This window comes from Stylophora pistillata, chromosome 10 (assembly GCF_964205215.1).
Source record: "Stylophora pistillata chromosome 10, jaStyPist1.2, whole genome shotgun sequence".
NCBI classification, from domain to species: domain Eukaryota; kingdom Metazoa; phylum Cnidaria; class Anthozoa; order Scleractinia; family Pocilloporidae; genus Stylophora; species Stylophora pistillata.
The window spans coordinates 2,530,410-2,602,498 of record NC_142528.1 but is presented as its reverse complement, the minus strand read 5'-3'; the positions used below and the strand labels follow the sequence as shown (position 1 = coordinate 2,602,498).

Below are 72,089 nucleotides of genomic sequence, written 5' to 3'. Positions count from 1 at the left end.
CATGACGTGGATTGTTAAATTGTTCAAAATGATGGCTATCGGTGGATGTTATTAAAACTGGTAACGGGAAAGGGATAACGGGGAACGGGGAAAGGGGAAAGGGGAACGGGGAACGGCGAATAGGGAACGGGTGTACAACGGTAACCCACCTGAGAATTCAAAATGGCGGCGTAAAAGATGTTTACAAACACTGATTTTATCGCTAGGTCGCCGCTTGCAGCGAAATTAGACGACTCGCTTTTATTTAACTACTGCCAAGGCGAAGCCACGAAGCCTAGTATTCCGAGGCGAGTATTCGAAGTCAACGTTTCTGCAATGGCTGCCACCATCTGTTCTGACGTCCCTCTTTGTTTCTCCTTCTTGAAAGTTGCATCTTTTGGCAGGGTTTGGGTATGTTGGTTGTTTGCATTGCCCAACAGCATTTTTTGCTGATAAGTAGCAAGGAGGTAATATTTTATATTAACAAAAATGAGCTAGGAAACGTAATAACCAGCCTAGTTATTAAAGTTACTACATGGAGATATCTGCTTACCTTACCGCAAAATAACATCAGGAACATATCATTGTATCGACCTATAAACTTCCATGTAAACAATAGAGAAATCAAACATTGACAGAACTTTTAATAACATTTAATTCAACAGGAAAATATCAGTTATGTCTTCAAGAATGTAGGTGTATGAATTCACATTGAGTCCTTCAATAAAACCTACTCTTACCGTCCGTGCTTTTTGCTCCGACGATCGCGTTCGAAGAGCACGTACTCAAAACTAGTTGCCAGAAACTTTTAGTTCCCTTAACTCCGCCATTTTGAATCCTAAGGCGGGTTACTGCTGTACACCAGTTCCCCGTTCCCCGTTCCCCGTTCCCCGTTCCTCGTTCCCCGTTCCCCGTTCCGCATTCCCCGTTCCCCGTTCCCCGTTCCCCGTTCCCCGTTCTCCGTTTCCCGTTCCCCGTTCCCCGTTCCCCGTTCCCCGTTCCCCGTTCCCCGTTCTCCGTTTCCCGTTCCCCGTTCCCCGTTCCCCGTTTCCCGTTTCCCGTTTCCCGTTCCCCGTTCCCCGTTCTCCGTTTCCCGTTCCCCGTTCCCCGTTCCCCGTTCCCCGTTCCCCGTTCCCCGTTCCCCGTTCTCCGTTTCCCGTTCCCCGTTCCCCGTTCCCCGTTCCCCGTTCCCCGTTGTCCGTTTCCCGTTCCCCGTTCCCCGTTCCCCGTTCCCCGTTGTCCGTTTCCCGTTCCCCGTTCCCCGTTCCCCGTTCCCCGTTCCCCGTTCCCCGTTCCCCGTTCTCCGTTCCCCGTTTCCCGTTCCCCGTTCCCCGTTCCCCGTTCCCCGTTCCTCGTTGTCCGTTTCCCGTTCCCCGTTCCCCGTTCTCCGTTCCCCGTTCTCGTTTTCCGTTTCCCGTTCTCCGTTCCCCGTTCCCCGTTCCCCGTTCCCCGTTCCTCGTTCTCCGTTTCCCGTTTCCCGTTCCCCGTTCCCCGTTCCCCGTTCCTCGTTCCTCGTTCCCCGTTCTCCGTTTCCCGTTCCCCGTTCCCCGTTCCCCGTTCCCCGTTCCTCGTTGTCCGTTTCCCGTTCCCCGTTCCCCGTTCCCCGTTCCCCGTTCTCCGTTCCCCGTTCCCCGTTCCCCGTTCCCCGTTCCACGTTCTCCGTTCCCCGTTCCCCGTTCCCCGATCCCCGTTCCCCGTTCCTCCTTCTCCGTTTACCGTTCCCCGTTCCCCGTTCCCCGTTCCCCGTTCCCCGTTCCTCGTTCCCCGTTCCCCGTCTGCCGTTTTCCGTTTACCGTTCCTTTTAACCAGTTTTAGTAACATCCGCTATCGGGGCTGATGATGCGTTCAAGTCAAAAGTAACGATGCTCGCACTTGTCAGGTTGACTCTTCTTTCTTGCATTTCTATTCTGTACTATGTCAAACACTCTCCTGTGTTTCACGGTGGCGAGGAGCTGTGCTTAGTGGTGAACCGGCGACCACTCGACGGGGAGCTACCGATAACTTAATCTTTGTTGACGAAAGGCCGGTCATCAAAATTCTGTATCAATAAGATCCACATCTCAAAACGTTTTAATTAAAATTCGCAAAAAGCATTCGCGTCCTTTTTCTTGAACTGACATAAATTTCTAAGATTTAAGTAAAAGAGTTTTGAATTTCCTATATTTCATGAAACGAACCTCTGCTTTACATATTGGGATTGTCTAATATGCTAATGCATAGCGGGGGCAGCGAGACTCACAACTCAGGTTTTAAAACGGTGAATCAAACTAGAATCAAATTAAAGATTACCTATTTAAACAGTGACCTGAGAGGATGACAGTTTGGAAAATTTGTTCCAATGAAGTGTGCCAGATGATCATACGTCACTCAGACAAATTAAACGGTTATTTTTTTCATTTTGTTTTTGTGAAAAATTGAAACGAGACCGTAACTCTACTGTACGAGTCCCAAGTTTCTAAGTACCAACTGATTTCCCTTCAAGAAAAAATATTTCTGTTTCAACGCTGCGGTCTGAAGCATGAATACTTCCTCTACCAGGTGGCAATGACGCAAAAGAACTTGATTACGTACTTCAATCATTTCCGTCAAGAAAAACCACAAAATTCATATGGAGAATTGTCAGCATAGCGTAACTGTTCTGGACATTTTTGAAAACACAACGGCTACAGGAAGAAGAATGAAACCAGTTCTAACGCGCTTGACTATCAACCAATTAACTGATAAGCCGCTACAGAAAGAATTCCCATGACTATCGCGTAGGAAATTAACTCTGAACTCCCGATTAAAGGGTGCCTCAGAGTTTGGTCTAGCTTGACCAATAGGAACACAGTACAACTTAAGAAAAACGACTTTCGGCTGCAGGTGTGCGGAAAAACCTGCGAGGCACTGAAAGCTTAAGCGATATTGATTATTCAGAATTCATCGGTGTTTCTCCGAAAGGCTAAGCCCCATTTCCTCTATTTTGATAATAACTTCAGACTCAGATTTTCATCATGAAAAATGGTTTATTTTCAGGAATATTTGCATTGAGGCGCGGGGAGAAAAAAAAATTTACACTATATACGCTTTGCATGAAGTATGTCAGTGTCAGATAAAGAAAAGAAGTCATCAATGAGGCTTCAAATATGTTATCTTCATTTTCTACTAAACGTCGTTGCAAAGGCTTTATCAAACACTCAGATCCTAACACAACAAAGATTGTCACAGAAACCCACTTTTACTGTCACGGTTTTTCTTTTTTTAATGGCACATTGAGCATCAGTAACCCACAAATTTTTCTAACAAAATCCGATCGAAACCAGAAGAGCATAGATATGATTCTTATTGGAGCGCTTAAAATTAAGATTTTTATTCCAAGTATTCATGTGTCTTATGATAGAACGCATTATTTTTCATAACGATTTTTGTTATAAGTGCTATACATAGTACTAAAAGTGTACTAATTACTCAGTCAAGATTAAGGTCACAACCGCCTCAACTTTCTTGTAAATTTCTCGTAGTGTGGATGCCATGTGCTGTTCTTGTTCTTTCATGCGAAGATTTCGTTGGCACTGATTCTGATGCCGACTTGCATGGGAATATGTTCCGCAGTACGTCCATCATGGTTTGACGAATTGGTCTTATCCTCCAACAGTAAATAACAGGATTCAATGAAGAGTTGAAAAACATAACGGTCCGTGAGTAGCGAAGGAAACTGTCTGCACTTCCATGTATTGCAATGAAAATTATACAACAATACATTGGCAAATAACAAACTAAAACTACAAGATACACATACAGTGTACTGACTGCAGATTTTCTCGGCTTTGTAGCACTTTCTACCTGGCTATGCTGTGCTACTTGCTGTACATGTAAGCTTGCCTGGATTTGGTTTCTGTGGCGTTTGATAGCTTGATATAGTCTAAAATTAACAATTGTCATGGAAACGAAACAAAGACTCCAAATTATTGCGACGAAGGAGAAGGCTGTATACGCCTTCCTCCAAATCCAAACTAGTGAAATACCCACACTTGATATCCATGTCACGATCACTGCACCAACAACGCGTTTGTGAGTCACAAGCTCCTGATATCTGAGATGAAGATGAACAGCAAGGAACCTGTCTATACTCAAAGCCATGACGCTGAGAAGTGAAGCGGTGCATAGAGCACATACGATGACCAGTAGCAGGGTGGATGCCAAGGAATTCTCCGAGGTGTCTTGCTTGGACAAAATGACAATTAGTAGGATGTACAATGGCTGAGCTAACAAACCAGCGATAAGATCAGAAACTGCAAGACTCAGGAGAAGTGTTTTGAAAGGTCCCGGTAAAGAAGAAGTTTTCCTCATCGCGTAGATTGTACAAGTGTTGAACACAGTGGTGGTGAAAGATGTTATGGCGTTCAAGACGAGATTAACGATGTACCAGACTTCCATCCTGTGGTCAAAAAGAAAACTACTGTGAACATCGCCACAAAGAAGTTTACAGTAAACTGACTTCCAGCTTTCTGACTGGAGATCGTCATCCTATCGATCGTGTAGTTTTCGCTCCCTTATAGCCAACGATATCACATATCACATAAAACGTCCGCCTGTTACTTTCTGTTCTCATAAAATTACGTAGAAACAGGTGACATATTTGCTTAGCTTTATATTGCCTATACCCGGTAGTATGCGAATGACTGAACTCACTTCAGTTCAAAGTTAATAAATGGCAAGATGAATGACCTTCTCTCCTTAAATGACTTAACGACTGGTTCATGCTTAGCGTGCGTTTATTGAAGTATAAATTGTTCCGTTTTATTTCGGAATACCTGTCACAGCTGGTAATAAAATTAATAAAGCTTGTCGCACTCTGTATTAAAAAAAGCTGCCATAGTTTATAACAAAGCTTGTCGCGCTTTGTAACAGCTCGGTCTTTCTGTGGAAGTGCAGATAGTGTCGGTTATGGCGTAAGTCCTGTATCACCATCTTCGTCATTATTATTAATTTTCTTATCGTAGTACTGAACTTCAAGATGCTGAGCTAATTAAAAAAAAACAAAACAAAACAAAACAAAAAAAAAAACATAGGACGTAATAACGTAACCTATGTTCCTACCGGGATTATAACTTCCTATAATATACAACGTGCAGAAATGGTGGGAAACTAATAAAAAGAATTAAAACAGCTCGTGTTCCTTTAAAAACCTAGTTTAAAAACGACGTCTTAACATTTGCTAGAAAGACTGGCCACTGGTTACTATCAATTTTGCTAACTATTTACCATCTATTAGCTATCGTTGGGTCTACTTGCGCTCCGACCGTCTATACCGAGTTTATTATAAAGTGAGCCAACTTAATTTATTACAAAAGGTAATGGTGTGTTAGAAAAAAGTATGACAGCTTTTTAATGAAAAAGCGAGACTATTCTATTATAATGTGCGACAATTTCATTTCAAAGTGAGATGATTATTACAAAGAGCTACAGAACACGGATGCACACAGGAAGTTTAGAGAGCGCCATAGAAGCTTAAAAGTTGCTCGAGGCATAGCCGACAGCGATTATAGCTTCTCTAGCTTCTCGCAGCTGAATTGGACTGGAACGTTGCAGCTAAATTTGACTGCATACGCCACGATATATCCGCGCGGCCGTAGGTATTAAGAGATTTATACCATTGTAACTCAATAGGAGTGACATTGGACAAACACACGTGCTGTGTTATAATGCATTTTAGGGTATGCACTTTGTAAGAAGCATTACGGATTTTTATTTAAATCTATTTGCATACTGTTGAGCACCAAATAAACGGAATTTGTAATTCAGAATCAGAAGCAGATGTGAGTTTCCTAAGTTAGAAATACATTTATTGAGGTTTTGACAGTTTGTTAACCTTGAGGTTCCCTTGCTGGACTCGTTAAATGGCTGAAATTTTGCGCAATGGAGAAAATTTTGAAACTTTTATATTACTTTAATCAAAACAATTTATTCATCATTGAAATTTTGAGCACTAGTCAGTTCGAGCGGGGGCGAGCTCACCTGCCTTTCTTAAAGATGCACAAAGAAACATTAAAAAAAGGCTGGGAGAAGAGCGTGTTTAGCGAATAGCACACCTAGTCTTAAGCTACGAATAGAGCAACACAAATGATATTTGTTAGTTCCTTCTCTTAGCATTCAATTACCGTGCATGACGAAGAAAGGAAGAGCTTATGTCAAGCTTATATCTCTTTCTATTAGCTTCCGCGATGAAATTTACTCCTTTTAAATAGAAAGAACACTAACATGTTTGTGATAATTTGTCTCTTGTCTCACCTTCACACAAGATAAAGTTGGAGCAAGTGAAACTGATCTCAATACTGATCAATTTTTTAAATGTAGGCGCGTAAATACTGAAAACTTTTCAAAATATTAAGAATCGACTTAGTTCTTTCAAGTCACTCCTATTTACCCTGAATTAAGCTCTTATCGAATAAGTTACGAAAAATTGCTAGCAATTTTCGAAAACCATACATGATAAATACCTTTCAGTTCTCAAAAACTTGAGTAAGAGTCATGTTAAACTTCAGAGTTCGGGTCATCACGGTCGTGTCTTCGTCTGAAAAGCATACTACTGTGCTTTAGGTTTATTCGTGATAGCTTACAAAAACAGCTATAAATAGCTATGATAACAAAATGTGTTATGAGTTATCATGTCGCCGCGATAATTGGCTATTTTACCAAAGAGATTGTTTTTCCATATAATGAGGAAAATGTCTGCGATTCGCTGCGTGTAAGAAGATTGATCATGAACTCATTTCAACTCTCGATATGGAGAGAATTGAACAATCGGCAATGAAAACAGATACACAGGATGAATTTTAAAACTGACTAACTGCAAGTAACAATAGCTGTAACATTGGAAACCGAATGCTAATATTTCTGTCTACGTAAGTTGGGAAGTAAGAGGAAATGAATGCCTAATTACCACTGAAAAAGAGGATAGATCACAGGTGGCCCAAGCTTGCTGTGTGTGACTTTTGGCTGTAAAGTTTATTAATGGCATTAACTAACATATTAAGATCGAATCTCAAGCATACGTGTGGGCCGTTAAAAAAAGGAAAAATTAAGAAAAATAAGAAAAGTCTAAAAGGATAATAAAAGCGAGGAATAAAACATGTGCAGTCTCCTTACCTTTTTTCCGTACCTGCTTTGTTGCCAACGGTCGTTTTGACGCTGTTTTGGCGACTTTCTTTGTAACGCGTGTGGTGCTACCGGTCAACTGTGTATAAAAAAACTCAAGGCTGGAAACTTCAACCGGTCCCGGACACCAACCGTCGCCACTCGAAGGCCGAAAAATTGCACAAAAGTCGACCGATCTCTCTCAAATTTCCACCCGTGAGAGCGCTTACTTATTACTTATCCTTTCCAGCGGCAAAAGTTTCCAAATTCCGCTGCATCGATCCGAGAGCCGCTCCGTTTTACCACCCATTCTGGCTAAATCGCTTTATAGGTACGCGTATCCTTTTGCCCTTACTGCGGGATTCAAATATCAAAGCGCATCGCAGCTAGCCCAAGCACAGGCAGCCCAAGCTCACTACTTGAAAAGCGGACGTGACTCATAACGTGTTGCGCAACGTCTTATATTTATAAAGGTTTGTATGGGTTGTTATCGGTTTGCCTTAAAAGAGAGGAAAAAATGTCTTGTTTTGAAATAAAATGGGCTTAGCTTATTGCTTTGTTGTTTTCTTTTTTGATTCCGAGCAACTCAGGCCATTTTGAAGCGTTTTCGGCGAGTTATCGCTATGTTGGTGTTCAACTGCTAAAAGAAAGACAAGGCCGGAAACCTATTTTAAAAGTGTCCGTCGCCCGAAGCGAAGAATTCCGCCAAAAAATTACCACCAGTCTCGATTCCTCCAGAAAATCAAAGCAGAGATGTTGCAGTTTCATTTCCATTCACTCGATTCCCAATTCCTCCCACAGATCTTTCACTAGCGATGCTTTTATCTCCAGATCGATCGGCTTTCCAATTTCGAATTTGGCTGCTTGAACCATTTGCGGCCCGTTGGCCGATCGCACAGTATGTTGGGTAACAAAAAATAAGCCCGGCGAGGGTAGCCAGCGACCTGCAGTCCACAGACAAACCAGTTAGCTCCCCTGGTCCCCTCGAGAGGTTTTGTCAAGACGGCATTGTTTTGATCACACATTTCCATTCGTACACACATTTCCATTCGTACACACATTTCCATTCGTACACACATTTCCATTCACACATTTCCATTCACACATTTCCATTCGTAGCCGATGGGGTTAAGGAAACCCTCTACTAATTGGGGACACAATTAATAACCTATCAACTATTTTCTAATGGAACTATTAAAAGAAGCCTAACAATATAATATAGTTAAAAACCTATTAACTGACAACTAATGGGACAACTTATCTAAAACGATTAAGAATTACAAAGGATGCTATTGGTTCCTTTCAATACTCAACTAAAATATTCCATTCGAAGGAATGACGTGGAAATCAGATGTTAAAATGTAGTACAGAACTTGCCTAGATAGATTTCCACCAAAGGATTCAGCGATGAATTTACAAACATTAGCGTGAGGCTTGGTGATGATGATTATTTAACTGTTCAACATGATGTCTGTATTAAAAATGTGTTCAAGACAAGATCAATATTGATCAAATCCATTAAAGTGATTGCTGTTTCTTCCATTAGATTGAAATCGGGTTTCATTATGGGTCTCTAGAACCAAATTAAGACTATCTATGTAAAAAATGAACTGAAGTGAAGACTGTTTGGAAGATGTGTTCTGATGAGGTCTATCGGATGATCATATGTTGCTCAGATAAACTAAATAGTCTTGCGGGTTTCTTTTTAATGAGACTATATATTAGCTTTGCTCCTGGGTTTTTAAGCATCATCTAAACTGTCTTAGAGGAGTAGAAAATAATTTTCCTTAAAAAAGAAATCCTCTTTTTTTTTCGATTAAACTTCGAATTCTTTTAAAAGCCTTTATGCTTCCTCATCAAAGCGGCAGTGAATTAAAAGCACATGCCTTCCGGTTTATTATTTTAGTCAAGAAAAACAGGTAGACGATCATTAGTGAAATTTTTCTGATAGCTTATAGGCACAGACATTTTTGAGACACGAGGTAGCGACTTGGCCGGTTCGCTGTGAAATCAACCAATCAACTGGAAAATCTTGTCTTATTATTTAAACCAGTCACTACACTCAAAATTTCTGCAAAAATCGCCTAGAAAAAACCTCTGAATTTCAAACTACTTCTAACCATGGAGACGCACCTAAGTACGAATTGTGCCGCAAAGTATGATCGTGATCATCGTATCGTAAACACGGTTTGACCAATAGGAACACAAGTTGATAAGAGTGGCTGACGGCTACAGATGAGGGGAAAAACTTGCGAGGCACTGAAGGCCTAGATGAGTCCATTACTCGGCACCCATGAGTGGAGTATTTGGAAGGCTTCGCCTGACCGTCTCTACTCGGATTAAATCTTCACAATTAAATTGTCATTTATTTCCCACATATTTTGTCATTATGTGCGGAAAAAAAGGTAAGGCTCAAATATCGCTTTGCGTGAAGCATGTCTGTCTAATAACGAGAAGTCCTTTGTTAAAAGGCTTTAGATTTGCTATAATTTTCCTCTGGTTGGGCGAAAGCTTTACTCAGCACTCAAACTTCAACACTGTGTGTGATGCTTTTCCTTCCCCTGATTCACATGACTAAAAGTATCATATTTCAAATTACCTTTTGATAAAGGCAATATATTTCGCATTAGTTAACGATAAATAACACATTAGCTTCAGTCAAGTCGAATTCCCCTTTGGATACCATGTGTTGTTATTGTTCTTTTTTGCCGTGATGACGAATCTTTTGATATCAATAGGGACCTTAAGCAATCTAGACAGCAACCCCAAGGAAGACGTCCATTAAAAAATTAATTTCAACTTTTAATAAGAATTGGAAATTGACTGCATGTGTTTACTGTCTCGTACAGCGCCACACCTCAACCTCAACATAACGTATAAAAGTAGCGTACAGTTCCAAATGGAAATTGATATAATTTGTCGTCGCTGTTTCGGTTAGCAGACGACGAATAATTTGTCATCGCGGTCTCGGTTAGCAGACGACGCAAATTTTGGTGAAAAAGAAATGTACAAAATTTTAAAACGCACGTGCTGGGCTTTTGTTCTGCCAATTAGATCTTTTGTTTTTCCACGTCCTCGTTGCCGTCGCCGTCGTGGTTTGCTTAAGGTCCCCAGTATTAATGACAAGAACGAACGATTGAGACCATTTTAGATGATGAATATTTTGCGATAAAAATCCATCATTTAATAACGAGGTTACCCTTAATCCAATCAACAAAGTTTTTCTTTCCGGTTTTCTTTGGTTACGACTTGCATGGGAATATGTTCCGCAGTTCGTCCATAATGGTTTGACGGATTGGTCTTATCCTTCAACAGTAAATAACAGGAATCAGTAAGGATTAGAGAAGGTAATTGTCTGCACTTACACGTCTTACAATGAAAATCATGCTACAAATAACAAACTAAAACTACAAGATATACATACAGTGTACTGACTGCAGATTTTCTTGGCTTTGTAGCACTTTCTTTCTGGCTATGCTGTGCTACTTGCTGTACCTATAAGTTAGCGTAAAGTTGGTTTCTGTGCCATTTTATAGCTCGATATAATCTAAAATTAACAATTGTGATGTAAACGAAACAAAGACTCCAAATTATTGCGACACAGCAGAAAGCTGTTCATGCCTTCCTCCAAGTCCAAACTAGTGAAATACCAACACCTGATATCCACATTAGAGACCTTAAGTAAACCACGACGGCGACGGCAACGAGGACGTGGAAAAACCAAAAGAACCAGTTAGCAGAACAATAGCTCAGCACGTGTATTTTCAAACTTAGAACATTTCTTAGCCGTCCTTTGCAAAACAACAACGTGAAATCACCAAACTTTGCGTCGTCTTTGAACCGAAACCGTGATGGCAAATTATTTTGATTTCCATTTAGAACTCAACGCTACTTTTATACGTTATGTTGAGGTTGAGTTGTGGCGCCGTATGAGATGGTAAATACGTGCAGCCATTTCCCAAATTCTAATTAAAAATAGAAATTCATGTTTTAATCGACGTCTTTCTTGGCGTTGCCGTCCTAACTGTTCAAGGTCCCTAATAAGATCATTGCACCAACAAGGCTCCTGATATCTGAGATGGAGATGAGCAGTCAGGAAACTGTCCAGACTCAAAGCCATGACGCCGAGATGTGAAGCGGTGCACAGAATACATATCATGACCAGTAGTGGGGTGGATGCCAAGGTATCGCCGTCTGCGGTGTTTTGCTTGGACCGAATGACAATAAGTAGGATATATAATGGCTGAGCTAACAAACCAGCGATAAGGTCAGAAACTGCTTGCAAAACACTATTTGCAGAAAGTATATGCAAACAAGCCGAGATTAAATTTTTTCATTTCATGGGCCTGAAATCTTTAAGAAAACATTAAAATCCAGCTGAAATGCGATGTGTTTTGCAAAATTTGGCCAAAAAGTGAAAAGTGCGAGCTCTTGTAGAGCTCAACTCAGGCTTAAAAACAAGTCGGGTGCGAGTGATCAGTGAACCAGTCTCTCAGCCAGTCATACGCCAGTCAGTAAGCAATAAGTCCTTCAGTGAACCAGTCAGTTAACCAGATAGTCAACCAGTCACTCAGCTGGTCAGGTACCAGTGAGTCAGTGAGTCAGTGAGTCAGCCAGTCAGTTCCCCAGTCAGTTAGCCAATCAGTTAGCCGGTCAGTAAATCAGTTAGCCAATCAGATAGCCTTGAGGTGCCGGTGAGACACTCAACCAATTAGTCAGACAGTCAGTCGCCATTAACTCAATCAGTCAGTCAGCCAGTCAGTCAACAAGTCAGTCAGCCAGTCAGGTACCAGTGAGTCAGCCAGCCAGTATAAGACAACCGTTTAATTAGCCAGTCGCCAGTCGCTAGCCAGTCAGGCACCAGTCTATTAACCAGTCAGTCAACAGTCCGTCAGCAAGGCAATCAACCAGTCAGTCAAGGACTTTGAAAGGAGCCGGTAAGGATGAAGTTGTCCTTATCGCGTGAAGTCTTGGACTTGATGGTGGTGAAGGATTTGAAGGCGTTCAAGACGAGATTAACGATGTACGAGACTTCCATTCTGTGGTCGTAAAGAAAACTGCTGTGAGCGTTGCCACAGAGATGTTTAGTGTACTGTCTCCAGCACCGTTCTCGGGCTGATGGACATGGTCCCCTTTAATGATGAACAGCTGCTCACAGAAATTATTCTTAAGAATTCGTTTTGTTTGCTTGATACTAAAATTACCGCACCCTTTTATCTGCTGATACCACGTCAAGTCTATGCCTTTTTCTATCCTCACAAAATCAAGATCAACAGGAGAAGTTTCTGTAATTTTTCCATCGCTGATATCTTATAATATTTCAATGACTGTTTTTCTTCTTTCTTTTTGAATGAAGTTTGTCAAATTCAGTTTGTAAAATACGTGCCGGATTTTCATTATCTTTCATTAGCATAGCGGCGAGGTGAAAACCAAATTTAGACTTCAGAGTCGGAATCAAATATTGGACTGAAATTTTCGAAAGTTACGATTACATTCAAATGTCTTTTTTATGTTATTTTCATGAGTTTGTGGGAAAACTTGTGAGAAAAAGAGAATAATTCTGAACTGTTTTATTTCCTCTAAAATCTTATTATTCATCGCAGCCGATTGTGAGTACTAGTAACTTCAATCAAGGGCGGGTTCACCTGCCCTTCTTAAAATTAGCTTTTTCCAATGAATAAACAATCGCCGCACGAGACCCATTAAGAAAGCTTTAGTAAAGAGTGTACTGAGAGAAGAAGTGCACTTTGGCTTAAGTCAACTACTATACTTTTATTGCATTCTGTTTGTATATCTGTATGAGTGGCCAAAGACGAGGAAGAAAACTTTCAAACTCATAATTATTATTTCTGCTTTAATTAAGTTTGCTCCTTTAAAGACATTTCTCGGAAAAGGAACCTGTTGTGACGTTTTTAACATAATTTATATTTTGGTTCATTGACATCTCTGTCGATTGCAGTATAAAAGTCCTTTTTTCTTCTCAGTCCAATTGCGAGTGAACTGAGCATATATTTAAGAGAATACTCATAATTATTATTTCTGCTTTAATAAAGTTTGCTCCATTAAGACATTTCTCGGAAGAGGAGCCTGTTGTGACGTTTTTAACATAATTTATGTTTTGATTCATTGACATCTCTGTCGCTTGCAGTATAAAAGTCCTTTTTTCTTCTCAGTCCAATTGGGAGTGAACTGAGCATATATTCAAGAGGATACATTTTTATGTTTTCGTAGTGATAGCAAGAAAGTATATTATCTGGAACAAATTAATTATTTTCCTTTTCAGGGCAACTTTCGATTTAAATGATTTTTATGGTCTTTTTATTTACTCAGGGAGTGAAACTGATTGGAATGCGGAACAAGCTTTTCCTATATTTGGACTTTAGTAGACACTACTGTCTGCCCTATTAAACATTCATGAAGCTGCGGGAAGTTTTCGAAAATATACACATAATAGATATTTTTCTCAAGACGACCTAAACGGATATCATCACCCGCTCAGGATGTTCAGGTGCCTATCATTGTCGCTGACAACAAAACGTCCTACTAAGCACGCTCAATAGCCTCACTATATTATGAAATGTTACTCCTGGGTTCAAGGGCTCTTCTTAGACTTTCTTAGTCTTTTTTTTTTTTGTTTAATCTGATCGCGGCAGCTTTATTCAGTTAAATTATGAACGTTTAGTCAGACGTTGGATTTATTCTGTATATTAACTTTTTATGTGTTTTTTTTTTTATAAAAAAATTATGTTGGGAGTTCATTTTCGGGTAAAATAGTTGAGTGATCAGTTTTAGTTCGGCTTCTTCTACGATGAAAGAACTTTACAGACTAGACAAGCCTCGCGCTATTTATTCAGAGAAAAAGGATTAATTGGTCTCCGAATGCATTTATGATATACGTATGTGAAGTAGATTATGATGGCTGCACACGTAGAGACCGATTTTTCAGCCGAAATAATCAACCTGACTTTTCTGCCCCTAGGAAACACTTATGGCAGGGACAGTCACACTCTGACGATAGTGATCTCAGCGCACATTCTACTGAAAACACGCGGGTAGTGCGTGTGTTATACTGCGGGTTTTTTATTCTGCGATTCAGTTTTCCATGAAAGTAAATGACTCATAATTTGAGTAGGGGATAATTTCTTCTTCCATAATATATAGGGGCTTTCGATTGAGGCTCTATTCAGCTGTAAGAAAATAAACAAAATACTGTTTTAACTTCAAAATATTTAATAGTTTTTTCAGTGATCTTAGAAACAAGGCTTGTAAGGACGAAAGCGTAGTCTTTGCATTTTACTAACTCAGCATATATCGCGTTCTACTTTTATGTATCGAGCACTGTAAAACGGAAATGCAGACTTCTTAATAATATTTTTGTGTGGGTAGAGGGTTGTTTGGTATAATAAGCTGTGGGCTGTGTAGGCGGAGGGTTGGCTTGAATGTCAATAAACTGCGGGTATGTTTGGTCAATTTAAACCGAAATATTTTGTAAGGATGGGTGCCATTCACAAAACCTAAAACCAAACAAAACAAAGGGGTGCATTACTCATAACTAAAGAAATTTGATCCAACTATGATCACTAAGTCCTCTAGGGTACTTAAAACCGAATAACATTTTCAAGGCCTGTCTAACTGCACGCAACATTCACAGCACGAACAATCAAATTTAAGTTGGCGTAATGGTGACTTAAAGCTAGCGTAAAGTTCTCATTTACGAAACTTTACGATACCTTTACACTACGTAAAGGTAAGCTTTACGCAACCTTTATGCATCTGTGTAAAGTTGGTGTAATGAGACTTCTTTAAGCCGCCTTTAAACTTGGAGTAAAGCTAACGTAAAGTTCTCATTTACACAACTTTACGTTACATTTTACGTTACGTAAAGGCAAGCTTTACGCTACCTTTACGTATATGTAAAGTTGCTGTAATGAGACTCTTTAAGCCGCCTTTAAATTTAGCGTAAAGGTAGTGTAATGTCAACTTTACGCTTAAAGGTGCGTGTAAAGCGACAGTAAAGACACGGTACTTCCTTACGCTAATTTTACACCTGGCGTAAAGACAGTTTAATCCCAATGTTATGCTTATTAAAGCGACACATGTTACTTCTTCAAAATGATTTATTTTTTTAAGAAATCTGCTCGCAAGAACTTCTGGGTTACTAAATACTGTAATATTATATTAAAAAGACGAAATTGTGAACCTCTTGTCATGTCAAAAAAATATCTTAAAAATATCTATATACATCTATGTATAAAAGTCATAACCCTTCTTCCAGTATCTTCAAAATAGAACAGAGGGAAACAAAAATTATAAACCGTTTTCTCATTTCAATTGATAGATACTACAATAATTATTGTTTTAATCGCTCTCATCTAAGTCGCTGTAGTGGCCTACAGGTTCTGTACTTTTTTGGATTTCGGGCTTTCTTTTCTAACATTTCTTAACAGTATCACTAAAAATTACAAAGTACAATTTCCGTAATAATTTAATATTAAATAAACTTAGTAAACATGGCAAGTGTCAACTCACGGCAAAGTCGCCTATGCGCACTGTCCTTTTTTGATTAGTGAGCTTTCTTTTCAAATATTTCTTAACTGTAACATTAAAAAGATAAACTTGTGCACTTCAAACAAAACTATGTGAGCCATTTACTTATAAATATTGAAACTGGTGTACTGCTGTCTTCCTGAAATTGACCAATCTTTGCAACTTTGGGGTTCTCCCAGAATAAACTCAAGGGTGCTCATTGTAGTCAATGCCATTAATGTTCAACAAACTTAGTACTCTGGAGAAGTGGCAGCTCTTTTTAAGGGCCTACGCACAGTGTCTTTCTTTGATTTTGGCACTTTTTTCCTCTTTGCTGAGGTGTCAGATGACCTTCCTGTTCCTAAGAGTCGGTTGCTGTGGGATGGAGTTCTAGGTGTTGGAGGGTAGCTGAGGACGGGCCGGGGGTATTGTGAGATGATATTGTAGGTGTTGGAGGGCTGAAAGTGGGCTAGTAAATGTTGCTGGGTCTTCAGGCCTCACTGCCCATTCCAGACCATCAATAGGTCGGGGCTTTGTACATGGCATTGAATGAAATCGCCTTGCCACCATGTTCACTCTTGCTCGCACATTTAGGCTTTTAATATGCGCATCATCAAGAGCTTTTTTTACTTTTGTCAATGCTGACCTTTCCCAAGGCAATTTTTTGACAAGATACCCAGAAAGTTTGGGTTGTCCATTTTCATCATCTGAAAAGTCTGACTCGTCACAGCTGGTGTATGGGGAACTTCCAACAGCTTGCTCCACCAAAGCTTTCTTCTCCCCTGACCAAGGCATGGTCTTTTGGGTTTGAAATCTCCTCTGGATTTTCTAAGCAATCAAAGAAAAAGCTCAAAAATCAACAAAAGTAGATAATATTCATCTAACAGAGAGCCAAATCATTGAGATTTTAATCTTTTACTAGTTGATTACCGCTATAAGATTACTAAGCTAATAAAAATATTTGCATGTGTGATCATTAAAGATGGCTCAACGCAGTTTCGGACACTTAGATTTTGATGGGTTTCTATAAACATTCTTTATCACTTGATGCTACAGTTAAGGTCGGGTTCACAGGAACCTTAAATTTTCAAAAAAATTTGTGGTGGCTGTGAACCCTGTCCACAGAATTTCTTTTAACTTTGTCAAAAGTTGCATCTTATCATGCTTATCAAATTAAGAGTGTTTTTTAGGAGGTTGCTATGGTAACTTATTGTGTCACAAAAATAACAATGTGGTCACCAATGATTAGGCAGTATTCTTATACATGTACCATGATTGTAGCATCAAGTGATGGAGAGTGGTCATAATAACCCATCCAAATCTAAGGGCTGGAAACTTTTTTGAGCCACCTGACAATTGACAAATCCAATTCAATTTATAAAATAGTATTATATGTATCATATTCATGTATCTCAGAATAGCTTGTTAATAGATATTAATGTCCACAAATTCTCAGGAGTTACAGTTTTGAAAGGCAAAAATTTTACTTGCAGACATTCTCTAACTAGAAATAACTCACATTTTGCAACCTTGCCAGAGTTAATTTTGAGCCATGTTTAAAACTCAAGAAATGCCTAATAACAGGAGTTACCGGTGTTAGCCTAACATTCATAAGTTTACAGAGATTGTACTGAAAAGGTAATTACGGCATATTACAACAGAAACTTACATCTCTCACTCTCCCCTGCTTCCGACAGAGATTCTTGTGAGCCTCTTGCTTCCCTTTTTTGCTCTCATTGAAGCATCATGTAGACTTTTCAAATATGTGGCACCAGCACCTTAGGAGAAAATGTTACACCATCAGTACAGTGTAATGGGAGAATTAAAAATTTTCATTCACTCAATAGTAATAATTGTTTTAATAATCCATCAAATGTTTTTGCTGATGTGTGATTGGTTTAAATGTAAATGTGTCATGTGACTGAATATTCCATGTGCAGTGAAACTTGGGAAATATTTGATTGATATTGCACATGTAAAATGCAGAAATATTAAAGAAGGGTAATAAACTCAACAACCTCCATTTGGCATGAAAAAATGCTCAGATATATGTCCTTGGACATTATTTGTACCACAAAGTTCACAGTTTTCCTCAAGCTATGCTGTATGCTCTTGGAAAACTGTTCACTTCTTGGAACAGATGTCTGCGAACAAGTATCGGAGCATATTTCCATGCAAAATGGAGGCTGGAGAATAACCAATATACCAGTAACCCACAATAAAATACTGAAAGCAGAATGTACAATCTCTGGATGTGTGGGCAAATTCTGGTCAAAGGGCAGACTTTAAAAGCCCTCTTTGTAATCCTGCAAATAACTCTTATTCATTGTTCATACCTTTCATCTCAGCTACAGACCAGGGACACTTTTCAGTTCCCATGTGGTCAGCCACAATTGCATCCATAACTGTTTTTGTGACTTCTTCATTGGTTTCTGATTTAGAGCTATCAAAAGTTTTTACAAAAAAAAAACAATATAAAAGAAATTCAATGTTAAGTTTGGTCAAGAGGAACTTTTTGCAAGGCCAAAAATTTAATGTGCATCCATTATTTAAAATTATACATACATTTACTGAATCATTTCTAATGGGAATGTCATGCTCAGTTTGTCCCAAGCATGGACTGCAAAGCAAAGAAAAATCTGATATTCCAACTGGAGTCCAGTGCACGACTTTCTGTACATTGCTTTTATGCTCTAGTGTAGAGTGCGTGACATGTTTTGTCGAGTTCATGAACCCAAAAGGGTGTCGGGAAAAAGAGAGAAAACGCATGTGCTCGAAGTTTTGGAAATAAATATAACCTTGTGTTTCATTAATCTGGTTGATTTGAGTGTGTAACATTGGCGATCCTGCCAGGATTGGACCGAAGAGGCTTATCATCGACGAAGAACTGCCTTGGGTTGTGAAGGACAAAGTAATTGGCACGCTTGATTGATTCGTCGAGCGCGAGTTGGTTGTGGTCGATTGCTGTCGACGGCGGACTGATCTTGACGTAAAGTGTCGCATTTCTTTTGTGAACGGCTGATTACACTATTGGTGAGTACGAAAGATTATTTCTTGGAAGTATGATGGACACCGAGAGTCTGCAGATCGAAATTCAGGCCGCGTTGTGTTCCTTGAGCGAGGAAAGGCTTAAAGAAGTTTGTAGTGGGCTGAACATTACTGTACCGCCTGAGAGCAAGGGAAGGTTGGTTTTTATCCGAGCTCTAAATAAATACCTCGAAACGGAAGAATTAGATAATGAGAAGCTCAAAGTGTTGTCGTCATCTCTAAGTATGCAGGGAAAATTTGTACCGGAACAGAAAACGGAACCGCCGAAAGCTTCTGAAAATAGTAAGGCGACCGTCAAAATAGAGCAAAATCCCGCGGTGTCAATTTCAAAATTCAAACGCGACTTCAAGATTTCGGGCCAGATTGGCGACGCGTCGCAGAAGGATCGTTTGAGTTTTTCCTCGCTAGTACATCAAATTGAGAATGGGTTAAAGAACGACTATACAGAGGATGAAATCAAAGAGGCTGTGATAAAAGCGATAAATCCGGCGTTAAGCCTAAGAAGTTATTTGGAGGGTAAGGTAGATTTAACACTGGCCAAATTGAGGAGAATTATGCGTTCTCATTATCAGGAGAGAACAGCAACCGAACTATATCATCAGTTGAGCTCAACTGTCCAACAGCCAAAGGAAAAACCTCAAGAATTCTTGATCCGCCTTCTCGATTTGAAACAGAAGATCTTGTTTGCATCTCAAGAAACTGACTCGGACCTGAAATATGATCCTACCTTAGTACATGGCATGTTTATCCATAGTTTTTCCCTTGGCCTGCAAAATGAGAATATCAAGATCGAAATGAAGCCCTACTTGGAAAAGAAATTTATAAGCGATGAAGAACTATTCGAGAAATTAAATGTGTGTTTCAGTGACGAACTGGAGCGATCACAGAAATTCGGTTCACAGCTAACCCCCAAGGTAAATACTGTTCAAAAGGGAGGAGACAAGCAGGAGACAAAGAATAATGGGGTGGAGGAAGGTCTCATGAAAGAACTAAGGGAGCTCAAGGCAGAGGTGGCCGCAGTCAAAGAGAGAGTTCGGGTCCCACTCCGGGTTCAAACCCCCCTCACACAACAGCCTATGAGACAACCCCCACGGTGTAGGACCTGCCAACAAAGTGGGAATGGATGGCCGTGCAACCATTGCTTCAGGTGTGGGGCGAGTGGCCATTATGTACGCGAGTGTAATGCCCAATTCAGCCGACGCTCTCCAGCAGAATTCCAGGGAAACGGCCAGAGGTCACGTCCATGGGACAGGGTGTGACCAGGCAAGAAAATCAGTCCCGTTACGTGCAGTGTGGAAAACAAAGCACAGACCATGTACCACTTAACCGCGGCGGAGCCTGTAAGACCAATAGATATTATTCAAAAGAATGTCAAGTAAAATACAGAGCTGTGCATAAACCAGTTTGCATGGCTATACAGGAACTTGAGAAACAGAAAGCAGCCGGAGATGATGGCCATGATTTGAACACGACGTTTCCCTGCCACCTGACGCCAAGGCAGCAGCTTGGACTGACAAAAATCGTGGGACGGAGGTGCGTGGTAAAATGCCTAATGCAGGGAAAGGAAGTGGAGGCATTATGGGATACAGGTTCCCAGGTTTGTGTTGTGTCAAGGAAGTGGCAACAAACTCACTTACCGCAGGAGGTGTTAAGAAATGTTGAAGAGTTGTTGGGAGCAGGAGAAGAGCTGAATTTGGAAGCGATGAATGGGACAAACATTCCATTTGACGGTTGGATTGAGATCGGGTTTAAGTTGGCTGGGGACGATACAACTGCTCATGAGCTGACAGTTCCAGTACTGATGGGACAAAAGGAACAAGAGTACCCAATCATTGGCTTCAATGTTATAGAAGAAATCCTCGCTCAATATGGTGGACACCACCAAGCGGCAAGTAACATCATTCAGCAGTCATTCCCTTCAATTCATCATACTCGCATAGGTACCCTGATCAATCTGATCCAGTCAAGAACACAGGATACCGGTACTGCAGCTGTTAAAGTCGGAAAGAGAGATGTTATGCTGCCAAAAGGAGAGGCAACGACAGTTAAGTGTCAAACTCACCTCGGACCAGTTCCAGAGGGGATGCCAGTAATATTTGAGCCCAAGGAAGACAGCGAGCTCCCAGACGGACTGGAATTGGGCGAGGAACTTACTAAAATAACCCCGGGAACCTCTAGTCACGTGGCCGTCGTGGTCCAAAACAATACAGACAGAAACATCTTGTTAAAGCGCAGAACAGAATTGGGCCGGATACACCTGGTAAAGTCAGTTCTACCAATTCCAAACACTCCCGACTCGTACTCTCGAGGAGACGAGGATTCTTACCCTGAAGCTACCTCGCATCCTGGTCAGGAACAAGATGGATGGGAGCCACCAGTTGACTTGAGTCAGCTAGAAGACAATGAACAATTGATCGTCCACGAAATGCTACGGCAAGAAGCTGGAGCCTTTGCAAGAAACGACGATGATGTTGGCTGCGTGGAGAACTTGGTGCTGGATATCCAGTTAAAGGACAATGAGCCAGTACAGAAGAACTATATCTCCATCCCCAAGCCACTCTATGGGGAAGTGAAAGAGTACTTAGAAGACTTAATTAATCGAAATTGGATCTGCAAGTCCCGTTCGGCTTACTCCTCACCCATGGTCTGTGTTCGCAAAAAGGATGGAAGTCTGCGACTTTGTATTGATTATCGAGAATTGAACAAGAAAACATATCCAGAACGACAGCCGATTCCCCGTATACAGGATATCTTAAATGGCCTAGGCGGCAACAGATGGTTTACAGTTCTGGACCAAGGGAAGGCCTACCACCAAGGCTTTATGACAGAAGAAAGCCGCCCCCTGACTGCATTCGTGACCCCCTGGGGATTGTATCAATGGAATAGAATACCGTTCGGGCTAATGAATGCACCGGCGGCATTCCAAAGGTGCATGAATGAATGTCTAGATGGCTTACGTGACAACATCTGTATCCCCTACCTGGATGATGTCTTGGTGTATAGTACAACCTTTGAGCAACACGTTCAGGATGTCCAACAAGTCCTGCGTCGACTGCAGGAACATGGGATCAAGTTAAAGCCATCAAAGTGCAAGCTCTTCCAACGACAAGTTAGATATTTGGGGCGGGTTGTTTCTGGCGATGGCTACTCTCTAGACCCAGAGGACACGGCCGCCGTACACAACTTGGCGAAACAAAAACCAGCAACAGTGGGTGATGTGCGTAAACTGCTGGGATTCCTGAGTTACTACAGGCAATACATCCAGGATTTCTCACGCATAGCTAAGCCCCTGTACGATCTAATGGCTGGCCCTGATCTATTGGCTAATAATCATAAGGTAACATGGACAGAGGAACATCAGAAGCGGCTTGACATGCTGGTCGACCGACTAACTTCTCCTCCAGTGATGGCATTTCCCGACTTTACGAAGCCATTTGTACTTCACACAGACGCCTCACAAGAGGGACTTGGAGCTGTATTGTATCAAGAACAGGACGGGGAGCTCAGAGTTCTAGGTTATGCCTCTAGGACACTAACTCCAGCAGAGAAAAATTACCACATGCACGCGGGAAAACTGGAGTTCCTTGCCCTCAAATGGGCAGTAACTGAGAAGTTCCGTGATTACTTGTACTACTCCACCTTCTTCACTGTTTACACCGACAACAATCCACTAACTTACATTCTGTCGTCAGCTAAGTTGTCTGCAGTAGGGCACCGGTGGGTGGCAGAACTGGCAGATTTTAATTTTAACATCAAGTATCGGCCTGGCAAATCTAACATTGATGCGGATGTACTATCCCGCCTACCGCTAGATTTCAGTGCATACATGGAAACCTGTATTGCAGAAATGGAAAAGGACGCAATTTGTGCAACAAGTCAAGCAGTGATACATCAGGAAACAGACGCCACACCCTGGGTGGCAGCAGTTTCAGCAAGAGTTGGCATTGCTCACGCAGAACCGGGCGTTACAGATTTGGTTTTTCGCCAACTTACTTTAGAAGAAATATTAAGGGCTCAACGGGAAGACCCCGACATCTCACGAATCCTGGCCTACAAGAAACGGGGATATCCCCCACCAGGAGGAGAGCGGAAAAATGAGACTCGTACAACATCTTGCTACTTGAGAGCATGGAATAAACTCCATATATCAGCGGACGGGATTCTGTGGCGCCAAACTAAGAGTCGATTGCAGCTAGTATTACCCACAAAGTTTAAACAGTTGGTTTACCAAGAGCTTCACATTGAAATGGGTCATCTGGGTGCAGATCGAGTGGTGGACTTAGCGAGATCTAGGTTCTATTGGCCTTACATGCAAGAGGAAATCGAGTATTTCATCGCCAACAAGTGTCACTGCATCCAGCAAAAGAAGCCCCAAACCTCCCCTAGAGCACCAATGGAGAGCATTACGACAACTGCCCCTTTTGAGATGGTGTCTATAGACTTTCTTCATTTGGAGAAAAGCCAACGGGGATTTGAATACATTTTGCTGATAGTAGATCACTTCACAAGGTTTGCACAGGCCTACCCAACCCGAAACAAGACAGCACGAACGGTGGCTGAAAAGATTTACAATGACTTTGTACCACGATTCGGATTCCCAGCCCGTATACACAGTGATCAAGGAGGAGAATTTGAGAACAATCTCTTCCATCAACTACATAAGTTGTCTGGCGTTTCCAAGTCTCGCACCAGCCCCTACCACCCTCAAGGGAATGGGCAAGTGGAGAGGATGAACCGCACGCTATTGTCTATGCTGCGAACACTCCCAGATTTGAAGAAACGAAAGTGGGATGAATCACTCAACAAGATGATCCACGCGTACAATTGCACGAAGCATGAGGCGACAGGATACGCTCCGTATTACTTGTTGTTTGGAAGAACACCCCGCCTGCCCATCGACCTGATTTTCAATTTGAATCAAGAGAGTGCAGAGGGAGATTATAACACTTACGTCCAAAACTGGCAGCATGATATGAAGGAGGCATACCGGATAGCTCAACAGAATGCAAAGAAGACTGCCGAGCGCGGCAAGCAATATTACAACAAGAGAGTCTCAGGTGGCGTTCTTCAGCCAGGCGATCGGGTGCTAGTTAGAAATTTAACAGAGCGCGGTGGCCCCGGAAAATTACGATCCCATTGGGAGTGCGCTATCCACGTTGTGGTTAAACGAATGGGGGCTCAAAGCCCAGTCTACAAAGTGAAGCCCGAGAGTGGAGGTGGCCGCGCAAGAGTACTTCACCGGAATTTACTACTGCCTTGTGACGCTTTGGAAGCAGATGCCCCAAATCTGGGATTTTGTACACGACCCCCAAAATCAGCAGTAGAGAAACGACTTTTGTCTGTTTCGGGAAATGACCTACAGAATTCGGGGAAAGATGATGATGATTTCGGTAGTGTGGACCTTGTAGAGGAAATACCTACTGAAGTAAGAACTTCAAACTCAGTGTCTCCAGGACGCGATTTGCCTTCAGAGTCAATTGAGGATTCTGCGACTACTGAGGGCACCAATGGGCCATCCAGCGAAATACAACTTGCAAATGAAGGAAGTGCTGACAATGACGGATCAGAGGGAGAGGATATTGCTGAGCAGGACATGTGGACTCGGCCGCAGCGCCAAAGGAGACCGCCGCAGATCTTAACTTACAACTCCCTGGGAAACCCACAGTACCAGTCGGCTGAGCCAGGATTCAGCAGTTCACGCGTTAACGCCATTCAAGCTCCAGCTATCACAGCTATTCCTCCGGGAACACCCCTGTATTTCTGGGTGTGGCCATGCTGTTTCCAACCTGTCTACTACTCGAGGGCTTGAGAGGAGCCTCTTATAAGACTCAAACATTAAAAAAAAAGAAAATCAAAAGCACACAAGGTGCTGAAGGAGACAATATCAAACAACAGTTACAGTAGCTGCAGAGAACCCTGATAAATAGTTTTGTAATATTTAGAAGAACACTTTCATTTTCGGCGGGGGAGTGTGTAGAGTGCGTGACATGTTTTGTCGAGTTCATGAACCCAAAAGGGTGTCGGGAAAAAGAGAGAAAACGCATGTGCTCGAAGTTTTGGAAATAAATATAACCTTGTGTTTCATTAATCTGGTTGATTTGAGTGTGTAACACTAGCAACTGAGCCAAATACATACACAATATGTGCATTGCTTGATCTTAGTGCCCTAGTTTCCTACAGTGTAGTGTCCTTGTCTAATACTTGTAGTCAAAATATTTATTTCCCCACAAGACATTGCACTAGGTAAAACATTTAAACATGCTCTTTAATTTCTGGGCTTTTAAAAGGGCATTGTCACGCTATTTGGCAACTATATAAAAAGCTAGAAGGTGCCTTTCCATCAACTGAATTCCAAAACTAAGTCTGGTTTTGTTATTAAAGACTATTTGAAGGTTCTGAAACTGTTTCCTGTCACCTATCACTATGGATGACAAGGATGGAAATTGATTGAAACTTGAAAAAATTGACCAATTTTTTCAAACTTTGATACTATATCTTAAAAAACCCTCAAGAAATTTATTATGGTTAGCCTTCTGTGATAAAATGCATTTTATATCTTCGTCATAGCTTTACAGAAGCATTTTGTTTATGAGTAAAGCCTTAAAGTAATGATTTCAGCACAGAATTGACCTAAAACAGCAAAATCCTCATGACAATGCCCCTTTACACCCACATGGATTGTGGAGCAAACATGCAATATTTATGTATAGCAGGGTACGTGTCACTATCTTTCCTGTAATATGCCATATGGAAATTGTGTTGTCCTACATGTATATTTGCTAAAATTCAATTTCTCACTGTGTAAAACAAACAAACAAACATACAGAAAAAATCGTACAAACAAACCAACAAACAACAGGGAACCAGGAAATAACTCTACTATCAAAGAAACAGCCTTTACCACTCATCCAACTTAAAGCCCTCAAAAGCTTCATTCTGCATAAGGACTTTGTACATGTTTCCGAAGTCTTGCTATAACCATCAGATAGAAAGAACACAAAGCAGTAAAATTAGTGGTAATTACCTCAGATACCTGGCAAAACAAACAAAAACAAATTAAAAATGGATCTATGGTAAATGTGCAGCTCTTCATGTATTTCCATTCCAGTTTCTCATACAATTTACAGTGTACGTGTAGATGTGCAATTAGAGTGATCTAATTTGAAACTTTGACACGCACATGATCATGCACCAAGTACATGTTCATGGCAAAATTTGTTGACCTCCCCAATCAAAGATTATGCCTTGTTGTGGCATCAGCATTGAAAACAGCAAGCAGATAATTATTGCAAGTCCATCACCTTTGGAATGATAGACACCTGAAGCATTGCAAGAAAAGAAACATGAAAGAGGCAAAATGCTGATGTTGGTATCCTGAAGTGATCTAGCACTTTTCCAAAAACAGGAACTCCCAGACAGTACATGTAGCTAAAGTATGCTTTGTTGGCTGCAAAGAGGACATTGGGAGGAAATGAAAGCTCTCACCCCCCTGCTCTCGAATTGAGAACTGTCCATGACTTTGTGGTCAAAACACACAATTACATGAAAATGATAAACTGTATGGTATATCAAATATAAAAACAACAAATGTGTTATATTCTGCGAAGTTGGGAGCAACTTCTGGTGAAGTAATACACTTATTTACTTACTAGGTAAATCATCCCCCCCCCCCAAAAAAAAAGTAAATAAATAAACACCACCACTCTCTCATTGAGACCAGGCAATGTCGGGAAACGTCTTCACACCACAGATGGCACAAGTTTTTTTTACAACAGATTGCATCAAATTTCTTAAATATCTCCGCCATACACAGGCGGCCAAAGCTCACTACTAGAAATGCAGACGTGACTCTTGTTTGAGTGGTATAGTTTTACAAACGGTTATTTATAAAGGTTTGTATGGGATGTAATCGGTTTGCCTTAAAAGCGCGAAAAAATGTCATGTTTTGAAATAAAATTGACTTACCTTATTGCCTTGTTGTATTCTTTGTTGATTACCAGCGTCTCAGGCCATTTTGAAGAGTTTTCGGCGAGTTAGCGCTATTTTGGTGTTCCACTGCTAAAAGAAAGCAGTAATACACTTGACATTTTTTCTCTCTTTTAAGGCAAACCGATTACATCTCATACAAACCTTTATAAATAACCGTTTGTTAAACTACACCACTCAAACCAAGAGTCACGTCTGCATTTCTTGTAGTGAGCTTGGACTGCCTGTGGGCCATGCTGAGCACGTGGTCATCTACTACCTCACGGATCGTGGAGGGCACGAAATTTATGAACAGGCCGAATTTTTGAACAGAACAAACTAAGCGATCATGCTTAACAGGAAACCAAGACAAAAATATACTTACACGACACTGCTGAGGGACAGGGGTCTTCCTTTTTCTTTTCCTGCTTTCTCGCTCTTGTCCTGAATTTGAAGAGCTCTCTATTTTTGCACCGAGTTCTGCGAGGATGCATTTCTGCTCGTTGTCGCGCGCTTCCAGCTCCTCTCGAAGACGCACGTTTTCAGCGATAACCCTCTCTAGCAAAACAATGTATTGATCTTCCATTTTGCGGATGAAGAACGTTAACGATCACGAAGCTAAAAGGATAAATGAACTGAAAAAAGGACGCTCACAACCGGAAACATCACAATGAAATGGCCTTTAATCACGCCGACAAAAGGGCCCGCCGTGTTCCCGTCAGTAGACGAGATGTACTGATTGGCTTTCTTCTACAAAAACGGTAGGTGATTGGCTGAAGTAGTTTACTCTAACCCAGTATCTTCTCGGTCAAAAAGAATGTTGACATGCGCAGTGTTGTCCTGTTTGTTATATTGGTTCGGCGCAAATGACAAAATTTCGGTAGTTCACGATTTGCAAGATGTCTTCGAGGAGTCAGTCTCGCTTGAGAAAGCAATCTAGACTATGGTGTGGCCATTGCAATGAATACTTATCGAGAGCAGCTTTCTGGAAACATCGTAAAGCCCATTGTAAAGCACACACTTCTGTAACAAAGGTAATTTGTAATCACTGGTGTAAACTCTTACATTGTACATGTAAGTTTTGTGATACCTCAGTTTTGTAATATTATTATTCCAAACACAAGCGAGGCAAAGCTCGCGATTGTTGTTACAGTCTCCTCGGAGTGCAAGCTAACTTGAGTATCTGGGCTAAACGTATAATCTCCCATTAAGTTGTTGCATGCACATGTAGGGAGAACACTGAGTCTTCAGCAAGTAGCTTTTGTGCAGAAATGACAAGAACTGAAAAAACCTGAATGTTTAATTATCTCATGCAGAACATGATGCATGTTCTGGTTTTTGTCAGTTATAGCAATAGTGAACAATAGAAATGTAAAACATACCTCCTCTCACACACCCCTGGGAGCCATGTCAAGCCAACCACCGCAAGCCTGACCTTTATTCAGACAATAACAGCTATCAAATTTTACAAGTATACATGGAGTTTCAAAACATGAACTAGTTAAGAATCGAGACAAAATCTAAAATCGTTTAGAAGTGTAATGAACAACTAAAAAAACTCTTGGGTGGGTGGGAAGGTCAAGCAATGGCGGTCAACAAAAAACAACTGACCGCCTTACACATCACATGACCTTAACCCATCCCCAGACCCCAGCGGTGTGTGAGAAAAACATTTTCCACTTATTTCGTTCCACTCAGCCAGTGGAAAATCACCCCTCTCACACACCCCTAGGAGCCATGTCAAGCCAACCACCGCAACGGCACAAAGCATAGAGTGAAAAACTAAGAGAAATACTATTTCCAAAAACAAAATCCACAAGGCTTACAGAATGGAACATAATGTGCAAGTAGCAAGCCTTGCCAAAGTCAAACAGTCTCATAAGGGCACTAGATAATGCAAAAATCAGTTCATAAGTACAAAAAAGGTTCTGAACAGCTTGGGATCACGCCTATAATTCATGAGGTTTGGTCTTGAATTGTCCTGGTAACCAGAAGCAGGGACTCCAAAGACTCCTCAATATAGTTATTCCGTGTCTTGTCGCTACACCAACCGCCCTGCCTCTGGAACAGACGCTCAGGGACCCCAAAAGCTGCTCGGTTGTAGCGCCTCCAGCTCGCAGACTATGAATTCCATACGAGGCAGGATCTAGCCCCTCCTTCCGCAGCTCGGCCTTAATCAACTCAGCTGCCCGGCTATATGACATAGGATCTATCCTAAGCTTCATTCCCTTCTTTGTGGACAACACCCGCCTGAATAGCCGCGACTTCCTGTCATGATTGCCTACCCTCAGAAACTTCTCAACCACTGCAACCGGGCAAGGTGATGAATCGCTGCGAGCTATGAAAACCCACGAGCCTTGGCGAAACTGATCATTCTTCCTCTGTGTGAGAAATATGGCAAGATGAGAATCCTCAAACTGAAGATTGTCCACAGTCAATCGACCCAGATCGTCCCAGCGAAGGAAGCCGAAGAAACCCAAAGCGAACAAAGCAGCTACCTGCATATCAGACAAAGGGCCTTGCTCGAGGCGACGGATAGCACTCTTAACATGGCTGGCTTCCAGAGGCCTCCTGCGATTTGGGGGCTTAGCAAGGATCCTTCTTCCGGCCTCCGCCACCTGCTGTATGAGAGGATGGTCACTCAGTTGCTGATAGCCGCTCTTCTTATGGACCCAGCTAGCTCCATAGATAGCAGAGTTAATACAGGAGACTGAACGGTCCTGCTGGATAAGATGTACCAAATACAAGGAAAACACTGTAGGATCCGCTGGTAGGGGAGTGGCCTCACATTGGACGGCCCATGTTCGCCACGCTTCATAAGCACGGACATAAGTGCTGACTATCTTCGGTGCTCTGTCCTGGATCAGGATCGCTGGTAGAGACTTCGCAAGATACTTCAGTCTAGGATGAGTCATAGTCTCCCCACGTAACCAGCCAGATAAGTTAACACCCTCCGGGACAGGGCTGGAAACTGAAAGAGAATGTACCGAGTAAAACACTGCGTACATCATCACCTCCATAACACTCGTTAAAACATGCCCTAACAGCAAGACTTATAAGACTTTACAAACTAGCCAACACATGCACACTGGCAACCAGTACTAGAATGATGTTCCCCTTTGGCCAACACGGCTAGGGGCTACTTTGCCAAAACAGCAAACAGAGCGCGCGAAAAAACTTTACAGACATCCACATTAACATACAGCCAGCATACACCGCTAACCAGTGTTAGCGGTACCCCTTAGGCCAACACGGCTGGGGGCGGCTCTGCCATAACGGCAACAAACTGCTAGTCACAGTAGTGTTCACATTTAGCGGCTGTCAATCCAGAGCATAATCACAAACGTGCTCTCTTGTCAAAACAACAACTGACCAGTCATGAGCCACATCATCTATCCAACTCCCACACGACAATGTTGGCTGGCTCAAGATCGCAAGAGCTGAAAACGAGGTCCAAAACAGACTTCATCATAGTAGTTTCACCGAGAGGAATGTTCAGCATATGCCGTCAAAAACAAAGTTTGAGTGCCAGAATGGAGAAGGAAGGAACGCCCGTTGTGAAAATGTCACTAGATGCTGATCCTGATAGAAAGATCCCTTCGTATGGTTGAATCTGCATGGACTGGCTAATGAAGGACTTCCAGCTCCCACTCTTCTCCACCAGAAGTGGCCACCAACTTGCTGAACGCCACTCAGGAACTATCAAGGTGCCATTCTCCCTTCCTGCTGACATGTGCCTCAACACACGTGGAACCAGGTATGGAGGAGGAAAAAGCCAATTAACTTCACGAGACCAAGAAACTGTAAATGCATCCACTGCCACACAACCTGGGTTATGATACCTGCTGCAGTACCTCTCCAACTGCTTCGTCTTCAGGCTAGCAAACCTATCAATGGTGTGGGGACCCCACAAGGTGTCAATGTAATCAAAGCAAGCTGGGTCTAACATATAGTCATTAGAATCCTCCAACCTCGACAGCTCGTCTGCTCTCGTGTTCTCATCTCTGCTAACCCACTCAACTGTTAAGCGCATGCCAAGTTCCCGGCACAACCTGTAAACTGCTACAGCCTCCATGTGCAGCTCCTTGATGCGGCTTCCCACTGACAAAACAATTTCTGCATTCCTGTTGTCGGTGCGATGGAGCACATCTTTACCCCTGACTTCATCTGCAAAAGATTCCAGCACACGCCTGATGGCAGTCACCTCTCTAAACGTAGAACTCTTTTCACTTTCCCCACGGGACCAGCTGCCCCTGGCTACCTTATCACTCAACTGCACTGCAAAACCACCCCAACCTTGCCCACTTGCATCTGAGTAAGTAATAACCTCTACCTTCGGACTAGGGGACCATATAGGATAACCACCAGTGTCAAAATTAACTTTCCAAAACTGGACTTCAGCTTGACTCTCCGGAGATATCAAGAAAGGTATGTCCCAGTGAACTGTTTGACATATGTCCCTGTAGAGTGCCCTAGTCCAGAGTCGTGCTACAGGGCCCACGGCAAGACCCATGGAAACCAGTGAACCAGTGATGCGTGACAAGTGTCGTGCTGAAACCACAAATTTCTTAGCTATAGTATCATTCATCAATTGTTTCAAAGCATCAACCCTCCTTGGTGGAACCTGGAAAGTTCCAGATCGCAGATCCATTATAAAGCCCAGAAGTTCACCACATTGTACTGGCTCCCACTGACTCTTCTCCTCGTTGGTGACGAAGCCCCTCAACAAAACATCCCTCCTAACCTCTGCTGACAACCTGACTGCCTCACCTCGGTCCTGGTCTGCACCTGCTCCATCGTCCAGATATGTAAACAATCTGAAGCCTTTACCCCTCCAGTGTTTCACGAGTGCTCTCTGGATCTTGGTGAAGAGGTAAGGACCAGTTGATAAGCCAAATGGAAGGACCGTGAATTTAAAAAACCTTAGCTGCCCCTTGTAGAACAAGGAAAATCCGAGGTATTTGCAATGCTGAGGAAATATTTCGATGTGATGATAACCACTTTTATAATCAAATTTAAAAAACCAATCGCCTTCATGAAATAAGTCTGCTGCTGTGCGAATGTCATCGTACTTAAATTTGCATGACCTCAGGAACTGGTTGACATAACGCAAGTCCACGATTAGGCGGCGTTTATGTGCAGAGTTCCTCACAACGCCCAATGGGTTGCATACCACCAAGTCCTGACTTTTCACCTCAACTACAGCACCAGACAACAGTAACTTTGAAATCTCAGTGCAAACAAAAACATTATCCTCGACAGCACTGGGATAGTTCCTGAAAAATGCCTCCTGAGGAAGGGAAATAAATGGTAAGCTATAGCCTTCTTGAAGGACACGCAGCACCCACCTGTTAGCCCCAATGTTCTGCCAAAACGAAATATTCTCCCTCAATCTGCCTTTCACAACCGTGGGACAAGCAAATCAACATTCTCGAACTCAAGATATCCTCTATATACACTCTCTTCTAGGGGGAAGTTCAGGGCATCACTGTTGACTTCCAGATGATTGCCCATTGTTCTGGCCCCATCCTGGACTTCCACTTGCGACTGATGCCCGGCAATCCCGGGCGTAATGGCCGTTTCGACCGCAGCGAAAACACAACTGCTTGGGGTCACGTGCCACGTTGGACGACATTCCCGCCGTTCGGAAGTTATGGGTTTTTTCAACCACACGTTTCGACCCATCAACTCCTCGTGGTAGGGGTGACTTCTTCGGTCTCCACTTCGCTGCAGCTGCCTTTCGTTTCTCCTCCCTGAGTTGCTTGCTTTCTTTGATGGCCTTTTTTTATCCGTTTTTCGTCGCCAGAATCACTAGCAAGCGGCTCGGCTGCATAACATTCCACCGTGTCCCACCCATATTTATCGGCAAGACAAATGTGCTTATTCCGTTCTAAAAGAAGTTGCTCACCTTCTTCGAGGAGCTCGGACCTAGACTCATCATCACTCGTATTCTTAGCCCTATCAATTTTATCCAAGACGTCGCGATTAAGTTTGTACTGCTTTTTGTTTCCCTCGAAGCGAAACTCCGGCTCCGGATCGCTCAGTTTGCCATGTTTTCGAAGCTTCGCATCATCAATCTCGTTCTTCAGCTTCTTTAACTCTTTCGAATACAGTTTCTGCTGCTGCAACAGCTCCTTTGCCCAACTTGGCGGTTCCTCGGTTCGGTTTGGAGGGTCCTCGCGCTCCGGGCTTTCGTGCCTTGATCCTTGACTTGATCGACTATTACCTCGCTGACTAGGGCTTTTGTTGTATGGCTCAAGTCGCCTAACCGCCCGAGAACTCCTCTTCGAACGTCTAGTTTCCTTCGGCATGCTTTACTAATGATTCGTGACTAACTATTCGTAACAAATGTAAATAATACACGCACTTTCGCAGAAAAAGGTCAAGCAATGGCGGTCAACAAAAAACAACTGACCGCCTTACACATCACATGACCTTAACCCATCCCCAGGCGCCAGCGGTGTGTGAGAAAAACATTTTCCACTTATTTCGTTCCACTCAGCCAGTGGAAAATCCCCCTTCTTATGTGCAGTATTTGCTTTAATGATTATTGTGTGTTTGTTAATCTTCTCATGTGCACTTGTATCTCTTCACTGCTAATTAATTGCTCATGTAATACCAGGGCTGCAAATAACATTTGGACATTGGGTGACCAAAATTTGCTTGTGTACAACAAATTCTCAATTGTGGTTGGACATGATGTCCGGGAAATTTTTTTTTTCGTAATGCATTTTACAGTAAGGATGAAGAAAATCTGCCTTGAGTAAATTACTAAATCTTACTCTGTGCTGGGACGATCTTATCAACTCAAGGGTTTTGTAAGTCATGCAACGACATTAGCTACCTGAAAGGTAGCATTTGATAATGCCTGTGAAAAAGCAGTGAGTTGCTTATTTTTGTTCAAATTTTTTGAGAGTCATTACAGTAAAATTTCTCAACAAATTAAATACAGTTCACAAATTATACACAAGCTGTACAAGCTCTACACAAGCTCAGAATACACAAAATGTCCCCTCTTAATGTGAAGATAATTATTATTTATTTCTATGTATTTTATTAATCTGGTGGAATTTCTGTAAGAATTTGTTATGGTCTCCTTTATTTGCCTAGCTTCCTTTATTTATTATTGTTGTACTCATTTTCTTTTGCCTGTCATTTTTTGTAATCAAACTCATATTTGGGTAAACAAAATAAAATTGTAGTGTTTGAATTTGGTTTCCACTCAATTAGTGCTATGGTGGAACAGTGATAACACAGACCCTCATAACAGTGAAATGATACATTTTACTGTTAAAATAATAATTATAGGTACCAGTGATAAAAATGCAAACCAAAGCAAGGAAGTTATAGCTTGATAATTTAAGAAAATATAGTTTTCAACCTTTTTCGGTGATATCTGACCACAATTTGTTTTGTCTGACCAAGATGGTGTCTTGGCAGGACCTACAGTACCTACATTTTGGTCACCCAATGTACTTTAAGAGAAAAACATTGCAGCTATTGATTAGCGATGCTAATCAGTTACATCAGTTTGCATGAAGTATAAACCCAAAATAGAGAGAAAACAGATACATGTAAGGCCTTGTTAATAATATAGCCTTGAAAGTTTGCATATTCTCTACAACAATGCCAGCAATCTCATAAAACTGTTGGCTGTGTTCAGGTTTAGAAATTAAACGAAATCAAAGACAAAATAGTTTCACATTTAGCTTTTAGGAACAAATACTTTATAGAAGGCTTGAGGCAAGGAGGCATTTTCAGACTGTAAGGTTAATTGAAACATAGGATTGCTTTATAGACTATGAGTTGTAATTGTAATTACTGTTTTGATTGTTATATAAACAACCCTTTATAATGAGAGCAAGAAAAACACTCTCCTTTCTGTTGTTCCATTGACAGCCTCTAGATATGAGCAATTTTGGGCTCTGATTGGTTCTTCATTACTGGGCCATCAGCTCATTTCAAACCAGTAGATTATCATAAGTATCCCACTGGCAAGTAAATCTTGTATATACTTTTGTAGGCAAGAGTGTTTCTCCGAGAGGATGTATCTTTGGCTCTCAACATTCAGGGTTGTCTATATAATTATTACTTAATATGCCGCTTAATCCTAACATGCAATGTTCACGAGGAATCATTATTTTTTTAGATTATCTTTAACTTCTTCTACTTGACTCGATTTTGAGGACTAATTGTCAAATATCCAATTGGTAAAGAAGTTGGCCCAGTGGGCAGTCCAAATAAATATTTCTTTCAGAGAAAAGAGTCTTACATTTATTTATACCTTTTCCCGCTTGTGTGCAAGGCTGCAGAGGGTAAGAGGGTACAGAGATAAGTTCTGACATCTTAACGTTCCTTTACACAAAGTGTGCCTTTACAAAAACTTTAGGTAAACGGCGTAAAGGAGCATGCATGATTCTGACCATCTTAACGTTACCTTTACAAAAGCGTATTTAAACGTTCGGTTAGTAAAGTGTGCATTACATCACCTTTACATCCCTGGTAAATAAGCGTAAATTTGACCCATCAACTTTACGCAAACTTTACAACTACTTTACATTTAGTTGAGAAAAGTGCGAGTTTACGCCAACTTTACGTTTTGAGTAAATAAGCGTAAATTGGACCCACCGATTTTACGCTAGCTTTACCTGGGCTGTACGTCGTGTTGCGTAAATCTTCCTTTACAGACCTTTACCAACAATGTAAAGTTGATGTAAAGTTTGTTAACCATCTTTACGCAGATTTACGCAACTGGCGTAAATCTACATTTTTATGCTGTGATTTCAACGCAACATTGTTGGATCGTGCGATAAAAAATGTTGTGAAGAACCTGGCCAAACGAGAGAAATATTTTGCAACATCCAAAAGTGTGGCACCAAGAATTTGACCACTTGAAACAACACCAACCAAGAATTTAATGGGGTGGCCAAAGGTGTGGAACACGTTGCGCGCAACAACGTTGCAAGATCTTGCATTAAATTTTGATAGCGTTTGGCCGAGCCTAAGTTTCATGATGATTCTGATTTTTACATAATCGATGCCAAATAAACACTTTTATAAATACAAATGTTCTAGGCATTATCCGGTTAGTGGGTTTCCTCTTATTTGTTTATGTCCAATAACTGCTGCGAGAACTATGAGACGTATGTATCGAATGTCATTTGGATTCGTTTGGGAAGGAAGGGTCATATAATAAAGTCTGGATCTTTATTTGTTTCAAGATTTGTAAACCCGAAGTGTAAAAGAACCTTTAAAAAAGCGTAAAATGAAAATATAAAAGCTTCCACTCGAGGAAAAGCGACAGAATTGAAAAAAAAAAAAAACACTTTCCCTGAATTCATTTCGTCAGGGAGTTGTCGGCGTCTACTGTGGAAGCAACTAAAAGGTCAATTCAAAGTTTAATTATATGGTTTTTGGCTGAGCGACAACGCTGTATCAGTCAAAAGTTCTTTGTCTTTCCATCGATGCAAAATTACTGAGCCATGAAAATTTAGGTGTTTTTTGTTTTTATGTGATAGCTTTTTAATATATTGTAGAACTAGAAAACGTAGATAGCTGAAGCTCTATATTCTAATTCCAATTATCACCATGCTTAACATTTGTATTCAAATTACGTAGAAATTTCCTTTTAAGATATGTACAATAGCAACCGACACGCTTTGATGTGTGCCTTTTCATGTTGCATCTAAATTAGGCTATCATAAATACAAAGCACTTATTTTCTGTGCCAATGTCGTTAGCAGAGGAGCAACAGCAAAAATTGCACCAATATTCTCGTTTAGACAGGCTCCCTACGGTGATTTTGTCCTTATTACTAGAGATCAATTTTGAGTATTACAAGTAAACCATTTTATTACTACTTTATGCAGGCTGTTAGTTCAAAAAGCTTATCAAGTTGTGTTATTGTATCCACTCACATAATAACTGTCAGGTGCAAATCGACTTGTTATTTCTCTGTGTCGCTCACTTTCCGCACGGGTGTATATTTTTGAGAGTGTTAATGATGGTGTGTCGAATGTGCCTCATACTCCAACAGTAAATAACGGGGTTTAGCGATGAATTCATACACACAAGAGTCCAACTGTAAAACCTAAAAGTTTTCAAAGCAACGCTAGGCTCGTTATTGGCAGTAGCAGCAATATGAGTGCAGTATTCAGGCAAATTACAGACCAAGTACACAAGATACACGTAAAATGTAGTAATGGCAATTTTCCTCATCCTTGCGGCTTGTTCCATGTCACCGTCATCCTGCTCGGCTCGCCGCACTCGCAAGGACTGAATTTCCCTCGTGTGGCGCCGTACAGCAAAATAAATCCTGCAGTAAACTAATCCTGTGCACATAAAACAGAACCCAAGGACAACATGAAGGAAAATCAGAAGGGAGGGAGGCATCCAAAAATTGCCAGATACTCCAAGAAATACACTGAACATCCAGATTGATATCACAGCCAAAACAGAGAGTCTGTGAGTGATAAGCTCCTGATATCTGAGATGAAGATGTACAGCGAGGAATCTGTCCATGCTGAGGGCGAAAACTGTGAGAATTGAAACTATGGAGAGGGTATCCGCGATGGCATGCATGGCTTTATTCGTTGATTCGTCAACAGGATCGGCGCTTTTCAACCCTTTAACTAAAAGCACAACGTAATAAGGTTGTACAAATATACCAACACCAAGATCTGAGATAGCAAGACTCAGCAGAAATGTCCTTAACGGCCTCGGTAGCGACGAGGTTTTTCTCATTGCGTAAATTGTTATGATGTTCAATGTGATGGCGGTGTAGGATAACAATGCGTTGAGCACACAATTGGCGACCATCGATGAACGATAGGGACCCTCAGCGCTTGTCATTGTTTAGGACGCAGATGAAGACCAAACGCGTGGATAGTCGACCAGGAGACTAACAGTGGACAAAATGGTAACTTCTCGAGAACGAAAGCAGCTTTAAATTATCTATGACTTCCCGGCGATCTTGACTGATGAATTTTGATATTAATTGCCATCTACCAAATCATTTGGGGGCCTACCTCGCATGATCCTGCAAAAATAAATTTGGGAAAACCTTTTTCTCGTAATATGTCCTCCGAGTAAGATGTTCCGAGGGAGAAGGCCAATTATTTATAAAGCAAGGCCAATTGATGAAGACTCCGAGATTCTTTATTTCTCGCTTGTTTTTGCTTTACATGAACATCCGAAAATGAAATGAAAATCGAATTGCCCTTTGAATTTACATAATAATGACAACAAAGTCAGTTTAAATTCTCTTGCGCGGAAGTATTTCGTAAGGTTGAATTTCCATTGAAAACCCATTCTGTTTGTAAACAATGATAATCGATCACTATACGCGATAAATTTGCTGAAACCGATGGCAGTTTCAAAAGCGAGATTCACTGACTTTGATAGTCAGATGGTCTATGCAATTTTGTTATGCCCCGATAATCGATAATTTTATGCGATGAATTTACTGAAAATCGATGACAGTTTCAAAAGCGGACTCATTGAATCTGATGGTCAGATGATCTATGCAAATTTGTTATACCCGATAATCGATAATTTTACGCGATGAATTTACTGAAAATCGATGGATTCATTGACTCAGATGGTCAGATGGTCTGCAAATTTGTTATGCCCGATGATCGATAATTTTACGCGATGAATTTACTGAAAATCGATGACAGTTTCAAAAGCGGATTCATTGACTCTGATGGTCAGATGGTCTATGCAAATTTGTTATGGCACGTTTATTCCGAGTTAGAGCAAAAGTAAAAATCAATTAGACAATAAGGGTACCTTTGTCCTGATCCCTAAACTGATCACATGGAGGCTTTTTCAAGTGCAAAGATGTTCCATTTTGGCCGTAGAAATTTTCAGAAGAGTTTATAATAGTTTGATGTGCATGAACGATATTTCCGTGTAAGATCACTGAAACTTAAAGATGTTCTGACGGGTGGTTTAAATGTTTTGAGTTGTAAAGTCATATATTCTTATCAATAAAGATTTAGAAATGCAAAGACTAGCAAAAACTAACGATAAAAACCGACGTTTCGGTGTCATCATGACGCCATTGTCAAGGAGAAATAAAAAATGAAGTTTGTGGCAAGGTGTAACACTAAATTAGCATAAATATGTTACGAGCTAATTAAACAAAGACTTTTGCGCGAATTGAATCGCTTTGCACGTTCAGAGTGGGTTTTAAGTCTCTGATGAAAAGCATTTCGTTCACCAAACAAGCGAACTTGTTACTACACTTTTTCAGAATGCTAAAACGTTTCAGTAGGTCTTTCGGGACTTCGCTGTGCCGTTCGTGGTAGTGTTTATATATGAGAACGTGACTCTTCCCTGTATTTTGTCCGATCAGTGGGTTGACAAAATTCTGAAGGTTATTCTACAAGAAGAAGGTCAATTAGGCGCCGTACCAGATAACCGTTGACTATTTTCAGTAGGTAATACGGAAATGCCTTGGTTAGTTAAGAAATAGCACAAGATCATGATGATAATCACAAAGATTTACAATTCATTGGCCCTCCAACTAAAAAAATTATATAATAAATACAAGATACAAATGCAAAAAACCATGTAAAGAATGATATAAACCACTAAAGATATGGTCGATGCTCTTTAAGACATCTGATTTCAAGTCTACAAGGAATTAAGCTCGATGAATGTATTAAAACTAACCAAAGGTCATTTCTAGTGGACAAAGCTCCGAAACAAGTAGAATTTCCAAGTTGTGGATTGTTGCATTATCTTAGCAAGTAGTAACTTCCTGCCGCCTTTAGTGTAACAATTGAATTTTGGACAAGAACCACTCGTAAGTATACTGCATCAAAAAGAAAGGACATGCCTTTTATTTCTTTACCCATGCTCGTGGCCAATGGGGGCAGTAAAATTATTCTCAAACACAGCCGTTGATTTTAACTGGCCCATCGAATAATATAATTGAAGAGTAGGCGATTGTGGTTTCCTCCGCAAGACTTATTCCATCTTCTGGTTAGCACACAAATACGAATGAATTTGCGTATTGCTTTAAGAGCTTTTGATTACATCAGTTGTTGTCGGTAGCAAAAGTACTTGCATGGACGGAATGATTTGATGGATATGCCAGAGATCTGGAAAAATAATCCTTTCGGATCCGGGTTGTAGTGATTGCCGAGTTGCATGATGTGATCTTTTATGCCTGAGTTTAGTTTCTATTCATATACGTTATGTTTGTGTAATGCCTTTAAGATTATTACCTCTCAGTTTTCCCAGTGGCCATGGTGGGGAAGTTAAAAGAGACACTAACAATATAATTACATGATAAATAGTGAAAATTTTTAAATAAGCTTTAGTTAGAACTTAGTGTGACTCTCATTACAACCAATGCAAGGTCAGAAGGGCGATGAGGCACCAAATTCTGGCAAAACTTCTTATCAAGCTCGGTTGCCATAGGATCATTAGTTATACTGTGTAAATACTCACCTTCCAAATTTGGTTCCAAATCTAAGAAATTCTTAAGGCGTTTGAAAACAGAGACTGATAAGAGGGCCTCATGAGTTTGATATCAGCGAGTTAAAATCAGTAAATTGGGAATATGAATCCTGCTTTTCAAAATTTCGAGTCGTAAGTTTACGACTTAGATCTGTTAGCAGCGTTCAAATTAGAATGTAATTACCTTGGCTAGAAAACGGATGGCAATATTAAAAGTGGATGGCTTCTAGTTTTCTACTAATAATATATGTCACCTTTGACAAAAGGGTTTACCATGTCTATTGACAAGCAATCTGTCAAAATCAACACCCACTCAACTTCCTTGAACTTCATCGAAATTGGTAGATTGTTTATAAAAGCTCTTCCTAAAAAGAGTATAAAACAGATATTTCTGGGTCACATAAATTTCCGTTCGATGCAAGCCGCAAAACTACCTTTCAAGGTCCATGAAGTATTATTAAAAATGAATATTGGGTACTTTTGAGGTGTTACCTCTAAAAAAACAGATCCGGGCTATTTTGTGATTAATTTCATACGTAACTGCTCCAAGTCACTCCTCGGCATTTTCAATACAGCTACAATTTCCAATTGAACATATTCTGCAAGGCTTAATTATCAATATTGATTATTTTTTTTTGAATTGTCACCGAACAAAGGCTTGAAATCGCCTATCATGACTGAGTCTGTTGACGAATGTTTGACACTTAGAAATTTCTTTCACTTCACTGCTGTTCAGTTGACTTTCCGCAAACAGATCACCTGCTCCCTTCTATGGCAGTCTTCTAGAGAGTGTAAACTCAATTATTAGTCGTTCTGATATTGAAATGTCATAATCATCCAGTGAAGAGAAATTTAATTTCTTCGAAGCTTCAACACTTTTTTCCACCTCTAGTATACTACAGAGAAACTTAGCAGTTCAAAGAATCGATAAAGGACTCCTCCAATCGAATACAGATAAATCGAATTTATATTTTTAGTGTAAAAAAAAAACCGCTGTGAGGTCTTGGTTTTACAGTACGACGCTTTGCTTCCGCATTAGACCATGTCACAAACAATACTGCTGACCTGCGCCAGGCATCACCTGTAATCAGTGGGTGGGAATGCTACTGAAATTTCGATTGAGAGTTTCAAAAATGTTACCGGAATCGACTGCTGATAAGCAATCATTCAAAAGTGCGGTTTGAGTGACGAGCTTTAATAATGATGAAATCGAACTTAAACCATTCAACAAATTAAGCCAAAAAGCTAGCATATTTTGAATAAAAAATCTTTCTAGATTAAGTTCTGTGCATTTTTTCAAATGTTGGGTATTCAATATAAATCCTCAACTAGATTTGTAAGTTGTTCTCTGTGTGAAGAGGCTATGTGTTCCTCTGGGGGACCCTCAGGGGGTGACCGATGACGTTAACAGCTATTGTTTTTGTTTTATTATATATTTTTTTACCTATAAGTTACCCGGAAATTGATTCAAACGAACGCCAATTACTTAGCTAGAGGGTCTTTAATCAGATAACTCTAAAAACGAAAAAGAAAAACAAGCTTTTTTTAAATAAATAAAATAAATAAATTTTAATTAGTTGTATAGCCCTATTTACATGTACAGATCAATAGTGCTTTACACTGAATAAAAATTAAAAACCTTATATATCTAAATAAAAATTTACAATAGTAATGGTAGCTAAAAATACATAAGAATAAATTATTTTAATGTAATATATCTAAGTTAATGATTACAAAAAGCTTCATTAAACAGAAATGTTTTAATAGCTTTTTTAAATTTATCCAAACACTTAATCATTTTAATTTCATGAGGAAGTCTGTTCCATAAATCTGGTGCTGCTGCCTGAAAAGATCGATCACCAAATGTCTTCAGCATCTTACCCTTAGGGGGCTCTAAGTAAAGACCGTCATTAGATCGAAGACAATAAGAAGATTTTGATTTAATAGATATGAGGCTGTTAATATATGACGGAAGTAAATTATGAAGCGCTTTAAAAGTAAGTAGAAGAATTTTAAATTTAATGCGAGCCTGGATTGGAAGCCAGTGTAACTCATATAGAATAGGAGTAATATGCGAGTACCTTCCAACGTTCAATAGCAGTCTTGCGGCTGCATTCTGTACACGTTGTACTTTGGCTATCAGTTCCTTTGAGGCACCATACAAAAGACTGTTACAATAATCTAATCTATTCGTTATAAACGCATGAACTAAAGTATGGAGACTGTCTTCGTGTAAATATTTCTTAATGCTTCTAATGTTATGAAGATAAAAGAATGCAGATTTGCAAATATTTGTAATATGCTTAGACATGCTTAGGTTAGCATCCAACCAACAGCCTAGATTTTTTACCTCGGAGCTATTATTAATTACCGAGTTGCCAACGGAGATACTGATTGGCTGTAGTTTAGATAATTGTTGTTTTGAGCCTATTAAAATCAGTTCAGTCTTGCTATCATTAATTAACAGTCTATCATGAATCATCCACTTCCTGATCTTTCCAATACAGTTCTCCATTGCTTGCAAGGCTTGGTCTTGAGATGTAGTATTAGGTTTAAAACTCAGATATAACTGGGTGTCATCAGCATAACAATGAGCACAAGGGAGCTCGTGTTCAATGATCTTAAAGAGCTTAGATGCATATATAATAAATAGAATCGGTCCAAGACACGACCCTTGAGGAACACCGCAGCCTAAATCGAATGGGTTAGATATCGATCCCTCGATGTCAACTTTTTGCATCCTGTTATGGAGATATGACTCAAACCAGCTCAGGGCAGAATCAGCAATACCTAATTCTTCGTGGAGACGTTTGATCAGTATATCATGATTAACAGTGTCGAAGGCGGCACTAAGATCCAACATGACAAGAAGAGTGACCTCTTGTGAATTCATCTTCATTAAGATATCGTTAACAACCCGAAGAAGCGCTGTTTCGGTACTGATTATACACCGCCTTTTCGGTGAGCTTCGATATGTATGGCAAATTACTAACAGGTCTGTAGTTACTAAGAAGTGGATCAAGACCAGCTTTTTTGAGCAACGGCTTAACAAGTGCACATTTCCAGACATCAGCAAACACACCATCCACGAGGGATAGATTTATCATTTTTGTGATCACGGGAAGCAGGACATCAATGCAGCTAAAAACCAGTGAGGTAGGCATCGGATCAAAAGAACAGCTTTTCTTTGCGCTACCTTCGATAAGTTTCCGTACTTCGAGTTCAGAAAGTGCTGTAAATTTACTAAATTTGGGGGTTGGTGACAATGTACAGTTTAAAAGCGGGTCAGTGGAAAGATCTTGAGCCATAACGTCGAGTCTTGTACCAATATCAGTGATTTTTTGAACAAAGTACGAGCCCATCCTATCAGCTAATTCAAGCTTATCATCGCAAGGTGGTAGCACAGTGTTCTTTTTCCTTTGATTCAAAAGAGTATTCGCAGCTGCAAAGAGCTTTTTTTGGTTTGAACTGTTATCATTAATGAAGTCATGATAGTATTGGCTTCGAGCTTCGTTCATTAATCGATTTGTCGTATTCTTGATCTTTTTGTATGACAACATATCGTCGTGTTTGCCAGAGCGTCGCCATTTTCTTTCTGCTTTCCGTTTTTCACGGCGGGCATTTTTTATATCTTCATTGAACCAAGGAACCAGAGGTCGAGATCGTATAACTTTGGATCGAAGTGGAGCATGTCTCTCGAGCACTTGGGACAAGGTATCGTTATAGCATTCAACGAGATCGTTAAGCGAATCTGGACTGTAATTACAAAGCTCAGAGGTAGACAGATCTTGTTTAAAATCCTCAATCTTGATTGCCTTCAGTTTTCTATATGATATTTGCTCATTTTTGGGAGATGGTTTACTTAAGGCAAGATCGCAAAGAACAGTAATATGGTCTGAAAACAAGTAGTCAGTCATAGGTTTGGCTGTAAGAAATGAATCCGAGCAACGAGTAATCATTAAGTCTAAGGTGTGCCCAGATATATGTGTAGATTTATCCACGTGCTGTTGAAGGCCCATAGACGATAGTAAATCTTGAAAACGAGAAGCATCAGAGTCAGTATGTACGTCGACATGAATATTGAAATCACCCGTTATCAGCAACGGCTCAGGAGACATGATGATCGACTCGAGGTAAGTTATAAATTCATCAAAGAAAACACTAGTGGTGACTGGATGGGCTTGAGAATATGGTATACGATAGATGACAGCAATTCTCAAGCTATTTGAACCATAACGCAGAGTCCATTCAAAAAATTCGAAAGATCTACGCTCACCACCGTCCATTTTCTTGGCATCTATGCCGCTCTTTATTAAGAGTGCAAGTCCACCACCAGTCCTTCTAAGACGCGGTTGATCGAGCAGCTTGAAACCAGGCAGAGTAAGTTCAGCTCTATGTGCCATGTCACGTTCAGTCAACCATGTTTCTGTAAATATGTAAATGTCCGCACCGGTGAATGCTGCATAGCAAACAAAATCCGCAGATTTGTTTTTAATTGATCTAGCATTCAAGCAGCAGAGCCTAAGATGATTTTTGACGTTAGGAGATTGTTCTGAAATAGTTGGAATATTAATGATGGTACGGACTTCAGATCTTTTGTGATTATTTTTCACCGCGTGATGGTTACCATGGCGACGTCGCGTACGTTGAGAGATACGAACTGAAATAGATTTCCTATTCTCCGGGCCAGGCAATGGATGAACATCACCGCTAAGCAAGACTGATAATTCCAAAAAATTAAAAGTTGACGAACTATTGGAATAATAAGAGATTTTACTCTTGAACCATTTTTTCTTGAATTTATATAATGGTACAGAGCAGCGATTGTCTAATGAGACAAAGGAAGCACGTATAGTACGAGGTTGAATTGAATTGCTTCGCACTTCACAAGGCACAGTGTCACAAAGAAGTGTTGATGAATGCAGAATTCCACCAGGCTTGTAGTAACCATTGTTTGAAATACAAAGAGTGGATGTAGAAAACCATTGCACAATCCAAGGTCGAAAACCAAAAAATCCTTTTTGCAGACGAACCATTCCAAATTCCAAAGCCAAAAATTGACATACTGGAGAGCATGATGTTAGATACTCATTTCTTGAACTATTTCTGTGAGGAGGACTTGGGGAAAGGCTTGAAAGGAGCAGAATCGCACAGATCAAAAACAGCATAATACCCAAATAGGAATATGAAATAGGAATATGACACGTAAAGACGATAAATTATGAGCATCTCCTGCTTAACATGGCTTCTTAAAGGTGTTGATTTCGTATTTTGCCGAAAGATTATTTTTGTAAGTACACTGAGTGATTCTGTGAGAGTATTGAAAAGATAAATAGCTATTCGTTTATACAACTATGAATTTTTGTCTCATTTTAGTTTCGATTGAATTACTTACACGTTATCCTCTCCTATACCAAAATAATAGGGACTTTAAGAAACCACGACGGCGACGCCAAGGTAGACTTCGATTAAAAAATGAGTTTCTACTCTTAGTTAGAATTTCAAAAATGGATGCAGGAACTTACTGTCTCATACAGCGCCACAGCTCAACTTCAGCATGACGTATAAAGTAGCCGTTGAGTTCCAAATGGAAATTAAAATAATTTGCCGTTGCGGTTTCGGTTCGCAGACGACGCAAATTGTGGCGATTTCACGTTCAAGTTGTTTTGCATAGGACGGCTAAGAAATGTACCAAGTTTCAAAACGCACGTTCTGAGCTATTGTTCTGTCAATTAGATCTCTTTTTTTTCCACGTCCTCGTTGCCGTCGCCGTCGTGGTTTCTTAAGGTCCCTAATAATTCACCTCCGCTTCGGTGAACAAATGTTAACTAGTTCCTTTTAACATCAAAGATATATTTATGATGCACGATCCTTCGCAGTAGATGGCGCTATTTATGCAATAGCGAAAATCAGGCCTGAAAAACAGCAGGCCTGTACGGGATTCGAACCACTGACCTCTGCGATACTAGTGCAGCGCTCTACTAATTGGTGGTTTGCAACCAATCTCTAGAGACACAGGTAACAATGGTGAAAGGAACAAATGCTGGTGGACGAACAAACGAAGCTAATGAGATATTCATTGTTTACGTCCACCAACATGGCGGCTATGACGTAACGTGCAAACCACCTATTGAGCTAACAAGCCAACTGGGAGCAGGCCGTTAAGTTGATTCGTAATAAACCCGTGATGATAAATCAGATACAATAGATATATGAAGTTCATATGTTTTGCACTAGTATCGCAGAGGTCAGTGGTTCGAATCCCGTACAGGCCTGATTTTTTTCAGGTCTGATTTTCGCTATTGCTTAAATAGCGCTATCTACTGCGAGGATCGTGCATCATATGTATAATATTGTTGATTTAAGTTGTTGTCCTTCACGAGAATAAAAAGAAAGGTTTGCGAACCACGCAATACTCACGATACCGGTTTTCTCCTTCCTGGAAAAAGTCCCTCCTAGATGCAATTTAACAATCAAATGTAACTCGTTAAAATGATCAAAAGGTTTCAAAACCGAAAGTACAAAATTGTTTGAAAGTGTACGATTGAGGGCTGGTAAAAGCGAGTTCAAAGCCATCTACACAAAAACGCTTAATCAAATATAGAAAACAGATACGGAGAGAAGAAAATCATGTCTAAAATGTAAGCGTACCTCGCCTCTTCTTGATTCATCTAGAAGACCCCTACAATAGATAAAATCCAATATTTACCAAGTCAATTAAATAGCACAATTTTGGCTTACCTTAAATAGGCTCCATTAAGCTAAGAGCATTTGTTTTTGTTTTTGTTTTTGTTCTTTTGTGCGAGTCACCAATAACCAGAGGTGAATAAAACAACTGGTTTCTGTTAACTATTTGTGACTCATGTGACAAGATAAACTGGAAAGAGAGGCTCTGCTCGTTGCCTGTGATTATAGAGATAGTTTGCAAGATCGGTCTGAGATTTATGGTTGATAGCTTAAAACAAAATCAACATGAAGAAAATGACTAACTTTGGTAATGGCTTCCTTTTTGTTGGTTCTACGGTAGATGATAAGATCGACTGCAAAAATGGATCGAGGTTCTGACCTTTCTGTAGAGAGAAACAGCAAGGTTAACAGTTTTACCCAGGGGACATTCATTGCATACCCAGGGGATATCCATTGTATACCCAGGGGACATTCATTGTATACCCATGGGACACTCCTTGTATACCCACGGGACATTTATTGTATACCCACCGACTGAATACTTGAATAGAACTCAGTATAAGAATCAAGTAATTCACTTGTCTTTAAAGCATCGCCGGCTTACCTCCTTTTTGAGTATTGTTGTCATTGACTTGATCTTTTTACCTGCGAAAAATGCAGAATCGAGAAATTAGAACAAAAAGTATGGACTCCAACAGCTAAAACTGCAGGAGGGTGTCGGTAATATTCCTATGACAGAGAATCACGTTGGGCAAACAACCTGTCACACTTGACATTGTTTTCTGATTAGCTTAGATTGACTAATTTATCAGTCCTATAACCCCTCTTCGCTGTTAGTATGTTTCAAAAAAGCTTTTTTGCGCTCAGTAACGTCACGTTGCTTATTAATCTATTCTTCTATTGATTTCATCCTGTATTCTTTTCATTCTATCTGTGCATAGGATATATGAGTGGTGCAAAACAGTATACAACTTATCCGCTTTATCACCCATCTTGTCAGGGCCAAACATTTTACTGAATTCCTTTTCTGGTGAAAGGAAGTTGAACAATAATCCGCTTCCCTTTAGCAGCGGATTAGAACACAAATACTAGAGAACAGAAAAACAACAAATTGTTCGAAGAATTCATTCCAAGCCTCGAGATTCATTCATGCCTCATTCTTACCTGGAAATATTTCTCAAACTGAACTCTGCAAGCATCGAAATAAGTAGCTGTACTCTTCTGCGAAACTGATTTTAAAGAATTACGCTTCGGTGGAAGAAGCGAGTCATCGATTGAACCTGCAAGAGACAAAATGAAATGAAATCATATGCACGAAGCACTTTTTAGGAGTGTCGAACGGGAAAAAAGACTCGTCTAGTGGGTCTCATGGGTGTTTCTCTCATCTTGCGCGTGCTGGCTGATAAAAATGACCCTGTGTCTATGCCTTTTAGTTTGGTGTGATATTTCCAATGGAAATAATTCAAAGCAAACATGGATCAAACTCCAATACTTACCGTGGAATTCTTGTAACTTGCTTTGAAGACCAAAGAATTCCTTATACCGCCTGTTGATTTAAAATAAACATCAAAGGGCGATTAAAACTGTTAAAACCAAGTCTGTAAAGGTCCAACTTCCTCTTACAAGGACTTGCACGATAGTTCCCTCTTCGCGACTATTGTGGGTAATATGAACAAAAAAGGAAACGATATTACCAGTGCCTTCGCCACTTTCAAAATGGAAAAGGTAAGAGGAATGTTTAGCAAACTTCGATTGCTTTGTGAAAAAATGTCAAAATCGTGAAATTCGTTTAGTTCCTCAACAAAATATAGAATGGAAGGGCATCTGTATAACTTGAACTCCCCTTACTAACAGCAGTCTCTGCTTTTCGGTGAAGTTCGTCGCACGAGGGGAAAAAAATCAGTGCGCCTCGCACCTAGAGTTCTGCGCGGTGCGCTAACACCGTTATTTTTTTCACTTAATTTGTTTTGACTCTTGCGACAAACTACGCCGAAAAGGAAAGACTGCTCGTAATCTGGGAAGCTGATGACAAACAGTAATTAAAACCTACCGTGCTACATCCCATCGGGTCACTACAAAGAAAGGGAAAAAAGAAATATAAGTTCACTGCTTGAGCTTCCCCCCCTTTTTACCAAAATGCATGCATTTCTAAACCGCTTTACCAGTACCGTACCGTTCCTCAAGAAAGTAGTAAAACGAAAACAGGGATTTCTTTCATTTGGATCACTTTCACTGCTCCTTTAACGGGTCACCGCTTATGTAAACTCACAAAGCGATTTTGCCATATGCTTGGGTTCTGGAGGAGCTGGGGTGCCTTGAAGGCGTCAGTTTTCAGAGGTAGTGCTAGTTTGGTATCCATTGAAACCGTTTCACACTGGACTAAAGAAGGGTGTAAGGGACTGAGAGGAATACGCTCATAATCAGAAATACACTCGCAAAGTAACTGTGGAATGAGCGGACACTCGAAGGAACCTCGAACATAGCTATGGAAAAATACCTAACCACTTCAGTGGAAACAGTAAGAATAAAAATACCTCGCATTGAACCCTTTGTCGAACAGAATGTTTCATCTTAATGAACCGTTCTTATGTTGAAATTGGTAGCTTAAAATAGTAATAGTTATTATAATTTTGACTTTTAATTATCGTCACCTTGTTATCGACTTTGTTGCAAAGAAAGCCACTTTTTGCTGAAACTATACCTTTTTTATTTCAAAAGGTGGCCAGCGTCGCTTTGATTATTTGAAAACTATATACACCGTTGATAGAGCATGAAGCGAACTAGAGCCTGGCTTGTAACTCTAAAGAGAAGATGATGGAATATGAAAAATTGCGCGTTTAGCTTGAAACCTTGAATCACCGGCTCGCACTCACCGACCGAAGACTTTCACGAAGTGCATTATGGTTACAAATCTCCATGGAGCAAACGCAAATAACTCAAAAGGCAGCAGTAAGTTTGGAAAAGAAGTTCGCACAAATATCCAGAGATTTGGCGGAAACGGAAGCTGGAATCATGAGAGCGTAGAAACATTGGTTGAAAAAGATGGAAACCATAGGAAGAAGAGAACACCTCTACAATCAAAACATAAAGTCAAGTAAACAGGGTCAAAGTCGCTGAGGGATAAACTATTTAGTGCAACAACCTGCTGATGAAAAGGATGACACATTTGTTGGGTAAAAGTAAATTCTGTCTTCGTTGATTTTGTGATGGAAAATGCTCTGATTGTTCTAGAATACCTAAAGGTTCTACGACGAAAAAGAGGAACTTTGATTTCGGAATAGCGGCAATTGTACCTGATGTATATTTACAGCATACGCACCTTCTTCTGCATCAGCTCTTTCCACAGATATAATAAACATACATTTCTGCAAAGCAAAGAAACCTTTTATGTCATGCATGAAAGTCTATTACTGCTCTCAGTTACAGTAATCGAGAGCAAGCGAACACACCACAGTTAACACTAGTTTAAGGATTCACTCTACTATCTTTGAACACGGTCACCATTCCTATCACTAGACTGATCCAACAGAATTTTAAAGGATCTGGTTTGATTGTCACAAAATGGAAATTACAATTTTCCAAGTCAACCGCGTTACAGTCATTAAAGTTTACGATATCCTTATATGATAATATTTTACTTAATGTACATAATTCTTGATGTAGGTTGTAATTTTTTATTGAATATTTTGTTGTGGGCTTCCTAGAAAGTAGGCTGATAGGTTCTAAAGAAACTATTTAGGGCTGTGTCGGTGGGGGTAACGAAATAATTTTGGGTTGTGTGTGCTTTTAAAGGCAGAAATTTTCTGCCTTTAAAAGCACACACAACCCACAATTCCTCTATTCGCTCCGACGAAGGGCTAACGCTTGAAATGTAAGCTTTTGTAATCGTTACGATGGCCAATTTACCATTTAACTTTTGTTGATATATCCAAATTATTTCCTGGAAAGTAGCTTGTAGCTAAGTGTGGTGCTACATTAAATAAAGAAGAACTACTACTACTACTACTACTACTACTACTACTACTACTAAATGATAAGGTTATTTCCTCCTCACTTTAACCTGCAATGGTAGCCTATCCCTGACGTTCAATTAGTAAAACGAAACGCGAAAGCAAAGGGCGCGATGGTAGCGAAGGAGTGAAAAAAACCGGGGAGGTTTGGGTCGGGTCGCCTACTTAATCTCAAGACCCGACCCAACCTTCCCGGTTTTTACTTGAAGTAAAATGACCAATCACCTGTTTAGTTTCCATGATCACGTGAGGAATCGTTATCTTCCACAAGCTGAGGTCACGCGTCTCCTTTTCTTCCACTCCTTCATTTTCTTCTTCACTTTCCCAGTCACGATCCTTCAAACAAATGAATAAAAATTCGTTTTCGAGCTTTTGCAAATCACGAATTGATTTCAGGATCAACATCGATGACCATGATTCAATTGCTCTGTGATCCTTTCACTGTTCACCTACATTCAAACAATTCCAAATCGTTTACACTACTAAGTTAGTTGGTGAAAGATGTAGAGTGTTACCGGAGGTGTGTCTGGGATATCACACGGGTCCTCTTCATACGGTGAGTCATCTGGAGCGTAAAACAAATGAAATGAGGTAAAAACTTCAAAGGACTTTCACTCGCCACATAATTTGTTGCTGACTTTGCACTATCTTTAGCGAATGTACTTGCGCAAGTACTTGTAGATATCAAGTGAAAAAATTTTCCCTACGACTTATAGGGAACTTGTAACTTTAATGATTAAAGAGAGATTCCATCGCTGCTGCGTAAAACTGTAGTCAAGAGCTTTTGTTGCCCACAAAATTTTCAATTAAAGTAAAATATGGCAAAACGGGTACATCTGCTGTAATTTAATGCGTATGGCACGTTGACTGCTGCTTCAAATACTTTTCAGTCTTGCTGGGAGCACACAAATCAACTTCAGCGTTGCTTACCTTTGTTTGGATTCATTACTTTATCTTTCAATTTTCCAGCTAACCTTGAAAACTCTGCGAAAGGATCAAACTTTTTCTTTGAAGCCCTGCAACAAATGGAAAAAATCAAGAACGCAAGAAGGTTCGGATAGGGCCACGTGCTCGAATTTAGTGAGCGTCATTTTTTAACTATGATATAGTTAAGCAATGAAAATAAAAAAGGAAGGGATTAAGGAAGTTTCTTTATTTTTTTTTTTACCTTGAAGTCGGTTTGTTCAAAGGTTTGGCTGGCAATCGGCTTCCACACAATAGCGCTGATACTTTCTTTTTCTCTAGAAGAGGAGGTTAAAGCGAGGTTAACCCCTGTTTACCTGAAAGACTTGCCTCAAGATAAGAATAACTATATGCCTATCTTGGTCCTACCAGTTATTTCTAAACCTCTTGAAAGAGCTTATACAGGTTATATAAACATGTACAACTTTTTTGCAACTCTTACTTCAAAATTACTCTTCTGTGCTCAGCACACTTTGTAAAGCCCATTTGTTTTACAACAAAGAATTAAAGACTTTCGAGACATTAGACTGTGAAATGGCTGATGTTGTCAAATAAGTGGTACAACAGTTCATCCCCGTATTCCAAAGCAGCAATGTATTTTAACACAAATTTCCAATTTTTTTTCTGAAACAGTAATTATCAGGAAACTCTTCTACAGCACATCAATTTTCAGAATGACATGAGTAATTCTTCAGAATTTCACCAAAATCGGTTCCAAAGTAAAAAATATGAGCCACAAACATGCCAATTTTTAGATAGCAAGCACTTTCCCTCTCCCTCCTCCAGCGATACAATCTTCTGAAAAAATTCATAACATGGCATTGCAATAGTCTGAAAGTGAACTTAGATGTTATTGATATCTTTTTGAAAAGTATAAAGAACTATGGAAGGGATTCATAGGGTTCTTTGATTCCAGTGAGAACTAAATCTGAGGCAATGTTAAGTGTTTGACAGAAAAAGAACGAAAGTTAGGAAAAGAAAACGATGGAGAGGAACGGTGGGAAGAATCCTCTCATTTATGTTCTTACCCAATGCTGTGACTAAAAGTGGGACGGGGTCGTGGGACGCGAGGACGTGGGACTCGGGGGCTTGGGACGCGGGGACGTGGGACGTGGGATCGCAGACGTGGGGACGTGGGACGTTGGACGCAGGGACGTGAGGACGTGGGACGCGGGGACGTGGAACTCGGGGACGTGGGACTCCGGGACGTGGGACGCGGGGATGTGATGAACAAACAACACCTCATCTTTGCGCTGAATTTGTAAAAGTATAATTTTCGGTGGTCTCGGGAAAGGTATTATTTTATGTTGGAGAGCTTGTCAGTAGGAGCCGATGATTTCCAGCGTCCATGGTTCGGCCGGATATGTTTGTTTTCCTATCTGACCGCAAGAACTCTGGACAGCCATGGAGGACTTTCCCTGCAAGTATCCATTGTTTCTTGTTGATCCTACAACATCCGTGCCTTATCCTTGCAAATTTCGTTCCCATCCCTGAGTCCCACGTCCCCGCGTCCCACGTCCTCACGTCCCTCGTCCTCGCGTCCCACGTCCTCACGTCCCACGTCCTCGCGTCCCACGTCTCATGTCCCCACGTCCACGCGTCCCATGTCCCCACGTCCCACGTCCTCGCGTCCCACGTCACCGAGTCCCACGTCCCTACGTCCCACTTCCAACGTACCCGTCCCACTTTTAGTCACAGCCCTTACCAAGGAGAGCTCGCTTTCTCTTGAGCAACGTCTTCGAACACGTGACCATGTGATTTCCCCCGAAACAGTAGTGATTCCTTACCGTATCTGTGCTACTGCCATATCATCCTAAGAAAAAGATACAGAGTAGGCCTAAGGCCGCTGGGAAACACTTGTCTCTCCAAGCCCCCATGCAAACTATTTTATCGGTCTTGCTTTGCTACGTTTTCTCTTATTTCGGGTGCAAATGAACATCATCGGCTTTCAAGCTCTCAAGCTCTCAGACAATGGGCTTATCGACACGGGTAATCTATCGAGCTCCTGCTTGTTCATCTCACGGAAACATGGAGAAAAGCAGTTGACTCTGGTTCCATAGTGGCTGTTGCCTTTGTAGACTTTCGCAAAGCGTTTGATAGTGTATCGCACCAGGTCTTGTTGGAGAATTTACGCTCAAATTTTGGCATTTGTGATCAAGCACTGGGTTGGATTACAGATTATTTAATTGGGAGAAAAGCAGTACACAGTTGATAATGGAAATATCTCTGACACTTTTCCCATATCCGTCGGTATACCACGGGGTTCAGTGCTCGGCCCTACACTGTTCTCTTTGTTTGTCAACGATCTACCCACCAAGTGTGAAATCAGGCTCCGTCTACTTATTAGATGATGATATTACGATCTACTGTATCAAACAAACGGCAGATGAAGCGGCAGCTCAATTGGATAAAGCTTTAGATGAGCTGTACAAATGGTGTAATTTAAATCGCCTTACCCCACATCCGCAAAAAAGCGAAGCCATGTTAATTTGCAAAAGCAAAATTACGGGGCCAGTGGCGCCAATCCACATATAAAGGTACCGATGCCATAAAGTGGGTTAACAAGTCTCGTCCAGGCTACTGGGTATAACAGTCGATGATAAACTCTCCTGGGTAGCGCACATGTTGGATCTCAAGAACAGTTTCGCAAAGAGCTATATCTAATTGGGAGATTGAGGTCCCTGCCGAAGGACGTTCTCATTAACTTTTATTTCAGAGTCATATTACCATCAGTAACTTACGGCCTCGTTCTGTGGGGGGTCGTGTTTTAATGCAGATCTCTTCGACTCATTGGAACGATTGCACTGTAGGGCGGCGAGGATAATTTTTAATTTACTTAAGTTCAGGAGATCATTGGACGTGTTAAGACAAGCTGATTGGCATCCACTGAGCCCTTGTTATAAGTTATTTCTGTTAAAGCTAATGTACAAAGCATTTCATGATAGGCTCCCACTAGTGCTATCCGAAAATATTATGACGAAACGCTCTACAGGTTACTCTTTACGAGTGTCAGACTCCTTAGCGGTGCCACGTTCCAGCTCTATTTTTGGTAAAAACTCTATTGCTTATAGAGGCCTTGTATTATGGAAACTATTCCCAATACAAGTTATCAAAACCTGAAGAAGAAAACCCGTTCAATTGATATTTTTAGAGTTGACTTTCAAAGAGACCTCTACAACAACCACAAATTTTAGATGTAAAGATTTCCATTACTTTTAGGTTACATCATAGCTTCTACCAATTTAATATTTAGATAGTTTGATATTGTTACTTATTATGTATATATTTTGTTCTTAGGTTTAGTATTTATGCACGACCCCATAAGCTGGATAGCTTTTATTACTATCGCGCTAAAATAAAGGTTGTCTGTCTGTCATTAGGGAACTTAAGCAGTCACGACGGCAACGCCACGGAAGACGTCGATTAAAAAATGAGTTTCTACTTTTAGTTGGAATTTCGAAAATGGCTGCATGTGTTTACCGTCTCATAGGGCGCCAGACCTCAAACTCAACATAACGCATAAAAGTAGCGTTGAGTTCCGAATGTAAATTTAAATAATTTGCTGCAGCGGTTTCTGTTCGCAGACGGCGCAAATTTTGGTGATTTCACGTTGCTGTTTTGCATAGGACGGCTAAGAAATGTACAAAGTTTTAAAACGCAGCTGCTGGGTTATTGTTCTGCCAGTTAGATCTATTGTTTTTCCACGCTCTCGTTGCCGTCGCAAAAGCAAGGAAATCGATTTTGAGCGTACAAACGCTTCACGTGCGCAACTTTCGTATCTTAATGTTTGAGGGTTTCATTCTGTTTTTCTTTTTTTTTAGTAAGGCCCTCTCAGTGCATTTTATTATAATTATAAAAATGAATTATTCAAGGGAGAGGTGTGTTTTAAACGAACATTTGAGTTTTTTCAGCTTTGACTATTTTTTACTCTTTGTTACGAGTGACTTTCATTGCACTGTAACCGAATTGAGAAAATAAAAAAAAGAGAAAAACCGCCCGGGAAAATTAATAAGAAGAAATAAGTGGACTGGTATAGGCAATATATAATATTCCACGTTGCTTATCCACATTTTAGCCTTGCAATTATATTTCGCATTAGGTCCTTTACAGAGTGTCGAACGTCGCTCATTCTCCAGCAGTAGATAAGAGGATTCAGAGATGAATTTACAAACATTAGGGTGCGACAGTAAAGAGAAAAATCCTTGTACCAATTTGAATTGAACTCAAAGAATTGCTTGGCAAGAAGAGAAGAAAAAAAAGGCAAATAACAAACTAAAAAAACAAAATATACATAAAATGTGTTGACGGCGGATTTCCTCAGCCTGACGGTATTTGCTGATTCACCATTCCGTGCGGCTTGCTGTACTTGTGAAGCCTGAATCTGGTTTGCATGGAGTCTTACTGCAAAGTAAAGTCTGAAGCTTGTAACAGTTACAAAAATGAAGCAAAGACTCCAAAGGATGATTTTGATGTTGACTAATTTTGATCGATCATCATTGATGATCCAAGCGCAAACGAATGAAAGAATAGCACTGAGCACCCATGCTAAGATTACCAAACCAAGAACGCGTTTGTGTGTCACAAGTTCTCGATATCTGAGGTGGAGATGAACAGCCAGGAATCTGTCCAGACTCAGTGCCGTGATGCCAAGGAACGAAACGTCAACGAGTGCAAATTGGATGGCCCATAAAATATTTGTAACACGGCAACCCGCTAACTCAAATGCAATTGACAACGGCTGAGCTACTAGACCAACAGCGAGATCAGAAACGGCAAGATTCAGCAGCAATATTTTGAAAGGTTCTGGTAAAGAGGAGGTTTTCCGTATGGCTTGAATTGTTAGGCTGTTGAAAACGATCGTTACCAGTGCTGAAAGGGTGTTCAAGACGACATTAATGAAAAACGTTGAAGCACGTGTGAGTTCATTATCTGCCATTTTGCCACGAGGGAAGTTGCAGTTATCGATAGTTGATCGTTTATGTGAAAAGTTCAATTCCACGCGGTTTTATTCAAGCTGAAAGCTTGTCAATTTGAAGATGCATGCAAATATTTAGTCTAAATCAAGCCAGATGTCTTGAGCTGCTTTGAGAGGAGACATGCAAAATGAAGAACTGACAGCATAGGATATGAATTTAGTGCCCTAAATAAAGTACTAATATTCAATGTGTTTCTAATCTACTCGATGTTTTACTGTGATATCATTCCTGGTTTCGATTTTGAGTCTTTATTTTCACGAAAGATTGGCAACGAGACTGAGACAAGGTAAAAATAAACGAAAATAGGAGGAAACAAAGACGGTCATTGATAGAAAATGAGTATGAAATGGAAGAGTAAAAAATTGAGGAGCTCATGCTATGGGTATCAAGTTAAAACTAAGTGTAAAGAATAATAGCTTCTGGCTTTCGAACATATACCAGACTAAAAAATTACGACTTAAGACTGAGGAGGTTTTAATAATTATCAAAACATGGGCGATGTTGTCCATAATACGAATGTCATAATCAGACAGATGAGTGATATTCTCCTATTCAACAACCAAACTATTTGGATAAAAGCCATTCTAAGCTGAGTTACGTCTTTTTCTTTTCATTTGTAACAGAAGGCTGCTTTGTTGTCAGAGTAAAAATAGAACAATTACTTAACAACTCTTCATTGTTCGTCATGAACAACTCTTCATAAGTTATAAAAAAAAACCTATGGAACTCACGTCCATTTTCTTTCCTTTGCTAAATTCATCTTGAACAATTTTCGCCAGGCAACTTGGGAAACGGCGGGGGGGGACAGGGAAGGGAAGATTCTGGTTGTTGAGTCAAGATAAATTCACCAGATGCCCCTATGAGGCTCTGTAATAGTCCTATAACCCCCCTACGCTCATTGGCAGTAAATTGTTAGTCAGTATTCTATAGTTCCCCTTTATACTTTTTTGGTAACGAACGATCCCCCTCCGTTTTCCCTGAAAAGCCATGGGATCCCCCGGGAATTTCTCATTCCCTAGGGCAGCAAATAAGGACTGGTCTCTTGGGATTAAGGAGTTTTAGCTCCCAAGCTTTATTAACCAAATGAACCATAGCTGCTTGGGCACCAGATTGGGTCTTGACATCTAAGAGGAGTCAATCTTAAGTTTGAGAGCGCCCGTTAACCGGCATTCAATTTCAGTTATTTTGAATAATCACTTTACATTTATCAGTTTAATTCCATATCATAGTCTGGGAGCAAATGTCATAAGATAAGGTCCCGTGTGAAGTTCGTGCTGAAAGCAAGCACCTAGTGTAAAAGTGTTCATTAGGTCCTACTAAACATGAAAAGTTTTTGTGCCAGCTTTGCCACTTGCTCAGACCGCTTTTAAGGGGGGGTTAAATTCTGAACCATGAAATCCAGCGTGAAAACGAGGCTAAAATAAATAAATAGATAGTAATAAATAATAATTTAGCAATGGACATTCCACTAGGTAGTTCTTCCTTGTCCACTGTTTCCAGATCGAATTGGAATTTGGAATGTTGGTTTTTGCTAAAACACATAAATCCTCTTAATTTTGTTAATAACGGACGAAAATACACCAAACTTGCTCACATGATTGGGCATGATCCTCCCTGTTGATTTATGCTAATTTACATAGGTCACGTGATCTTACGCATGAAAGCGAGACTGAAACAATTTACTATAAATTTGTCCAAAAAAATCCTTATCATGCCAAACTTGCTCACCTTAGTCAGTTAGACATCTTGCATCGATTGATGCCACTTTGTAGTGTCACGTGGCCCCATACATGGAAATGAGGCTGGATTGCAAAACACGCCAAAGGTGAACACATCATCCAGGACAATAACGTTGACTCATTGTAATGCATATTAATGCTGTATGTATAGCATTTGAATGAAAAAAATAAAAGCTAAAAAGGTGTAGTGATAATGTATTTCGTGTGGCTTATATAACTTTATTATGAGCGATTTCTACAATCCTATTTTGCACAAATTCCTGTGGAGAGTTCATCACAGGAAACTGGGTAGTGAACAAGAACAAGAAGGTTCCCTTTTGTGCTGTTGGTGGTGATACTACGTTGGAACACCTCAATCGATCTATGAAAGTTTCTGGTGGGCTTGTAGGAATCACTTTGAATGAGAGCGCACGAGCCAAGTTTTTCCTCATTGCCCCAGAACTAGCCCGACTCACAGCAGAAGCCAAGGCAATGGAGGGTCTCGTTCCGGAAGGTGCACACCATCAAGAACTAAACTCAGCTGTTTTGACGCATGAAGATAACAGCATAAATAAGTTGACCGAGACAATCAAGACCTTCACTAATCCCTTTTCATCAGACCTTAGCACCAACACCGATCTGTACAAGTTCGTCACAAACGGTTGTGATGAATGAGAAAACGAAGAGAGATCTTGTTAATAACAGTGAAGAAGGGAGAAAGCTATTCAGTTCTTTTGTACAAGATAGGATCAAGACAGGAAAGATCAACCTCTGGGCTCCTGTAAAGAAGCGCAATCTTCTTACCTGGAAAACGAGTGCTAAGGTCATCAAAGTCAAAGCTAAAGACACGATCATCGAGTTAAAGGAGGACAGAAATCTGTTTGCTCGTTTGGCGATGGTGTGCAAGAGCCGCCCAGAAATTGAAATCCAAGAGGCTGTTGGCTTATATGAGTTCACTGTCTTTGTTTGCACGAGATGGTACCATGTTGCATTGTTCTTGTAAGGATGCCCTTATGCATATCCTAGAGAAGGCAGATGGCCCTAGTACTTATACACAAGAAATCACCGTAGGACTCAAAGTCGCGATTGCTGATGGAATACCCGAAGTCCAATCACTTGACAAGCCAGAGTGGATCAAGAACTGTAGAGACTTGGCTGAACATTTCACGAATCGCTTGCTTGTAAAGTATAATGATTTACAAGAGCTCCACATAATCTTCGACAGATATGATGTACCATTCTCACTGAAATCAGCAACACCAGTAAAACGACAAGGTGGCCATGCTCCCATTTATTATCGCATCACTGATTCTACCCAAATCGCCAAGGTGCCGATGAGAAGCTTCTTGCCCATTCAAAGACCAAGGGCGAACTTACTATGTTTCTCGCAAAGAATGTGAAGGATAATGCTAATGGGAGACAAGTCGTTGTGGCATGGGGAAAGGAATGTGAGGCAACGCACAGAGACGTCAGGCATTTACGAAGTACACAAGAAGAAGCCGACACGAAGATTATTTTATATGCTCTGGATGCCTCTGCTCAAGGTGCTACACAACTCTCTATATATTCTCCTGACACTGATGTTCTTGTTTTGGCTCTCCGACGGTATCCAGATTTGTGCTCGAACTCTTGCTTTGTTATTAGGACCGGCAGTAGTCGTAGAGTTATCAACTTGAAGTCAATTGCAGACGCCCTTGGGCCCACTAAGACGGCTGCGCTGCCAACATCTCATGCGTTGACCGGAGCAGATGTTACTGGGAGTTTCTCTGGAAAGGGAATAGCCACTTGTTGGGATGAGTTTGATAACGGCAGCACTCCTACCTTGCAAGCTCTTGCTAACCTCGGTTGTGGGGAACAGCCAGATGACGGCACAAGAAGTGGAGTGGAACAGCTGGTTTGTCGGATGTACCAAACAAAGACAGACATCAAAACTGTCAAAGCCCTCGGATGGTCCCTCTTTAAGAAAAATCAAGCTGAGTCTGAGAGGTTGCCGCCCACACAAGCTGCTCTCCATCAAGCCATACTGAGAGCGCACTACCAGCTTCTTGTTTGGAACAACGATCAAGTAGCAAACCCGGTGTTGCCCTCACCAGAAGGCTATGGATGGCAAGATGAAGATAGAAAGTGGGTACCAGTCATGACAAATCTTCCACCAGCTCCAGAGGCAATTATGCAGCTTGTCCGATGCAAGTGCGCCAAGTCCCGTTGCTCTAACAACCGTTGTCAGTGTCAAAAAGCCGGACTTGTCTGTACTGATCTCTGTCTGTGCTCTGAAGATTGCCAGAACGAGTATGCTGAGAGTGATGATGAGTATGATGAGGACGAAGTCGAACAGGAAATTCCATAGGAATGGACAACTGAACAATGTATATAAATATTCAGTAAGACTTTCATGACTGTATATATAAAGTAGCAGTAGTCGCTATTTTCGTTTTCTGCCCTTGTTCCAATATACATGCGAAAATGAATACATGAAACCAGTATCATAAGTTGGCAAAATTAATGATTATGTGTACAAAATAGATTCTCAAATGGAGCCTCCGCAGTATTTCCTTTATCCGTCTCGTCCCTGTGCTATGGGCCACAGGACAATGATTAGTTAAAGTTTTTATATCTGAACTCGGATAACCAGATATGTATCTGCCTAGTAGTTGTTAATACATTTGGCAAGACAAATGCCATCCTACACCTTGCTACCAGATATATCCAGCCTCGTTTCCATGTATGGGATCACGTGACACTACAAAGTAGCACCAATCGATGCAAGATGTCTACCTGACTAAGGTGAGTAAGTTTGGCATGATAAGGATTTTTTTGAACAAATTTTTGGAAAATGATGTGTTCCAGCCTCGCTTTTATGCGTAGCATCACGTGACCTATGTAAATTAGCATAAATCAACAGGTAGGATCATGCTCAATCACGTGAGCAAGTTTGGTGTATTTTCATCCGTTATTAACAAAGTTATGAAGAATTATGTGTGTTAGCCTCGTTTTCATGCTGGATTTCATGGGTCAGAAGTGAACCCCCCCTTAAAAGCGGTCTGAGCAAGTTGCAAAGCTGGCACCAAAACTTTTCATGTTTAGTATGTCCTAATGAACACTTTTACACTAGGTGCTTGCTTTCAGCACGAACTTCACACGGGACCACATTTGCTCCCAGACTATCATCTCTTCGCGTCAATACTCCACTAAGTTTTACAAACTACGCAGCCTTCTATAAACTAAAGTATGTATGTAAATCCTGTTTTGTCCAACCCGACAAAAAATTGTTTCATTGTCAGTTTTGCCTGCTTAGCTGTAAAGTTGATGCCAATCAAGAAATTAATGATTTATAATCTTCTGCACCAGTAATGTTGTTGCAGTCGAATAATTTTGTTTGGAATAAGGCATAGACTTGCGTCCGTGAACCAGTTTCTTTTCAAAGGGAGGGTGGCTAAAATCGCTTGACACAATCGCTGAATATATACAAAAGACTGCAGGGTCGCCGGGTACTTTGCTAAATTTTCCAAAACGCACCCTGTAAGGAGGCAACAAATGTATATGAATTCTGAGCGAGGTATAAAATTATACTTAAGTTACTAAGACATTCTTAACCTTTCCAAACTCAATTTAGTAGGCTTAAAAGTCACTGTTACATATTATGAAGCAAAATCTAAAAAACTTAGGGATTCAAATGTCGTAGACCCATGAATGGAAAGCTGAGTCAGTTCTGTAAAATTTTTCGATCTTGCTCATCCGTAATTCTGACATGAAAATATCTGTCGCAGTACGCTAATGATAGAATGCCGAATGTCTTTCATTCTCCAGCAGTGAATAATTGGATTCAATGACGAATTTACAAACATTAGTGTCTGAGAGAAAAAATAAAAATGATATGATGCTGTGCTGCTGAAGCGATGTAGCCCAAAATTTAACCGGACAACAAGATTAGAATATATCGGCATGTAACAAGCTATGAATACAAAATATAAATAGAATACGCTGACTGCAGATTTTCTCAGCTTCCTAGCATCCTCCATTCACCATTCGGTGCTGCTTTTTGAACTCAGTTCAACAAGCTGTAAGGCTTGAATTTGGTTTTTATGACCTTTTGCTGCAAAATACAATCTGCAACTTATAATTGTTATGCAAATAAAAAACAAATACTCCAAATTACGAGGACTACAACTTTAACGTGAATCCAATCCTAGGAAACTACTGAAAAAATAATATCTAACAACCACGGTAAAATCACCGCAACAGTGACACACCTGTACGTCACAAGCTCCTAATATCTGAGATGAAGTTGAACAAGCAAGAATCTGTCCACGCTCAGGGCCATGACACCGAGGAACGATGTGTTAGAAAGTGCATGCAAATTTCCATCCAACAACTTGAGAGTAAATAGGCCATAGTACCTTGAAATCTTCAATGCAATAAATAATGGCTGGGCTATTAAACCAACAGCAAGATCAGAGACAGCAAGACTCAGCAGTAATATTTTTAAAAGCTTCGGTAACGATGACAAAGTCTTTCTCGTGAGGTGACTTGTTAAATTGTTCAAAATGATGGCTATCGGGACTGATAATGCGTTCAAGACAAGATTAACGATGCTTGCACTCGTCAAGTTGACTGTTCTTTCTTGCATTTCTATTCTGTACTATGTCAAACACTCTTCTGTGTTGGTGGCGAAGAGCGCTTAGTGATGAACCGCGACCACCCGACGGGGAGCTACGGATAACTTAATCTTTGTTGACGAAAGGCCGGTGATCAAAATTCTGTATCAGTAAGATCCGCACTAGTCCTAGTTATCTCAAAATGTTTTAATCAAAATTCGCAAAAAGCATTCGCGTCCTTTTTCTTGAATTAAAAACAAATTCTGAAATTTAAGTAAAAGAGTTTTGAATTTCCTATATTTCATGAAACGAGCCTCTACTTTACATATTGGGATTGTCTAATATGCCAATGCATAGTGGGGGCAGCGAGACTCACAACTCAGGTTTCAAAACGGGTTTCTAGAATCAAATTAAGATTATTTATATAAACAGTGACCTGAGGGGATGACAGTCTGGGAAATTTGTTCCAATGAAGTGTGTCAGATGATCATAAGTCACTCAGAAAATGAAAGGGTTATTTTTTTCACTTTGTTTTTGTGAAAAATTGAAGTGAGACCGTAACCTTACTGTAGTCCTAAGTTTCTAAGTACCAACTGATTTCCCTTCAAGAAGAAATATCTTTGTTTCAACGCAAAGATCTGAAGCATTAATACTTCCTCTGCCTGGTGGAAATGACGCAAAAGGACTTGATTACGTACTTTAATCATTTCCGTCAAGAAAAACAAAAACAAAAAGTCATGTGGAGAATTGTCAGCGTAGCGTAACTGTTCTGGACATTTTTTTAAAACACAACGGCTACAGGAAAAAGAATGAAACCAGTTCTAAAACGCTTGGGTATCAACCAATTAACTGATAAGCCGCTATGGAAAGAACTTCCATGACTATCGCGTAGGAAATTAACTCTGAAATACCATTCACTTTAATTAATGGCAACGCACTCACGATTAAAGTGTGCCTCAGAGTTTGGTCTACCTTGACCAATAGGAACACAGTACAACTTTAAGAAGAACGACTTTCGGCTACAGGTGTGCGGAAAAACCTGCGAGGCACTGAAAACTTAAGCGATATTGATTATTCAGAATTCATCGGTGGTTCTCCGAAAGGCTAAGCCCCATTTACTCCACTTTGATAATAACTTCAGACTCAGATTGTCATCATGAAAAACGGTTTATTTTAAGGAATATTTGGATTGAGGCGCGGTGAGAAAAAAAACTTTACACCATATACGCTTTGCATGAAGTATGTCAACGTCAGTTAAAGAAAAGTAATCACCTATGAGGCTTCAAATATGCTATCTTCATTTTCTACTGAACGTGCAAAGGTTTTATCAAACACTCAGATCCGAACACAACGAAGATTGTCACATAAACCCACTTTTAATGTTTTTTTTTTTTAATGGCATATTGAGCATCAGTAACCCACAAATTTAGCTGACAAAATCCGATCACAACCAGAAGGGTACAGATAAGATTCTTATTGGAGCACTTATTAAAATTAAGATTTTTATGTATTTATGTGTCTTATGATAGAACGAAATAATTTGGATACATCAACAAAGTTGAAGTGGTAAATTGGCCACCGTAACGATTACAAAAGCTGACGTTTCGAGCGTTAGCCCTTCGTCGGAGCGAATAGAGGAATTGTGGGTTGTGTGTACTTTTAAAGGCAGAGAATGGAGCTACGTTATTGGTGGGAACATGGCAACGAGAAAAACAAGAATAAATTAGTGGAATGAAAAGCGTTCGTTGATCCCTGTGGGATTTAGACTGCCGGTTTGAAAGATGAGCTTTTATTCAAGATTTTTACGGCTTTCCGTGCTACCTAAGTGTAAGGAAAGACCGCAGATTGCCATGTGTTTCTTAAAATGATTAGGTAAATTAAAATGTCTAGCAACTGGTTTCGATGTGTCCTTGTCATTCCTTTCCCCGTCTCGAAGGTGTTCTCGGAATCGGTCACCTAGTCTTCTGCCTGCTTCGCCGATATCTTTTTGCAATAAGTGTAAGGTATGCAATAGATTACATTGGCGGAGGTGCACGTGAAGTGATCGGTGATCTTAATGTATCGTTTAGGTTCCGATATTTTATCAGTGTTGTGAATGAAAGGGCACGTTTTAGTCAGACAGTCAGTCGCCAGTCAGTAGCCATTAACTCAATCAGTCAGTCAGCCAGTCAGTCAATAAGTCAGTCAGCCAGTCAGGTACCAGTGAGTGAGTCAGCCAGTATAAGACAACCGGTCCATTAGCCAGTCGCCAGTCAGCTAGCCAGTTAGGCACCAGTCTATTAACCAGTTAGTCAACAGTCCGTCAGCAAGGCAGTCAACCAGTCAGTCAAGGACTTTGAAAGGAGCCGGTAAGGATGAAGTTGTCCTTATCGCGTGAAGTCTTGGACTTGATGGCGGTGAAGGATTTGAAGGCGTTCAAGACGAGATTAACGATGTACGAGACTTCCAGTCTGTGGTCGTAAGGAAAACTGCTGTGAGCGTTGCCACAGCGATGTTTACAGTAAACTGTCTCCAGCACCGTTCACGGGCTGATGAACATGGTCCGCTTTAATGATGAACAGCTGCTCACAGAAGTTATTCTTAAGAATTGGTTTTGTTTGCTTGATACTAAAATTACCGCACCCTTTTATCTGCTGATACCACGTCAAGTCTATGCCTTTTTCTATCCTCACAAAGTCAAGATCAACAGGAGAAGTTTTTGTAATTTTTCCATCGCTGATATCTTGTAATATTTCAATGACTGTTTTTCTTCTTTCTTTTTTGAGTGAAGTTTGTCAAATTCAATTTGTAAAATACGTGCCGGATTTTCATTATATTTCATTAGCATAGCGGCGAGGTGAAAACCGAATTTAGACTTCAGAGTCGGAATCAAATATTGGACTGAAATTTTCGAAAGTTAGGAATACATTCAACTGTCTTTTTTATGTTATTTTCATGAGTTTGTGGGAAAACTTAATCATGAGAAAAAGAGAATAATTCTGAACTATTTTATTTTCCCTAAAATCATATTATTCATCGCAGCCGATTGTGAGTACTAGTAAATTCAATCAAGGGCGGGTTCACCTGCCCTTCTTAAAATTAGCTTTTTCCAATGAATAAACAATCGCCGCCCGAAACCCATCAAGAAAGCTTTAGTAAAGAGTGTACTGAGAGAATAAGTGCACTTTGGCTTAAGTCAACGACTATACTTTTATTTCATTCTCTTTGTATATCTGTATGAGTGGCCAAAGACGAGGAAGAAAACTTTCAAACTCATAATTATTATTTCTGCTTTAATTAAGTTTAGATAAGATCTTAATTGACTCGGAAAAAATAAAAGAAACACGTCCAGAGACAAAACGTCTGGACTTACAGTTTTCTACATATATCAATTCATTATCTATATACAAGACTAAGTGGCTACACAAGTTCGAAAAGACATCTATTAAAAAAGCAACGTTTAAAACGTTCGGTTCTAACTATAGGCAGGATGTAATTATGTCCTCTTTTCCTGAGGCTCCTAGCTCTCTGAGCTGGTAAAAGTTCATGTAATGGTTCAAGTTTGCTCCATTAAAGGAATTTTTCGGAAGAGGAACCTGTTGTGACGTTTTTAACATAATTTATGTTTTGGTTCATTGACATCTCTGTCGATTGCAGTGTAAAAGTCCTTTTTTCTTCTCAGTCCTATTGCAAGTGAACTGAGCATATACTTAAGAGAATACATTTTTATGTTTTCGTACTGATAACAAGAAAGTCTATTATCTGGATGAAATTAATCATTTTCCTTTTCAGGGCAACTTTCGATTCAAATTATTTTTAAGGTCTTTTTATTTACTCAGGGAGTGGACCTGGTTTGAATGCGGAACAAGCTTTTCCTATATTTTGACTTTAGTAGACACTACTGTCGGCCCTGTTAAACATTCATGAAGCTGCGGAAACTTTTCGAAAATATACACATAATAGATATACTTCTCAAGACGACCTGAACGGACATCATTACCCGCTCAGCATGTTGAGGTGCCTATCATTGTCGCTTACAACAAAACGTCCTTCTAAGCACGCTCATTAGCCTCACTATATTATGAAATGTTGCTCCTGGGTTCAAGGGCTCTTCTTAGACTTTCTCAGTCTTTTTTTTTGTTTAATCTGATGGCGGCAGCTTTATTCAGTTAAATTATGAACGTTTAGTCAGACGTTTAGTCAGACATTGCATTTATTCTGTATATTAACTTTTTATGTGTTTTATTTTTTATAAAAAAATTATGTTGGGTGTTCATTTTCGAGTAAAATAGTTGAGTGATCAGTTTTAGTTCGTCTTCTTCTATGATGAAAGAATTTTACAGACTAGACAAGCCTCGCGGTATTTATTCAGAGTAAAAGGATTAATTGATCTCCGAATGCATTTATGATATACGTATGTGAAGTAGATTATGATGGCTGCACACGTTGAGACCGGTTTTTCAGCGGAAATAATCAACCTCACTTTTCTGCCCCTAGGAAACACTTATGGCAGGGACAGTCACACTCTGACGATAGTGATCTGAGCGCACATTCTACTGAAAACACGCGGGTAGTGCGTGTGTTATACTACGGGTTTTTTATTCTGCGATTCAGTTTTCCATGAAAGTAAATGACTCATATTTTGAGTAGGGGATAATTTCTTCTTCCATAATATATAGGGGCTTTCGATTGAGGCTCTATTCAGCTGTGAGAAAATAAACAAAATACCGTTTTTACTTCAAAATATTTAATAATTTTTTTAGTGATCTTAGAAACAGGCTTGTAAGGATGAAAGCGTAGTCTTTGCATTTTCCTAGCTGAGTATATATCGCGCTCTACTTTTATGTATCGAGCACTGTAAAACGGAAAAATCGAAATGCAGACTTCTTAATAATATTTTTGTGTGGGAAGAGGGTTGTTTGGTATAATAAGCGGTGGGCTGTGTTAGCGGAGGGTTGGCTTGAATGACAATAAACTGCGGGTATGTTTGGTCAATTTAAGGAGGCTCGAAAGGGTCATTTTGACCGCGCGGAGAATGAATTCCAAGGTACATGCAAGCATATTACTCGCGAGAGTAATAAGCGATGGCGCGCGCGATCAGATCCGCGGCCGAGTTGTAAACAAAGATGGCCGCCATGAGCGTTTCAAAATTTCCGGGTACCTCTATTGTTTCCAGCGGAAGTGGTTGTTTGAGAAACAAAAATGGAAAGTTTACTTCTTGAAAGTAGGTAGGAAAATATTTTGATGGCAGGACTTTTGCCGAAAGTGGTCAAAAAAAGTTTATTTAACGAGCTAAAGGAGGATGGTGAAGTCAACACCCCATGAATAAAGTCGCGACGAGTGTATTCGGTACGTCTTACTTTGTTCCGCGAAAAATTTAAGTGGATACTTGTGAGTGCTACGATTTGTTTTGCATTGGATTTTATTTCTATTAAAATGAAAGGACCGAGAACTTTCCTAAACAACTCACCGGAAGATGAAAAGCAAAATGAAATCATTGTTGGATCCAGGATGGTAAACATTGAAAGTATGTTTTATGAACGGAAATGAAGAAGTGTAAATGTTGCCATTAAAAAAAAAAAAAAAAAACATTATTTTCGGTAAACAAGAGATCGTTAAAATGTAGATGAGACTTTAATTCTAATTCAACCAGAAACGGTAAAATTAAAATAAAATATTCATCTAAAACTTGTGAGAAAGATTGTTGATATTTCACTCGATAAACTGTAAATTACAACTACGAAAATGCAGACTCGCATTTGTTAAGAAAGCATTGGAAATTTGTTTTTTTGTTTTCCATTTAAAACGGAGTAATGAAAATTCACGGCCATGACAGTGGCAAAGAGAAAAAATGGAAAATGAAACCAAGGCTTGTTCATACCCGTAGTAACTTGAAAAATATAGAAATTCGCGAAATCTGTGACGACCAACAAATTACTCTTGTATATGAAATCCTGATTTCCGCTTAGTTTGACGCTAATGACAATCTGGAAAACGTCAAAGCAAATTCTTTTAACTCCAAATTGTTTTCACTCCTCCACTTCAAATTGCACACAAACAATTACAGGGTCAATCATGGTGAATGTGTATCGCCGAATCAGGCCTTCGATCAAGCCATCTTCTCGGAACAACGACAGGATACCATCCAGACGTCTGATGGAAAGCTTCATCTTTCGACAAACATGGTCCAGAAGCTGGCAGAGGCTGGTTAGTCTCATGTTATACTACAATCTCTGTACGAGAAACTCAACATTGACGGTCTCAATGTTGTACTGGCATTGGCGCCACCTTCAAAATCAACTTGTCATCATATATCGAATTCCGCAAGAGAATTCTCTCCGGAACGTTCTTACATTTCCAGCTGTCGTAATGGTAAGCAGTCTGAGTCTCAAATGATGATTTATTTTTCAGGAATGTGTAAAATCATGAAACAATGTGAATCCATCTTCAGGATGTACGATTTTTCCACGCGGAGGGCATCCACCGATTAATCGCGCGGACACTGACTCATCCTCGCGAAAATGAGCCCTGGAGTCAGCGGTATCGTTTAAAGCGCGTGACCGGATATAAAAGTGTAAGCTAAAATTGTAAAAACCGGAAATAAAGCTTGCTAAGTTGATGAACTCATATCTCGAGAATTAGTTCGGTGACCTACCCTGATTTTTCGTGTACAAATTATTTTCATCATTACACATTCCTGAAGAAAATTTTAAAAAAATTTATTTAGTGGAAAATTTTTTACATTTTAAAACAGCATTTTCCTATATAATTCAAGTTCTACTAGTTAGTTTTTTTTTATATCACTTATACAGATCGTGAATGTGTGATGTTAAATAAATTTGAAAAAAAAAACTAGGTCACCGACTTTGTTTTTTAGATATCTTTCAAAAACTGAGTTTTAGAGGGTCTTTTAGCACTACTGTACCGTTGCCATGGCAACAGATGCAAAATTTAACCGGACAACAACACTAGTAAGAATATATTGGCATGTAACAAACTATGAATACAAAATATAAATAGAATACCCTGACGACTGCAGATTTTCTCAGCTTCCTAGCATCGTCCATTCACCATTCGGCGCTGCTTGTCGAACTTGTAGGGCTTCAATTTGATTTTTATGGCGTTTTGCTGCAAAATAAAGTCTGCAACTTATAACTGCTATGCAAATAAAACAAATACTCCAAATTACGAGAACTACAACTTTAAGGTGGATCCAATTCAAGGAAACTGCTGAAAAAACAATATTTAACACCCACGGTAAAATCAGCACACCAACGACACGCCTGTACGTCACAAGCTCCTAATATCTGAGATGAATTTGAACAGCCAAGAATCTGTCCACGCTCAGAGCCATGACATCGAGGAACAATGTGTTAGAAAGTGCATGCAGATTTCCACCGAACAACTTGACAGTAAATGGGCTATAGTACCTTGAAATCTTCAATGTAATAAATAATGGCCGGGCTATTAAACCAACAGCAAAATCAGAGACAGCAAGACTCAGCAGTAATATTTTTAGAAGCTTTGGTGACGACGACAGTCTTTCTCATGACGTGGATTGTTAAATTGTTCAAAATGATGGCTATCGGTGGATTTTATTAAAACTGGTAACGGGAAAGGGATTACGAGGAACGGGGAAAGGGGAAAGGGGAACGGGGAACGGCGAATAGGGAACGGGTGTACAACGGTAACCCACCTGAGAATTCAAAATGGCGGCGTAAAAGATGTTTACAAACACTGATTTTATCGCTAGGTCGCCGCTTGCAGCGAAATTAGACGACTCGCTTTTATTTAACTACTGCCAAGGCGAAGCCATGAAGCCTAGTATTCTGAGGCGAGTATTCGAAGTCAACGTTTCTGCAATGGCTGCCACCATTTGTTCTGACGTCCCTCTTTGTTTCTCCTTCTTGAAATCTGCATCTTTTGGCAGGGTTTGGGTATGTTGGTTGTTTGCATTGCCCAACAGCATTTTTTGCTGATAAGTAGCAAGGAGGTAATATTTTATATTAACAAAAATGAGCTAGGAAACGTAATAACCAGCCTAGTTATTAAAGTTACTACATGCAGATATCTGCTTACCTTACCGCAAAATAACATCAGGAACATATCATTGTATCGACCCATAGACCTCCATATAAACAATAGAGAAATCAAACATTGACAGAACTTTTAATAACATTTAATTTAACAGGAAAATATCAGTTATGTCTTCAAGAATGTAGGTGTATGAATTCACATTCATGCTAATGCTTACAATAATATTTACACTGCATTGATCATATTCAAGAGAAAGTGATTCCCATAATGGGCGTGAAAGTCATTCAGCTGTTTGCTTTACAACATTATTGACATTGCTAGGTTGTAACAGTGAAGATATTGGAGGTAACCTTCATTACCTTTCAGTACAATTACTCTATGAATATAAGAATAAATGCCGCGAGCTTGTAGTTCTGATTTGATTGTTCAAATGTTGTGCATGAATTGTAAGATACTTACCTCTCCGAGGATTTGATTTCTATGCAACCTGCAATGTGTGCCAGAAAAAAACTAAATTTATGAGGCACTCAACATTTCAAAGTAAAGTCCTTCAATAAAACCTACTCTTACCGTCCGTGCTTTTTGCTCCGACGATGGCGTTCGAAGAGCACGTACTCAAAACTAGTTGCCAGACACTTTTAGTTCCCTTTACTCCGCCATTTTGAATTCTAAGGCGGGTTACTGCTGTACACCAGTTCCCCGTTTCCCGTTTCCCGTTTCCCGTTTCCCGTTTCCCGTTTCCCGTTTCCCGTTTCCCGTTTCCCGTTTCCCGTTTCCCGTTTCCCGTTTCCCGTTTCCCGTTTCCCGTTTCCCGTTTCCCGTTTCCCGTTTCCCGTTCTCCGTTCCCGCTCTCCTTTCCCCGCTTCCCGTTCCCCGTTCCCCGTTCTCCGCTCCCCGTTCCCCGTTCCCCGTTCCCCGTTCCTCATTCCCCGTCCTCCGTTCCCCGTTCACCGTTCCTCGTAACCAGTTTTAGTAACATCCGCTATTGGGGCTGATGATGCGTTCAAGTCAAAATTAACG

General features: G+C 40.3%; 3 protein-coding genes, 1 long non-coding RNA gene and 2 pseudogenes across 5 annotated transcripts; 1 reads left to right on the top strand and 5 right to left on the bottom strand.

The window, feature by feature from the left end:
* Window positions 1-3,297: 3,297 nt before the first annotated feature.
* Window positions 3,298-4,538, bottom strand: LOC148721340 (melanocyte-stimulating hormone receptor-like). Its single transcript, XM_088736409.1, has one exon. The coding sequence runs from the start codon at window positions 4,393-4,395 to the stop codon at window positions 3,454-3,456; it is 942 nt and encodes a 313-aa protein (XP_088592535.1). The 5' UTR covers window positions 4,396-4,538; the 3' UTR covers window positions 3,298-3,453.
* Window positions 4,539-16,011: 11,473 nt separating this feature from the next.
* Window positions 16,012-27,622, bottom strand: LOC148721339 (uncharacterized; annotated as a pseudogene). Its single transcript, XR_015992473.1, has 5 exons — window positions 27,020-27,622; window positions 25,571-25,641; window positions 17,958-18,064; window positions 17,291-17,399; window positions 16,012-16,449 (listed from the first exon to the last, which is right to left on the bottom strand). The product of XR_015992473.1 is annotated as an uncharacterized LOC148721339 (transcript).
* Window positions 27,623-32,063: 4,441 nt separating this feature from the next.
* LOC148721338 (uncharacterized) lies at window positions 32,064-33,080 on the bottom strand (annotated as a pseudogene).
* A 13,447-nt stretch (window positions 33,081-46,527) lies between these two features.
* Window positions 46,528-47,140, bottom strand: LOC148721337 (uncharacterized). The gene is made up of 3 exons (XR_015992231.1): window positions 47,095-47,140; window positions 46,756-46,786; window positions 46,528-46,559 (listed from the first exon to the last, which is right to left on the bottom strand). It is a non-coding gene; the product is annotated as an uncharacterized LOC148721337 (long non-coding RNA).
* An 8,513-nt stretch (window positions 47,141-55,653) lies between these two features.
* Window positions 55,654-56,868, bottom strand: LOC148721336 (adenosine receptor A2b-like). The gene has a single exon (XM_088736709.1). It carries the CDS (start codon window positions 56,698-56,700, stop codon window positions 55,825-55,827), a length of 876 nt encoding a protein of 291 aa, XP_088592835.1. The 5' UTR covers window positions 56,701-56,868; the 3' UTR covers window positions 55,654-55,824.
* Window positions 56,869-59,829: 2,961 nt separating this feature from the next.
* Window positions 59,830-61,224, top strand: LOC111326984 (uncharacterized). Its single transcript, XM_088736926.1, has one exon. The coding sequence runs from the start codon at window positions 59,837-59,839 to the stop codon at window positions 60,803-60,805; it is 969 nt and encodes a 322-aa protein (XP_088593052.1). The 5' UTR covers window positions 59,830-59,836; the 3' UTR covers window positions 60,806-61,224.
* The last annotated feature ends 10,865 nt before the right edge of the window (window positions 61,225-72,089 follow it).

Coding starts and splice junctions, on each gene's coding strand:
- LOC148721340 (XM_088736409.1), bottom strand. CDS start 4,395: ATGGAAGTCTGGTACATCGTTAATCTCGTCTTGAACGCCATAACATCT.
- LOC148721336 (XM_088736709.1), bottom strand. CDS start 56,700: ATGGCAGATAATGAACTCACACGTGCTTCAACGTTTTTCATTAATGTC.
- LOC111326984 (XM_088736926.1), top strand. CDS start 59,837: ATGTTTCTCGCAAAGAATGTGAAGGATAATGCTAATGGGAGACAAGTC.